We start from the raw sequence: 72,089 nt of genomic DNA, 5'->3' as shown, positions 1-72,089 counted from the left end.
TTAAGGGAACATTAGATGAACACAGTAGATTAGTGAGGTGTAGCAGAGAGAGGCTTTTTGTTTTCTATCCTTTACAGGAGAACATTCCAGTAACACAGCGACCACAGGGGTGGCGAGGATCTCCAGTTTCACAAAACAGGTCACATCTGGAGTAGAGATGGCACGATACCACTTTTTTATGTCCGATACCGATACCGATATCATAAATTTGGATATCTGCCGATACCGATATGAATCCGATATAGTGTTTTTTAATCAACAAAACTGTTTTTTAAATATCTTGCTGCATTTTGTATAAGTTCATACTCAAGTTTAAAACAACAACTACACTAAAGCTATTCTGTTATACCTGTATGCAAAAAAAAATATTTCATAGTTCAGCAATACTGATCAATCTAATAAACTTAAACCTACACCATCCTCCCTATTCTGGTATTTTAAAGAGTACTTAGCGTAAATATTAAGCAACCTAACTAATAGGGTTCCAACTCCCAGCAACAACAAAAATAAATAAATAAAAAATAGGGAACCACCCCTCACGCTCCACCTCATGATGCTTAATCGACGTAATCAACCTTAATTTGATGCAGTGTGAAAAAAAAAAAGCACAGAAATCAATTATTTTTCAAGAAATATTAAATAGATTCAACATCTTTCTTCAACAAAATTGCAGACTGCACAGATGGTACCTTCCCAAAGGAAAAAGTACTATAGCTTACTAGGGTATATATATTAGACTTAATAGTCACTATATACAGTAATTGACTTCTATTCATTTTACATCAAATTAAAACTTTGGGTGTCAGATAATTATTTATTAAAAGCTCGACATTTTAAATGAGAATAAGAAAGAAAAGTATGTCTTTGTGCCCCTTTTCCCTGTTCATGCCCTATCGGCCCCCCTGGCTAAACTTTGCTAGATCCGCCCCTGCACAGTTACAGCCGTCAGCTGTAGAAAAAGATCCTCGAGTAGAAAGTAATATTAAATACATTCTAACAACAGCTTATCAAGCTTAAACGTGCTGCTGTTGTTCAGCCGCTGGTTTCCTCTTTCTGGTGCAAAGTGGGCCAAAAGCAAACTAGAGACACAGACTCGCGACAGAAAAGCCGATCAGCTGATCGTTAAGCAGTTTCATGATTGAAGTAGCAGCAGGAGAGGCAGTCGCTCCATATATCGCTTGTTAAGCTTAACGCAGGAATGCTTTACAAACATTCAGAGATGGACTTACACACTTGCTTTACTTCTCTCGGGATAACTTTGTCGGAGATGAAATGCCGGGTTGCTAGCGAAGCTCCAAATGCTATCCAGACCACCAACAAGTCCTGCATGCCACAGCCGCTCTATCACGTGATGCATACTGCTCCGACGTGCTAACGTTCTGAGGCGAGTTACGGCGTGTTGCAAGTTTTGTGAGGTACTTTCGTGATATTTAATGGATCGGATTACATTTTTTATTTTTCTCCGATATCCGATCCAGTAATTTAGGTCAGTATCGGACCGATACCGATACGTAATATCGGATCGGTCCATCTCTAATCTGGAGTACACACGCTGTGAACAGGGCGACCCCGGAGGCAAAGGTGGTGTGGCTGAAGGTGCTCGAACGAAAGTGGAAGGAACCACGCTGGAAGGGTCCTTACGAGGTCATTTCCAGAACGACTACAGCAGTTCGACTGGAAGAGAAGGGCGACACCTGGTATCACTGGTCGCAGTGTGCACCAGCACGACGAGAGCTTGGTTGAGAAAGAGGCTTCAACCAACACAGGTGTCAACAAACAGAGGCAGAATAAACCCTCTCACCTGTGCAACGGGCCATCCAGTAGTCTACCTGGAAGGCCGAAGAAAGAAGAGCAGCAGCTTAGAAGGTCGCCACGCCATCAGAAAGGGGCAGTGATAAGTTAAAGGCTCCACAAAGAGGGGAGTTTCAGTCCAGAATCTAAAATCTATAACAATTCTAGAATACAAAGTTTATATAACATGATGCAAACAAACGAATCAGAGACACGTAATGGGAAGAAACGTATTAAAATGTTCCTTACAACTACATGTGTATTGTATGCAATAATAGTAACCATGGCTCTGTTGTTTATTGTCTGTATTTTGCAAGGCACTCCGGACCCCTTGTCTGAACACGGAGGCCAGTCCAGCACAGCACTTCCTGAGACAATAGTTGCTAAAACGGGATCGGTGAAAAGACTAAAGCGCGAGGTGTCAGGTAAAGGTGATGAGTGTCTCAGCACATACAACAGCATAGAATTAAATTATGTTAAAGGGTCCACCAGCTCATTCACGTTTGATTTGTGTGACGTCATTAAGTGTGCAGGAGCTAGTAGCAGCTGGAGAACATATGATGTGTGGGTCTGTAATCACCCTATGATATGCTCCAGTTATGCTTATTGCAAAGCCCCTCCTGGGGCAAACACATCCATACATACACAGCAGGTCAGTGGTGCTCCTGGGAAAATGAGGTAGGTTGGACAGGAGTAGGATGGCAGCCAAATGTGCCAGAAGGCCTGCAAGGAATAGGAATTCAAAGGGTTTATTCTGTTTTTCATAACCCTGTCACCATCTTCTTAGGTCCATGGAACATACTGCCCAAAGCAGAGAGCCCGGGAGGCGTATTCTATCTGATAATCAGGGTGGACATGTCAGGAACAGATTCGTTTGGGGTAATTAGGGTACACTTAGTTTACCCCAAAGCCTGAGTCACACTTAAAAACTCAATGACAAATCTAACTGATAAACTAATAATCTCAGCACCAAACACGAGAGTGCAAGCGGAGAATGCCAATTCATTTATGCCAAAACAAGATAACTATACATGTTTCAGGTTTTCTACAGATAATGAAAAGTACAAGGTGGGAGAAATCGACCCTACTTGGTGTGCCGTCACACCCACGGGAAGAACCACGAATAATGTGAGTGACCCGAGCACATTAATTGGAATATGGGCAAGAAGTGGGTTGTATTATTATTGTGGGCATGGGATGTACTTATGTATGTTAGCATAAGATTAAATTCAACAGAAGCAAGGCATCCCACATGCACACAACACGCAGCAGGAGTAGCAAAGATAATTCAGAAAACAGCACACATAGTGAGGGAACACCCACTGAAAGTGCTTACCACACACAGTGTAGTGGCCTATGTGAACTCACAGGCATTCACAATGACTCCACTGACGCAACAAAGGTTGAGCAAAATTTTAGAGGCGCCAAATTTGATATTCACACATGAAGGAATAAATATGGCAGACCTAATGGGGTCAGGAGAACCACATGACTGTATTAAGAAAGCCCAAGTTGAAGGAAAAATCAGGGAAGACCTGAAGGCAGAGCCCATACTTGGAGCTGAGGATTGGTTCACAGATGGATGCTGCCACAGAGATGAAGAAGGATTGAAAGCGGGCTATGCAGTAGTCTGTAGAGTAGGAACTGAGTTTCAGGTGAAAGAAGCAGGAAAAATCGAGGGACAACAGTCGGCCCAGAGAGCTGAAGTGATAGCCCTAACTCGAGCCCTGAGGTTGGCTAAAAACATGAGAGTGAACATCTACACTGACTCAGCATATGCGTTTGGAGCAGCTCATGTGGAACTGGCTCAGTGGAAGAGAGCCGGGTTCAGAACGGCCACTAATGCACCCATCTGTCACAAAAAGGAAATGGAGGAACTGGAAAAGGCCCTGGAGGACCCAGACGAGGTAAGTATTATAAAATGCAAAGGCCACTCACAAGCAGACAGTATGGTGGCAAAGGGAAATCAGAAAGCTGATGAAGCCGCAAAGGAAGCAGCGGGCTACAAAGGACAGAGACAAATGGTGCAGGTAACCCCAGAAGAGGAGGTTAGCACTAACAGCATGGAAGAAGTTGGACAGGCTCAGGAGGAGACATCCCCAGAGGAAAAGGGGGTGTGGGAAAACAAAGGAGCCTGGCAAGATGGCGGTTTGTGGAGGGGGCCAGATGGGCGTCCCGCTTTAACGGTCAAAATGGCGGAACAGAAGGTGAATGAGGCTCACGGGCTTGGTCACGTGGGAGTGAAACAGATGGAGAGAAATTTGTGCCGATGGTGGCATCCTGATTTGAGAAGGATGATACTGGAAAAGGCCAGAACGTGCCTAATTTGTGGGGCACACAACCCAAAGCCAGCAGTAAAACCTGAAGCTGGTAAGTTTCTCATGCCAGAAAGGCCAGGAGAAGAGGTCGTGATTGATTATACCGACATGATTGATACAGGCCCAGGTGGGGTGAGGTATTTGTTGGTGTGTGTGGATGTTCTGACTGGATGGCCCGAAGCATGGGCGACCAAACGTGAAGACGCGAAAAGTGTGATTAAGTGCTTAATCAATCATTACATTCCAAGGCATGGGTTTCCCAAGAGAATTAGATCAGACAATGGTACTCACTTCAAGAATAAAGATTTGCAAGAGGTAGAGAGGATGTTGGGAGTGCAACATAAGTTCGGGACGGTCTATCATCCTCAATCTCAAGGAAAGGTAGAGAGGATGAACCTAAATTTGAAAAACAAGTTGGCTAAAATCTGTGCGCAGACAGGGCTAAATTGGGTCGCAGCCCTGCCCATTGCTTTGATGACCATAAGATGTTCTGTTAACCAATCCACAGGTTTCACCCCTTATGAGCTGCTGACTGGGAGACAGTTTCCAGCACCCTGGACAGTGGTCCCGGTGGAGCAGCCCAGGACAAGCAACAGGTCTCATGCAGAATATTTTAACGAATTGAAGGCTCTTGTGTCCAGCTTTACAAAACAGGTCACTTGTGAGAGACCCACGGGGAACGGAGAGGTACCGGACGCAAAGGCGGTATGGCTAAAGGTCATTAAGCGAAAGTGGAAGGGGCTTGCTCTGTCAATTATGTTGTCTCTATCTGTATTGGTGGGTATTTTGATGACCTGTGGTTGTTGTTTCATTCCTTGTGCCCGAAGGTTGGTAGAGAAGGTGATTGTAAAGGCAGTGGACCCTGGGGCGGTGGCCCCTATGTCCATGATGCCGATGATGGATCTGGAGGTAGCCGAGTGGACTGAGGAGTGAACAACAACCTGTGTATCGACCTCTGGTGTGCCAGAGGTCGAAAGGGGGATTGTGGGGATGAACAGAAAAGTATTTGACCAGCATAATATAATCTGCAGTATGATCATTGTTTTAACAATGTAACAGATAGCTTTAAGATGGCCTTAAGATGTTTATGATGATGTTAACTTTGTATTTCAGGTGCAGTTATAACTATTTTATACATATTGCATATCTGTGCTTATTTGAGTTGATGTTCAGGTTCTTTAAAGGTTTTAAGCCTCACTGACGTGACTGTTCAGGTGATACATGCTGAGGGAAAACTAGAACATAGAAGGAATTGCAATACATGCTTACAAAACACTTATATCAGGTCATTCTTGTATTAAGCTTTTAGTAGGGGTTCTTGATTAAAACATGTATTTAGTAGAAGACATACACATAGTCTCAGTGAGCCTCTGGTCTGGTAAAAGGTCAGAAGTGTGAGAGGTGACATCGAGGCTGAGTGAGGTTGTGACACACACACTTTAAATTAGATTTATTTAGAGGATGTTTGGCTGTAACTGCAAAATTGTCTTGGTAAAAGAGGAACCGTTTCTTGGTGTCTCGGCAAGAAAGAGGAACAAGACAAGAACTGAAAGGTAGACAGGAAGGGCTAGCCATGAAAATAGAAGATGATTTTCTAGGTGAAAAGTCATGATGATGTTGATCTGATCTATGTATAAAATGTATCTGTGACGCATGAAGGGGCGTCAGTAAACAAACCCTGATGTTATAAAATAATTGTTTGTGCTTTAGTAAGTTGAAGATCAATTGCTGTTTTCAGTGATCTTCCCACGTGTGAATTAAAATCTTCGTTTGACTTCACCCGGCCGGACCAGTGTGGTTATTTTTCGATCACCTCTTGTACCCTTTCTCAATTCTTGAATCTTAACAATACACAGCAGGTCAGTGGTGCTCCTGGGAAAATGAGGTAGGTTGGACAGGAGTAGGATGGCAGCCAAATGTGCCAGAAGGCCTGCAAGGAATAGGAATTCAAAGGGTTTATTCTGTTTTTCATAACCCTGTCACCATCTTCTTAGGTCCATGGAACATACTGCCCAAAGCAGAGAGCCCGGGAGGCGTATTCTATCTGATAATCAGGGTGGACATGTCAGGAACAGATTCGTTTGGGGTAATTAGGGTACACTTAGTTTACCCCAAAGCCTGAGTCACACTTAAAAACTCAATGACAAATCTAACTGATAAACTAATAATCTCAGCACCAAACACGAGAGTGCAAGCGGAGAATGCCAATTCATTTATGCCAAAACAAGATAACTATACATGTTTCAGGTTTTCTACAGATAATGAAAAGTACAAGGTGGGAGAAATCGACCCTACTTGGTGTGCCGTCACACCCACGGGAAGAACCACGAATAATGTGAGTGACCCGAGCACATTAATTGGAATATGGGCAAGAAGTGGGTTGTATTATTATTGTGGGCATGGGATGTACTTATGTATGTTAGCATAAGATTAAATTCAACAGAAGCAAGGCATCCCACATGCACACAACACGCAGCAGGAGTAGCAAAGATAATTCAGAAAACAGCACACATAGTGAGGGAACACCCACTGAAAGTGCTTACCACACACAGTGTAGTGGCCTATGTGAACTCACAGGCATTCACAATGACTCCACTGACGCAACAAAGGTTGAGCAAAATTTTAGAGGCGCCAAATTTGATATTCACACATGAAGGAATAAATATGGCAGACCTAATGGGGTCAGGAGAACCACATAACTGTATTAAGAAAGCCCAAGTTGAAGGAAAAATCAGGGAAGACCTGAAGGCAGAGCCCATACTTGGAGCTGAGGATTGGTTCACAGATGGATGCTGCCACAGAGATGAAGAAGGATTGAAAGCGGGCTATGCAGTAGTCTGTAGAGTAGGAACTGAGTTTCAGGTGAAAGAAGCAGGAAAAATCGAGGGACAACAGTCGGCCCAGAGAGCTGAAGTGATAGCCCTAACTCGAGCCCTGAGGTTGGCTAAAAACATGAGAGTGAACATCTACACTGACTCAGCATATGCGTTTGGAGCAGCTCATGTGGAACTGGCTCAGTGGAAGAGAGCCGGGTTCAGAACGGCCACTAATGCACCCATCTGTCACAAAAAGGAAATGGAGGAACTGGAAAAGGCCCTGGAGGACCCAGACGAGGTAAGTATTATAAAATGCAAAGGCCACTCACAAGCAGACAGTATGGTGGCAAAGGGAAATCAGAAAGCTGATGAAGCCGCAAAGGAAGCAGCGGGCTACAAAGGACAGAGACAAATGGTGCAGGTAACCCCAGAAGAGGAGGTTAGCACTAACAGCATGGAAGAAGTTGGACAGGCTCAGGAGGAGACATCCCCAGAGGAAAAGGGGGTGTGGGAAAACAAAGGAGCCTGGCAAGATGGCGGTTTGTGGAGGGGGCCAGATGGGCGTCCCGCTTTAACGGTCAAAATGGCGGAACAGAAGGTGAATGAGGCTCACGGGCTTGGTCACGTGGGAGTGAAACAGATGGAGAGAAATTTGTGCCGATGGTGGCATCCTGATTTGAGAAGGATGATACTGGAAAAGGCCAGAACGTGCCTAATTTGTGGGGCACACAACCCAAAGCCAGCAGTAAAACCTGAAGCTGGTAAGTTTCTCATGCCAGAAAGGCCAGGAGAAGAGGTCGTGATTGATTATACCGACATGATTGATACAGGCCCAGGTGGGGTGAGGTATTTGTTGGTGTGTGTGGATGTTCTGACTGGATGGCCCGAAGCATGGGCGACCAAACGTGAAGACGCGAAAAGTGTGATTAAGTGCTTAATCAATCATTACATTCCAAGGCATGGGTTTCCCAAGAGAATTAGATCAGACAATGGTACTCACTTCAAGAATAAAGATTTGCAAGAGGTAGAGAGGATGTTGGGAGTGCAACATAAGTTCGGGACGGTCTATCATCCTCAATCTCAAGGAAAGGTAGAGAGGATGAACCTAAATTTGAAAAACAAGTTGGCTAAAATCTGTGCGCAGACAGGGCTAAATTGGGTCGCAGCCCTGCCCATTGCTTTGATGACCATAAGATGTTCTGTTAACCAATCCACAGGTTTCACCCCTTATGAGCTGCTGACTGGGAGACAGTTTCCAGCACCCTGGACAGTGGTCCCGGTGGAGCAGCCCAGGACAAGCAACAGGTCTCATGCAGAATATTTTAACGAATTGAAGGCTCTTGTGTCCAGCTTTACAAAACAGGTCACTTGTGAGAGACCCACGGGGAACGGAGAGGTACCGGACGCAAAGGCGGTATGGCTAAAGGTCATTAAGCGAAAGTGGAAGGGGCTTGCTCTGTCAATTATGTTGTCTCTATCTGTATTGGTGGGTATTTTGATGACCTGTGGTTGTTGTTTCATTCCTTGTGCCCGAAGGTTGGTAGAGAAGGTGATTGTAAAGGCAGTGGACCCTGGGGCGGTGGCCCCTATGTCCATGATGCCGATGATGGATCTGGAGGTAGCCGAGTGGACTGAGGAGTGAACAACAACCTGTGTATCGACCTCTGGTGTGCCAGAGGTCGAAAGGGGGATTGTGGGGATGAACAGAAAAGTATTTGACCAGCATAATATAATCTGCAGTATGATCATTGTTTTAACAATGTAACAGATAGCTTTAAGATGGCCTTAAGATGTTTATGATGATGTTAACTTTGTATTTCAGGTGCAGTTATAACTATTTTATACATATTGCATATCTGTGCTTATTTGAGTTGATGTTCAGGTTCTTTAAAGGTTTTAAGCCTCACTGACGTGACTGTTCAGGTGATACATGCTGAGGGAAAACTAGAACATAGAAGGAATTGCAATACATGCTTACAAAACACTTATATCAGGTCATTCTTGTATTAAGCTTTTAGTAGGGGTTCTTGATTAAAACATTTATTTAGTAGAAGACATACACATAGTCTCAGTGAGCCTCTGGTCTGGTAAAAGGTCAGAAGTGTGAGAGGTGACATCGAGGCTGAGTGAGGTTGTGACACACACACTTTAAATTAGATTTATTTAGAGGATGTTTGGCTGTAACTGCAAAATTGTCTTGGTAAAAGAGGAACCGTTTCTTGGTGTCTCGGCAAGAAAGAGGAACAAGACAAGAACTGAAAGGTAGACAGGAAGGGCTAGCCATGAAAATAGAAGATGATTTTCTAGGTGAAAAGTCATGATGATGTTGATCTGATCTATGTATAAAATGTATCTGTGACGCATGAAGGGGCGTCAGTAAACAAACCCTGATGTTATAAAATAATTGTTTGTGCTTTAGTAAGTTGAAGATCAATTGCTGTTTTCAGTGATCTTCCCACGTGTGAATTAAAATCTTCGTTTGACTTCACCCGGCCGGACCAGTGTGGTTATTTTTCGATCACCTCTTGTACCCTTTCTCAATTCTTGAATCTTAACAATACACAGCAGGTCAGTGGTGCTCCTGGGAAAATGAGGTAGGTTGGACAGGAGTAGGATGGCAGCCAAATGTGCCAGAAGGCCTGCAAGGAATAGGAATTCAAAGGGTTTATTCTGTTTTTCATAACCCTGTCACCATCTTCTTAGGTCCATGGAACATACTGCCCAAAGCAGAGAGCCCGGGAGGCGTATTCTATCTGATAATCAGGGTGGACATGTCAGGAACAGATTCGTTTGGGGTAATTAGGGTACACTTAGTTTACCCCAAAGCCTGAGTCACACTTAAAAACTCAATGACAAATCTAACTGATAAACTAATAATCTCAGCACCAAACACGAGAGTGCAAGCGGAGAATGCCAATTCATTTATGCCAAAACAAGATAACTATACATGTTTCAGGTTTTCTACAGATAATGAAAAGTACAAGGTGGGAGAAATCGACCCTACTTGGTGTGCCGTCACACCCACGGGAAGAACCACGAATAATGTGAGTGACCCGAGCACATTAATTGGAATATGGGCAAGAAGTGGGTTGTATTATTATTGTGGGCAAAGCACCCTTTTGGTTCGTGTCCCAATGGGAAGCGTAGGGACATGTGCAATGGTGCGACTGGGAGTTCCACTCATGCCAATTGGAAATCAGGTAAAGACTATTCAGCAACACAACACACGTACCTTAGCAGCCAGACATAAGAGACATGTTTTGGTAAAAAGAGGGACCCAGGGTATACATGCATATGACCCCTGGTTAAACTCTCCGACTAGGATAGACTCCATAGGGGTGCCTAGGGGAGTTCCAAACGAGTATAAGCTGGCAGACCCAGTAGCTTCAGGGTTTGAAAGTAGATTCCTTTGGATAACGCCTAATAAGAATGATGACCGCATTAACTACGTTCATTACAACTTGCTGAGACTCTCTAGCCTTACCAGGGACGCCATGGAACAACAATGCTGCCCCAGATGGCTCAGTAACCCGAGCTCTGGAGGGCCGGAAAATTTGTCTAAAACCATGCATGAGCACTCAGGTATTGAAAACCCGCTGGCATCGTGGATGACATCCGTGTTTGGACAATGGAAAGGTGTGGCTATATCAGTGATGTGCTCATTGGCTGTATTTTTGGGAATATTGGTCATCGCTGGTTGTTGTATCATTCCTTGTGTCAGAGGATTGTTGGTAAAGATAGTGGCGAGGGTTGCGAACCCTGGCTGGGTTGAGGGCATCTACCAGATGAACCTGGAACCCATAGAGTGGGGCAGGGAGTGATACAATAGGAAGTATGGTGACATTCCTGTTGGAATGTCAAAAGAGGGAATATTGAGATTCAGAGATTATTTTATTGATACCATATAATCTGCCTTATGAAGAATGTATTAATAACATGTTTTAAAGTATCATTTATCAGTAATATTTCATACGGGGATTATATTGCATTGAATATGTCTGTCATTACATTGACCTTTCTATTTTTACAGGTTGAGTTCATTTTATACACAATGCATAAATGTGCTTGGTTAAGAGTTGATGTTCCATTCTAGAAGGTTTTAAGCTTCACTGGTGAGAGTGTCCAGATGATACATGCTGAGGGGAGATGAGAACATAGCAGGTTAATTGCATGCACGCTTACGATACACATATTAATCTAGTAGCAGGTCTGAGCAAAGGCCTAAGAGTCTTCTGCTTCAGTTTGAGACTGGCTGCTAAAGTACTTTACTTAGTGATTAATGACGAGGGTCCAATTATTAGCTCTCAGAAATACTAAGACCTGAAGTTATTACCTTAAAAGGCAAGTAATGTAGAAAAGAGAAGTTATATGTCGGTGAAGGGTTATTAGAAGTGTACGTGATGTACCCTTGTCTGCACGGGTTGAACTTTTGCCCGTCTGTCATCATGTATTTTTGAACTGTATTGACGTAGGTGTGATATTTTGTCCTATAAAACTAGAATCCAATGTATTCTTGTCAGAGCAACCCATTCTGTATGCTGACGGTTGGTTGTTCTCCTGTGACAATAAAACTCATCGTTTGATTGCACTTTTCCGGAGCCTCCGTAGTTTGTTGTCTGGTCTAAAGTTGATCGATCTCGCAGCAATGTACAGAACCAAAATCAGAAATTAAGTTCTCTCTGTCCAGATATTTATGGACCTAACTGTATAATCTATACAGCACGTAAAAAATGCTGTAAATAAAGAAGTCTGTGAAAATGTGGCGCTTCCAGGTCAATTTAAACTGAAGTGATATAATCTTCTCCCCACAGTTTGAGTTTGTATTGTCTCAGCTGCAGACAGACTATGATATTAATATTATTAGTTATTAATATTATTAGTTATAAAGGACACCTTCCTGCCTTTAGTCTTATTCATGATGATTATTAGTCGTCTTCTAATGTCCACAAGTCTGTATGATGTGTTTCATAGTTTCTAACAAGCCTTTTAAACTTAAGTTACTGCATTGCTGAAACATCAACATCTGCTTATTGAACAAAACAAAAACAACCAAAAGACCACACATCTGATTTTATTTTTATTTTAATAGACTTCCAAAGATTATACCAGATAACTGGCCTCAGAATATAATTGAATAAACATGTTTAAAAACGATAACCTAATCCTGTCTTGACAGGCTGAGCTCTTCAGTATCCACCAACAGCATCGTCATTCTGAGTCAGACGTTTCTGCTCCTGCTGGAAATACTCTTCCTCTTTCCACATTGTACCAAATGTTTTTAAATGTTAGTTTCAATTTAAAATTAAAGGTTAAAAAAGTGTAACACATGATGCAAATGTAAACAAAAGCCCCTCTGCAGTATCAAGTCTGCATGGCACAGTGACACACTTTAGGTGATCTCCATCCTTGGGAAAAGTGCTGTCAGCTATTTCCCAGTCCCCTGGCGTCTGTGCTGTTCACAGAATCACAATTCCATCGCTGAACTTCCTCTCTGCACCGTCGATTAGAGCTTGGCACGCTCCCTTCATCCTTCTGCTTCTGTTCCAACGCCGCTGAAGAATTAGGGCAGAGCACATCGTACACCCTAGTTGTCTTCCTCAACGTCAACGTTGAATCTCTTTCACTCCTTCTGGTTGTTTGCTGTTCAAAGTCTCCTCTCGACGATCTTCTGGAAGCTCAGTAGCACAGCTCACTGTGGGATGTCTGCTGTGCTGAAGCTGATCTCTGCTCCTCTATGATCCTCCTGAAGCCTCTCTCCAGGCCTCAGCTTCCATCTTGTGGATGATCTCCTTCAGTCACTCCTTCTCAGGGCACGTCACAACATCTGCAAGTTAAAATATTGACACTCCTCTTTTGCCACACGGCTCTCGCCATGTGTCAACTCCACACAATGAGACATGCACAAGAATGTTGCACATTCTCTCTGAAAAATTCTCCAGGGTTTCTCTTGGAGCAGCTCCACTCCAAACCTGTAACCCTGTGTCAAAGAAACATTAGTCAGTGGTTAAATGTTAAGATTGTTCAACTCCCAGCTCCTCCCGGAGCCTGTATCCTTGCCTGTAGACAAAACCCTGTAAGTTAAAACAAACTTCACATTTGCAAACAACTGTAGCTCATAAGAGTAATAAAGTATTCAGCATCACAGAGACAAGTATCATTGCAGGTTTATTCTAAATCATTAAACTCCTGCTTTTGTGCCATAATTTGCTCCAAATCATCGATCATCTCAAATTCATCCCACATTGTAATCAGTGACTTTCCTGAAGTTCGTCACTCACTTATTTCATCACTATGAGCTCAATAGTGGTTAGATAATGAGCCCATTTTAACTATTCTATAACCCTGCACATCTGCTCAGTTGTCACTTGTCTGTCTGTGCTGAATCCTTTACAAGCACATTAGAGAAACATTAGCAGTAGCATCCTAGGTCAGGCCTGGGTCACCAGACTCCAGAGGTGCTGTAAAAGGTCATAAAGTTAACACTCTGCTGTAAAAGAAGCAACACTGGCTTCAACACAGTATGTCTCTCACACTGTATTCACATCTCCACTGTAATATTCACATTCCTCAACAACACAGTGTAATTTCATCACCAACATACAGCCTGTCAACACAGTTTCCTTCACACAAAAACTCAGTAATCCTGTGGTAGAAAAACATTATTAAGTTGTGTCCTGCTGTAAATCACATGATCAAATCACATGATTAACCCTCTGCTCTAGAAAAGTAATGTAAATGTTAGCGCTGCGCAGGTGTATACACACTTTCTCACAGTGACGTCTGCATTGTGAGTAATACAGGATCATGAATAACACACTGCTGGTAAATTCACAGACACACAGAAAAATTACAGCTAAAAGCTTAAATTTGCAGAGTTCACACAGTCATGTGACCCAAAGTTTCCTCCTCTGGTCTCCTCCTGCTCCTGCAACAAAAGACACACACAGAGATACATCCACCCCTTTGTCACATCTGGGTGGGGGTTAACCTTTGCATAGTGGTGTTAAGTCAGTCAACTCTTGTCAGCTTTCAGCAGTCCAGTCAGTTCCCCATTTTTACTAATTTTTTATTCATTTATTCATTCAGTGCTGATAGTGGAATCTATCGTCGCATTTCGTTTCCACCCTCAGCAATATGACGCCATTTCAAAAAGAAAAAGAATTTAGACTGGATCACCGCTGAATCCTTTCAGACAGGGACTCGCTTCCTAATTGTCCCAATAAGTGGCTTTCTCCTGAGCCCATTTTAATTTTGGAGAAACTCACTTTGCAACCGTTCCCAACAACATGTTGTGTAGTTCTTCCTGTTCAAATGTTCAGATGTGCTTTAAATGACAGAGATTTAGCAACAAACTTTCAGTGCACTGTGAAAGTAACAGAATAAAAAGGAAAAAAGAAAGAAAGGCCTTGTTAAGTCATGACACGTGTTCTTCATCCCAGGAGGGGAAATCATACCAAACCTAACTGGCAGGTTCAACTTTGCAACAAAAGACAAATCATCAGCCAGATTAATCTCAAACATTCATCCACTCAGCCACACACCTCACACCACACAACATAACCCTGTTGTCTCATCACATAACGAGTTTCTTCTCATGTAACCAAATGTGTGCCATGTTAAAACTTCTTCACACATCAGAAACTCAACAATCAGCTCACTCATTCAAGACCCCTCATCAGCGTCCTGTTTTCTCCTCTATGATGCAACCATCTGTCCTCCAAAATAATATTCGTCCACTAGTCTATGTGTCACTTTCATCTTACTAGTGACTTGGACAAGATGACAAACAGAATCTCATGCTTCATGAGTCAAATTGTTGTCGTGTTGAACAGATTCATGTACTGATCGTCTCCAGAATGTTAGAAGAGCTTCAATGAATCATTAGAAACAACTTACAGCTGCACAGTTGTGTCAAACCAATCTTTGTGTCATTGTGGGATTTTTGTGTTTCTACATGTGACACACGTCTAAAACATGCACACAATTTGAACACAAAACAGGGACATTTGTTACCACAGCCAGATGCTGAGAGCCATTTACTTGTAGTCCTGTGTCTATATATATGTACCATTAGATGTTATTGGAATGAAATGATTGTCAGCTTTGATAGTTTCATGTATGTATGACGGTGAAAAAGCCGTCGGGAAGGAAACAGACGACATTTCAGAGGCTGCAGCAGATTTCTTTGATTTGGGGCCTTTTTCAGCTTTATTGGACAGAGCAGTGAAGATAAGTGACAGCAAGGGAGAGGGAGAGAGAAAGGGGGCGTGGCCCGGGTCAGAATCAAACCAGGCCAGCTGCTCTCCACCTCGTGGCACATGGTCACCTGCTCATCCTAGTGAGCTCCACCAGCAGCCCTTTCACACACTTTACACTGTCAAACACTGTGTGTGGACCTCAGCTAACAACAGGCTACATTTAAGTCTGGACTACATGCTTTTATATTGAGGAGATTTTTCACTGTTTTTATTCCATCAGCAGCTCAACATCATGAGCAGCTTTGACATAAAGACATCAAACTCAAGCTGACTTTAAACTACTTTTAATACAGGGGCTCAAAAACAACAACATCTTTATTATATATCAGGACAGAAAGTCATTTCATCTCAAATGGAAAACAGCTTTATTTGGAATAACCAGCACTATCAACTGGTTTGGGATCTCCACCAGTTTCATGTCTTTGCAGCTTCTCCAACAAAGTTCCTGTAAAATCAGCAATTTTGTCTTTATTGGTTTGATAGTGATTGATTATTCAGTCCCAATCATCTAAAGAACAAAATGATGTTTCTATGAGTCACAAAGCTCCAGATGTTGTCGGCTTCACAAAGAAAACAAAGGACTTAAACACAAAGTGTTTGGAGCCAAAATGTTCCCAAGCTGCTCTTTTTGAAATGGCAGAGGTACAGTGGTGTCTAACAGCACACTGTGGAAGGCAAACATGTTATTGTTGGATGAAACTTCATGAATCCTTTGTAGATTTGAGCTGTTGGAGCCTTTCTTTTCTCTTCAGGTGTACAGATGCTGAGGAGGCAGGTGAAGCAGGTGGAGCTGTTGTGATGCTGGCAGAGGGTGTGTCTTAGTAACTCTGTGAGGCAGAACTGGATCCAACATTGTGGATGTGTTGATGTTGGAGCCATTAAGAGTCTCTGGCCACACTGTAGGATTTCCCTTTGATTCACTGTGGGGGCATTTTGGAGTCTGTCAGTGAAACTCTTCATATTTGTGTTTGACTCCAGTTTATAGAAACAGAGAAATGTGTCATGCTTTTGTTCGGCCTCCACAAATACACACATTTGTTCATTGGTTGGACTTTTTGTAAGGAGACACATTGAAAACCATGTTAATAAGATCTTTTGTTTCCTGTGGATCCGACACAGAGAGTGGACTTCAGACAGAAAGCGTGGAAGAGATTTTAGAGGCCGTGTGTGGCAACAGGAAGTTTCTGTGTGTTTGCTGATCTTACATGTGGAAAACAACACGTGATGTTTGTGGAGTTCTACAATGATTGCAGCTGCCGTCATAGGTAACTCTCGCATTTAAGTTCATTTTATTATCATCATTTTATTTGAAACAATAAGTAGTTGAAACAGGGGCGATTCTAGGATCAGAGCTTTGGGGGTGCTGAGCACCAGGAGAGCTGCCCAGCCAGGCAAGATAAACTTTACTTGTCACAATGAGACTTCTTCCCCATCTCTGTCAGTCCCTGCATCCCTAAATGCCTCCAGTTGTCCCGAGTTCTCTCTGACTGTCTCCTTGGTGCATTTAAACCCCTGTTCTTCCCTGTCCTCATCGTCTGTTGTCTTCGTCTCCATTATCAGTCATCATAATTTTACCATCTCTGTGCAAGTCTGCAAATTTCTTTATTAAATCATGAGATTCTTAAATTCATCAAGTCTCTCTGTGCCTGGGTCCTCGTCACAACACATGACATCACTGTTTTGTACATTTTAACACAATTTAATCCCAACATTTGTGAAAGAAAAGCAAAACACTATTTTTGAAAAGTCTGTAACAAAACCATCAAATCTGATAAAGGTTATTTAAATGCTGCAAAAGAAGAATGGATTAGAATAAAAGAAATACATATCCTAACCTTAATTACTGGGGGAGAATAATGAATGATGCTCACAGTGAGTAAAAAGTAAACTGAGTGCATTTTTTGGACAGAGATCCACTTTTAATGTGTTTGTATAATATAATACAGATGCATAAAAAACACTCCCGAAACAGAATAAATTATTACAAATAAATTACAAAATATTTAAAAATATATATATAAAAATGGAGGCAACTTTGCCTGTGGTAGAATGTATAGAATGTATGAAAAAATCTTTACTGCAGATGCTAATTTTACTAATTTAATAATACTAATTTTGTGTTGTAAGATTTATGAGTTTCATGCTTTCATAGTGGTCCTTAGGAGAGCTTGACATTTTTATCAGGTGGTCCACACTGTAAAAAGTGTGAGAAACACTGATAAGTGTCTGTGTGCTTTTGGAAAACATTTAAAGCTGCAGTACAGAATCTTTGAAACAAGCTTAAAACATTTTTAGAAACAGAGCTTCTGCTTCTCTTTACAGCTCCTCACTCCACCAGGGCTGTTTGGTGCTTTCTGATAGTGTGCAAATGTGGTGCACGTATTGTGGCAGTCATACAGACAACTGGACGGTCCAAAAGTTAGCCTACCTATTACTGGCTGAGGTTTCAGTAGAGTTGTGGCTGAACCACATAAAAATATATAATTAATTTTAATCTCCCCAATCAATGATCATGTTATGTTGGAATGTTGTTAAACAGGGTCAAAAATGTTTCATCCCAGTTTGTTTTGCAGATTCTGTACAGCAGGTTTAATATAGGGAGGACACAACTTCCAGATTGTGAGTAAAATCAGGTTTTTTCTCTTTGTCAGTTTAACAGTTTGTGTTGTGCCTGTCACTGCTCCCTGTCTGTTTGCTTACCTGCTTCTTCCTGACCTTGTGCTTCTCCTCACGTTCCTCTCTTTCCTCTCTCCCTCTTTGGACTGACAATCATACACAAATAGATTGTATTCAATTAGATGAAAAATTACATTAACATGAAAAAAATACTATAGGGCTTTGGAGCGTGATGTCACGGGGGTGGGCGTGGAAAGGATTTTGGCCCGATCTGCCATTTTGGGGGTCTAGCGCAAGTGAAAAGGGAGCGAAGGCACACACAACAGCCATGGTTCGTATTTGCTGTGTGGTCAGCTGCAATGTTCGATCACACGACCGGCAAGAGAATAAGCTTGAAAAGGGTTTATCTTTTCATTCTTTCCCAACCTGGAAGCAACATGAGGCAGCTCGTGTATCGATGTTACCAAACGAAGGCGTCCAGCCTGGATAGCAGCTGTGAGACGAGCTGACGTGCAGTTCTCTTCCATCTCCAAATATCTGTTGGTGCTCCAGACATTTTCATTCCGGTAAGTTCTAAATATGTTCATATCTCTCTTTATAGCCTATTAGTTTTATTTTCTATGCGCTCTGAGCTCATAGCAAATTAGAACAAACATCCTACTGAGTGATTTTGCAGAACTACCTTCTATTTATAGAGTTGCTAATCATTTGGCATTATTGCAGCAAACCAGCCTATGAAATGGATGAAACACATCGTGACTGAGTTCCAGCGCTACACAAGGGACCTGCTTCAAACATACCACCATGCCAATCAGATTACTACTTCCATGTGAGGGTGAAGAGGTGACCCTTCTGGATAAGATGGTGAAGGTTTGCTGCGTTTTGGTGAACAGTGTGGTAGTAAAACCAGGGAAAAATGAAACCTGCTCCTGTTAAATATTCTTAAGTCTTGTGCTGTTAAAATTGCTGTATTTTTTCAAAAGATACAGTAAATAAAGTAATGTTAGTAGTGGGTGATATCATGTAAAAACTCATGATTTTGTGTAAACATTTTGTCATTTGTAAACTATAAATGACATGGATTCTACATTGGAACTGATGTGATGTTCTATAAGGTGGTTTTAATTTTAAAAAAAAAGAGGCAAAAATTATTTTGTTTCTTTATTCAAATTTTGAACAGTGGGACTCAGTCAGTAGATATTCAGTAAATGCAAATTATTTACACGGCAGTGCACTACAGGCATAAATCTAGACCCCTAGATAAAACATTATGGGTCATTCCCACAACCCACAGCTTTACTGTGTTCCAGCAAAGTATCCAATAGCAGTGACAACTCCTCCACAGTAGCAGGTGGGATTTTTCTGTTTTGAGGACGCCTCCTTTTACCTGTCAATACGGATGGTCTGTTTATGTTTTGATCAAGAGCCTTTTTTTGGGCAGCTGAAGAGGAGAAGTCTATCTTATGGCCAACCTCTGGCTGTATCTTGGTCACATTAACCAGCAAAACCCAGTATGCAGGTTCATCTGTAACAGTCCTTGTGCCACAGATCAACACTGTTGCTTCTACTTTAAACAGAAGAGCAGCGACATGGCTGCGGGTCTCTGCGACTCCGGCCTTACAGGTGCAGTGGGCGGCTTCAACCTTCCCTGTGATGCTCACAGTGACCCATGGCTGCAATGCTGGTTCATTCAGTCTTAGAGTGCAGTACCTGAAACACACACAGACAAAGTTCATTTAAAGACAAGAACTATGAGCCAAGGCCGACGTAAGTATGTTTTATCTACTTTATCATAAATGTAACAAAGTGTTTAGAAAGTTAGCACATACATGTCATTTTTCATTTCTTTATGTGTCCATCTATAGAACGCTGCATGTTATAGTGTAAATCTGCCTGTTCTGTCAGAAACCTGCCTGCAGAAAATGAACCTAAAGCATGTAATGCAAGGATGTCATCACTTTAGAGATGGAGAAAGCATAAAGTGACAATTATGAATCACTTAATATGATAAGGAGATTCTGCAGGTCATTAATCAATGTATAAAATTAAAATAAAATGTATTTTTAGTGAGACAGGATACAAACATGGAAGCAAGATGTATAATTAGAATTATTTATAATAAATGTGAATTAATTAGTGCAATTTCTTTAACCATAAAGAATAACTAAATCCTTCAGGACAATGTCACATCAATGCACTGAACTCACTATGTTATCCCTCCAACAGCCTCCACATGTTCTCACTGTAATTTCCCCTCATGAATGAATTTATGCTGCACTAATGTGAATGTTTGCAGGGAAATCAAACGCATTTCACACGCAGTACTCGAGCTGACATACCTTTGTTTGAATGACGACTTGTACGCGCTGACTCCACAGACAAGGTACGAAAATATGTCAGGCTACGTCAGTAGCGCTTGGTCTTCAGGGTTTCTACTCCACGGCCGTATTTCATACGGGTCCACATTTCCAATGCACGCTATTTTCTGCAAGTACCGCTGCTTCGCCTCTGGACGCAATCGGTCTCTATACAGTTCATTCTCTTTTGAGAGGCTCTTAAGCATCTTTCTTGTAGTCGTCGTTCCAACACAGTGTGTTTACTTTGATTCGTAGACCCCGAAAATGGCGCTGCGCTCCCACAATGCATTGCGGCGTGACGTCAACTCCAAAGCCCTATTAAGATCACTAACAAAAAGTCCTCTCTCAGTGTACTTTCAACCAAAAGGCAAATAACCCAACCACATAAAAGATATAAATACTGAAACACTGATCCAACATTATTCTTGATTGACGGATCATTTGATTTTACACTTTTACCTGAATGTGGCTCCTTTTTTTGGAAAAAACTTCCTTATATCCATTATGAACCTGGCTTACTCTCTCTACACAAACACACACACACACACACAGACACACACACACACACATACACACACCAGGAGTTATAAGGTTAATGGGCATCCAAATCCAAGATGGCGCCGCGTATGGATGCCCTGGTGCTTCAGTGCGTTACTTCTGTTTTGTTTTTGTGCATAACTTCTGTGTCTGGGCACTCCTCTGGATATTCATACACCAGAGAAGAGCTTCTTAACTACAGGACTACAACACCTGTGGATTTACTTCCAATATTTGTCGCATCTGCGGCAGATTTACTGCAGAGTCTGATCAGGAAAGTGAGACGTCGAAAGAGAGGAAAGCGAGCCGGCGCACTCGTGCGTCTGAGGAGACGCGGACTGCGAACTGCTCTTCCTGGGATCTTCCTTTCCAATGTACGCTCACTCAGGAATAAGATAGACGAGCTGGCCCTGATGAGAAGCATGAACAGAGACTTTGCCTCCTCCTGTGTCTTATGTTTTACGGAGTCGTGGCTCTGTGAGGACATCCCGGACTGCGCGCTCGAGCTGGAGGGCTTTCATCTGAAGCTCTCCAAACCTGTCGTGAGGACCAAAAAACTGTGGAGCAACGAGGCTGTGGAGGAGCTTCGCACGTGTTTGGAGTCTACAGACTGGGACACAATGAAGGCTGCTTCTAACAGCTTGGACGAGTTTACGGACACTGTCACCTCCTATATCCACTTCTGTGAGGACAGCATTGTGCCATCACGCACCAGGGTGAGTTATAACAATGACAAACCCTGGTTTACTCCTAAACTCAAAAAGCTGTGGCTGGAAAAGAGAAAGGCGTTCAGAAGCGGAGACAGGGACTGCTACAGAGAGGCCAAGTACAGGTTCACTAAAGAAGTGGACATTGCTAAAGACCAGCACTCTGAGAAGATGCAGCAGCAGATCTCAGAGAATGACTCGGCCTCTGTGTGGAAAGGTTTTAAGAATATCACCAACTACAAGCCTAAAACCCCCCACTCCACTGATGACTTGCTCTTGGCCAACACCCTTAACGACTTTTACTGCCGTTTTGACGAGCCATCAGGCAGCCTTCACACCTCCAACGGCCCCAACAATAGAGGCACTTTGGACACTCATTCCCCCACCTCTCCCCCCTCCATAGAGCCATCACCACCTTCAAACACTTCACCTACAACACCCCCCTCCTCACCCCACACAAAAGAGGATTTCACACCACCTCCTCCCACCACAACTCTTCATATTCATGAAGCAGGTGTGAGGAAGCAGTTTAAGAGTCTGAATGCTCGAAAAGCTCCCGGCCCAGACGGTGTGTCTCCTGCCACCCTCAGACACTGTGCAAACGAACTGGCCCCAGTGTTTTCTGGCATTTTCAACTCCTCACTGCAGGCATGTCATGTGCCTGCCTGCTTCAAGTCCTCTACCATAATCCCTGTCCCCAAGAAACCTCGGATCACTGGACTAAATGACTACAGACCTCTGACATCTGTGGTCATGAAGTAATTTGAGCGCCTGGTTCTCTCCTATCTCAAGACCCTCACGGGCCCCCTCCTGGACCCCTGCAGTTTGCATACAGAGCCAACAGGTCTGTAGATGACGCCATCAACATGGCCCTACACTTCATCCTGCAGCATCTGGACTCCCCAGGAACCTACGCCAGGATCCTGTTTGTGGACTTCAGCTCTGCCTTCAACACCATCCTTCCAGACCATCTCCGAGGCAAGCTTTCCCAGATGAATGTGCCTGATCCCATCTGCCGGTGGATCACTGACTTCCTGTCGGACAGGAAGCAGCATGTGAGGCTGGGAAAGAATGTCTCGGACTCCCGGACCATCAGCACCGGCTCCCCTCAGGGCTGTGTTCTTTCTCCTCTGCTCTTCTCCCTGTATACCAACTGCTGCACCTCCACCCACCAGTCTGTCAAGCTAATCAAGTTTGCAGATGACACCACCGTTATTGGACTCATCTCGGACGGGGATGAGTCTGCCTACAGGAGGGAGGTTGAACGTCTGGTGTCCTGGTGCAGCCACAACAACCTGGTGCTGAATGCCCAGAAGACAGTGGAGATTATTGTGGACTTCAGGAAGCACACAGCCCCACTCCCCCCCATCATCCTGACTGACACCCCCATCACCTCTGTGGACTCATTCCGCTTCCTGGGTACCACCATCACCCAGGACCTGAAGTGGGAGCCCACCATCACCTCCGTCATTAAGAAAGCCCAGCAGAGGATGTACTTCCTGAGGCAGCTGAAGAAATTCAACCTGCCAACACGGACGATGATGCAATTCTACACCGCAATCATCGAGTCCATCCTCACCTCCTCCACCACCGTGTGGTACGCTGGAGCCACTATCAGGGACAAACAGAGACTGCAGCGTGTTGTGCGCTCTGCTGAGAAGGTGATTGGCTGCAGACTCCCATCTCTGCAGGACCTGTACACCTCCAGGACATTGCGGCGTGCAGCTCGGATCTCAGCTGACCCTTCTCACCCTGGACACAGTCTGTTTGACCTGCTCCCCTCAGGCAGGAGGCTCCGGTCCATTCGCACCAGAACCTCTCGCCATAAGAACAGTTTCTTCCCCTCTGCTGTTGGACACATGAACAATAACCGTACGACTGTTCCCACCACTAACACATGACCCTACGCTGTGTTCACTGCATCTGTAGAGAGTTGAAAATAGCTTTCTAGTAAAATCTAGTATCAGAATTAAACTGGGGAAAACAGCCCAGTTGTTGTTGTGTTTTGTTGTGATTGTATCTTTGTACCTGTCATTTAAAATGCTATCCTACATCCAGCCGCTAGAGGGCGCATTACGCGCAGTGGTATCGAGTAGGGTTTTGGGGCACAGAGGAAGAATAAACCTTCCTGTTGTGAAACTGACATCAGCTCAACGTGTGTCCCTTTTTCTATTCTTTATCACAGGTTAGTAAATGCATTTAAATGAATGTATACTGCAGACCTTACAAACGGACGATGTTGTTTATGTGGGTAATGAGCGCAATTCGCTAAAGAAATGGATTAATTCTGAGTTGTGTCTGAATTGTGGGTTAAGGCTGCAGGCTAAATGATGCTAATGCTAGCGGACTTGGCTAATGTGGAATACTGAGTGTGTGTGGGGAAGCTAATCTGACTTGTGAGAGACTTCTGGACTGTGAACTCTTAATGTATTATTCACTCGGATAAATGGGCTTCATACTATGTTTTATTCTTCTGGTTGATCTTGTGGTTACAAGAACAAGTTTGTGGTTTAATACAAAGACATTTATAAAGTGTTATAAGGAAACTGTTTGATCAATGCTGACTGCACAGTAGGAGTGAACACTGTTAAAGCAGCATTGCACTCTATATAGTTGTAGGTTGTATAAGAACAGTGAATATGTTTGTTTTATGTCAAAGACATTATTTTCTTGTAAAGAGTAAAATAGCTATATTTAAAAAAACAGAAGTTACATTGTCAGTACAGTGGAAATACATTTCACATAAATAATTTAGTGCTGAACAAGAATTAAAATGAGTTAATTTTATGATGTTTGTAAATGCAGTTAAAAATGAAGTACAGAGTACACTATTGTGTTTTGTTTATCTTTGTAAAACAAATCAATGGATTTAAGCAATATTTCGTTTATGTTTTGTCAAAGTTGTATTGAGAGATTTATACAGTCTCTAGCTCAGGGAACTGTGGCCATGTATGGTAAACTGGACTGAAACATAAGGCCATTTCTTTGCAGTTAGTATGGTGATACCTGAAGCTGTTCTAAGCTGTTGTGAAGAATAAACCTTCCTGTTGTGAAACTGACATCAGCTCAACGTGTGTCCCTTTTTCTATTCTTTATCACAGCGCCACACGTTGTTGAACAGGAAACCAGTTGCCCCTCTGGTCACCATCTTAGGGAGGCAACACATCATTCCATGTTTGCACTAATCACCACCTGCACTCATGTATATATCTTTCTACGTAGCACTTTTAATTCTTATTCTTATTTTTATTTTTTCATGTCTATTTAAGCGTAATTTATGACAGTATGTTTGCACTGAAGCACCGCAGCAATTTCCTAATGTTGTAAACCTGCTCAACATTTGGCAATAAAACCCTTTCTGATTCTGATTCTGATCCAGTCAGTTAGCTTGTAAGTATCCATTTCAAACAGGACAGTGGTAACAACAGCAGGCTACGGACAATTTTAAGTTTTAGATTTTAAATAGGCTGTATGCATTTCAATGGGAGCAACAGGACGGTCAAATCTCGCTGATTTTACTACAGAGCAGGACGGATTGTAGGGTAGCAAACCTCGTCGGAAAACACATTTTCAACACTGCAGGTTACCTGGTGTAATGTTTTTCAGCTAAAAAGAAACATGGTCTGACTCCTACCTAACTATATAAAGAGTAAATGAAGGTTAAATGTAGCTAATATGTCCTGTTTTAAGCCAGGCACTTACACCTCCACTCCGCTGCGTCTCAGCCACCATCGCTCTGGCAGAAAGGGCGCTAGAGCCAGAGTAGAGGAGAGGCGAGCTGGAACAAACCATTATGGGAGGGGGGGTATCTATACTTTTGTTGTTAAAATGTTACGTCTCAACCAAATACTGTATGCTTTTTATATTTTTAGTAGTGTGTCACACAAACAGCAAATATTGTCAAAAAAGTAAGAAATCTTTGGGGGTGCTTTGATTCATTTGCTGAAGCACCCCCAAAAATGGGCTAAAATCGCCCCTGAGTTGAAATATTAAGAAATAAATAGTAATTCATGTTTGTTGATTAGATTTATATGTTTAAATGTGTTATTTGTGCTAATTGTGCAATTAGATAGGAACCTTTTCTAAAGTTGTGTTGTGGCTAAGAGGGCATTTTTTGGCTGTCACACTCAGCAAGCTAATTAAGAGACGAGCCACGAGGTTTGCACGTGTGCAGAAATATAAATAAAGAGTGCCTTTTTTTGGACCTCCCCACCACGTAAAAATGAAAGTTTATTCCCTTTGAGTGAGGCCAATGAGGTAAATGTTTTATTTATTATCGTTGTATGTAAATGCGCGACTGTTGCGTGGTATTCAAGTGCAATAGCCGCAGTGTGAGGTGTAATGTGTACTTTATTGATCATTTTGTTGGAATGTTTCGTTGTATATAATGCTTAAGGACTTTAGTAAGAATATTCATTTAAGTTTGTATTTCCTTTTAGTTCTGACGGCATTGTATCGGCTGTGGTTGGACATCATTACATGTTAAGATGTGGAAGAATCCTCCTGTCCGAAATAAATGTCAGTTTAAACACAAAGAACAAGTTGAGCTTTATTAAGACTCGAGGGGAGTAACAATGATCATTGTTCTCACAGCATTTTGAGTGGGAACAGTTCAAAGTTATTTACTGATTGAAACAAGCTGAATGTTTCTGTGCACGATGAAGAAGATCAGCAGCAGGAGCTCAGCTGATCAATGAATTGACATCTATCAGTCGTTTCATGAGATGAAGTCATCAGCAGACATTTGTTCTAACTGTGTGATAAATGTCAGAACGTCAGGGCTCTGCTTTAGTCACTACTTGATGATCATTGGCTCATTGTTGAATCCAGTGGCCCAGTCTGACCTCTGACCCTTTGCTGCAGGTCTTCTGTGTTATCTCCACTTTCATGTCTGATCTTCTGCTGTATCGTCCAAAATAAACATCTGAATCATTTCCAACACTTCAGCAGATCTTTAGTTTGGGCAGTACAGCACAAAATAACACATATTGTACTATACTGCCCACTTCCTGATCTTATTGGATCTGTGTGTGAGGTTGGTGAAGGAAACACATGTTTACTGAGTGAATCGCTGCCATTAGGAACTAGTTTTTCATATCACAGCCTAGAAATCACACAGGACCATTTCTGCAAGTGAAAAATGGAGGAAAATAATTGTATAGTTTGTGCGTGTGAAGTAGTCAGACTCGAACGTCAAGGAAGGTGGTAGGGAAGCAGACATTTCAGATTTCCAAGGTGAGCAACTTATTTACAGTGAAGTTAATTTAATGTAACTTAACAAAACTTCCTCCCCAAATAAACTCTATTAACAAAACTCAACATAACATGGATCTGGTGACACAGCTCACCTCTCCTCTCTCCTGCATCTGATAGAGACTGGCTTTAAATAGGGCCACCAATTTCCCTCCAATTGCCCAGCCAGTACCACTCACTCAACTGAGGGATCTAAAACGCTACACAGATTATCCAAAAAACACAAAACCTCTACACACTTCTAACATGCACATTTACACAACTAAATGGCAGTATTAACGAAAGGAAGAACATTCAACAAATCCCTTTAAACCTTAACACAAACAAAAGGAAGCATCTCTATGGAAAAAGAAACCCCTCCACTTTGTTTGACCTGCTGATGTCATATGTGACATCATCAGGACTTTAAAATGAGGAAATCCCAGGCGGGCGTTTCCCCACACCTGACCCTTAGGACGACTGAAAAGACAGACAAAGTAAGTATGAACAAATGACTTAATCTGTAACATAATAAAATATAAAGAAACATAACTTAGTATTTGTCTTAATTTGCAGAATGTTTGATTTGCCGGCAACAGAACGCTTACACAAACAAACCCGGGATAGTGAGTGAAGCAATGTTACTTGACAAATAGCAAATCATAGCAAATACATAGAAACAGAATAATGTGTACAATGTGCAAGAAAAGGTAAACACATATGGGACAAATGGAGAGCATTGCAACTGCTCCTCCACTTTGTCACAGTGCGACTGTTGTTTGTAAATGAAAACTTATCCCAACTACATGTGCTGCTGACCTTTGACCTTTTCTTTAGGTGCACAGAGGCCAGAGGAGTCTGTGGAAACATCCAGAACTGAGGCAGTGCTACAGATGTCTTCAAATAAAGTGGTGTATTATCCATGGATGCGTTCCTGTTTAGACCTGCTCGCTGTCAATGGGCTTCATTCCATTTCAGACTGCCGGTGGTCGGCTGGAATCTAAACTCAACATGGCTCCTGTGTTAGAAGAGCCTCTGATTTTAAAATATGCACATTGAATAGTTTCTTTCCAGCACTATGGAGCTACCAGCCCAGTATATGTAGCCACAGTAGATGGAGTTTTCAAGCTGGACTGACAAACATCAGGACTCATGTAATCCCTACATGTGGACCTTTCATAGATGGATCCAAGTGCAGATTCAACTCTGCATTACATTTGACTTCAGCTGTTACACACTTTCATTTTCTAGCTGTGTCACTTCCTGCTTTTTGGATCAGATAGTTTATCCATGTCCACAAAATCATCTATATTTTCCAGTCTTCATGCAGCCGATATTTTATGTGAACTCCAATCTGCCACCTGCCATCACGTTTTCAGGGTTAGTTCAGTGTTGGACATGTAGGACAAACAGCAGCACATGTTCTCTAAATGTTTGCAGTCATTTTTAAATGACGCTGATACTACATGAGCCATTTTCCACATTTATTGTCTTTGAACAGAGAATAATAAAGCCATCAAACATATACAGGCTTCTGCAAATACAAACTTCTGTGGTGCATTTGATGACCTGCAGAGGAGAACAAGTCGGGCTTTTCAGCCCTAACACAACCTCTTTGTTCTCAATACTACAAAACCTTAAAAGGCTGATATGCAAGTTTGCATGAATCACCAACACAGTTGTATTTGTTTCTAGTATAGTTATAAATAAGGTGATCAAATATCTGCTGACTGATTAGATCCAGTATCTATTACAGATGAACTGGACATCACAGCATGTTGTTGATCCGTCATATCAAACTAAACAGTGTTGCTGGTGTAAATATCCTCCAATAAAGTCAGATGGGCTGAGGGCTGCTGTTGCCAGGTAACGCTGATGTCACACTGGATCTTCTGATCTTGAGCATCGTAGCTCGGAGTCTGATGTTGGCTCATGTGTTGTCATACACCAACATGACGTTCTACTAGTCAAGGCCTCACCTTCACCCACTGATGCTGATCACACAGACCCACTAATAGAACTGTTTTATCAGGTTTATGCAGTGTCACCATTAATGTCACATTTAATCAGAACACATTTACATTACAAGCCCACTACAACCATTATCAACATGTTAAATTACATTATACATCTGCAGTGATTTAAAGCACCACTATTTTAACCTGATTCATTTCTCCACCTTAACAGTTCATTCCTCAAATGAAGCAAAAAATGTACCAACAAATAATTTAATCTTTATTTTCCAACTTTTACAAGTGAAATCAAACAAGTGTATTTAACAATGAAAACCAGAGTGGAAGCTGCTCATATAAAGTCCAACCCAGGATAAAGGTAAGTTGAGTAGACCAGCACCATCAAAGTGTCGGCTATTTGAACACGGTGCAAGATCACCATCTGCAGGACAAAACTAGTTTTTCTCATCCTCCTCGTCAACGTCAAGATGATGTCATCGTACAACAAAACATGCAGATCAGGTGACATGACTGTCTGAGAGGCGGCGTTAAACTGTGGCAGGTAAGCATGTGGAGGAGGAGCAACAACTGCAGCATGACGCTGGAACATCATCATTGCATTATACAGTTTCCTCTCTAACTGGATGATGCTGTGAACAAGAACAGCTGTGGAACCATTGGCCATTTGCCATAGTGTAGCTGAGTCAAAACAGCCCAAGTGCTGAGAGGGAAAACATGATGATTTATGTAAAGTCATAACTGGCTGCAGCAGCTGACCTTTGACCTTTGACCTGCGAGCTTCAGACTCATTGCTGGTGTGAGGTGTTTAACACTATTGAAGCTTGCAGACACACCCACATCCTCTGATTTGTTCTCAGGGTTGTTCAGTGTGTTGGAGTTGGAGCAGAAACCTGCTGCAGGTTAATTATTGATCAAACAATATCACACAAGGTGCAGCAGCTGACCTTTGAGCTTCAGACTCTTTGCTGGTGTGAAGTGTTTAATGTGACTTCAGCCTGCAGACACAGAGGACTGATGAAGCAGAAGATTGTCTCTGTTTCTACACAGACCTGGTCCAGACAGCAGAGCTGCAGAGGGAAGACGTTCATGGGAAGAAGCTGAGTAAGTGCAACGTCCTCTTTGAATCCTGGATCAGGAAGTGAAGCCGGTGAATATTTGGTGTTTAAATAAGGTTTCTGTCTTTGACTCAGTCTGCTGTCACTTTGTTTCAGAGAGAAAAAGAGATTTCAGATTAACTGCATTATATGCTGAGTAACTAAATGCTGCTAGTCTGTGGTGTCACTCCCAGCAGCATCACGTCATTTCTTTACTCTGACCTTTAACATCAGTTAACTTAGCTAGCAGAGCAGCTAGCAGTTAGAGTATGAACTCTGTGTCAGCAGTCAGCTTGGTCCTGGTGGTCACCTGGGGTCCGTTCTTCGTACCTCGCTTACTACATCCAAGATCAAATGACACATCCAAGATCAAATCATCGCGGTACCTTTGAGCTCGCTATTCCGGTTCTTCGATCAAACCTGTTGTTGACGATTAGTATAGCTGGATGAAGTAATGTGAGATCACTGGGTGGCTTAACAGGGGCTACGCATCGATAGTAGAAACATTGATCGGCAACCCTTTGATTGGTCGGCGAAAATGTCGAAGGAGCGCGCTCGGCTCGGTATTTTTCGGCAGCAGAGCAAGAACTCTTGAGTGAGGGATTTCAAGAGTTTCAGAGTTTAATTAAAACGCAAGGGAACACTGCAAAGGCTGCAAAAGCAAGGAGAGAGGGCTGGCAGAAAGTTGCTGACAAATTAAACTTGTAAGTAATTTAATAATAATAATAATAATGGATTGCACCCAAAGCGCTTTACAATGCCACTATTCATTCACTCTCACATTCACACACTGGTGGAGGCAAGCTACGGTTGTAGCCACAGCTGCCCTGGGGCAGACTGACAGAAGCCAGGCTGCCATATCGCGCCATCGGCCCCTCTGGCCAACACCAGTAGGCAGTAGGGTAAATTTATTATATTACACTATATTATATCATATTAAATTACATTATATCATCTTTCACATTAGAGCCACAACAGGACCACTAGAACATGGGAACAAGTAAAAGTGAAATATAAGAATATTCTACAGAATGGTAATATTTATCACTTATATTGCTTTTAGTCTCTTGAAAAGAGACCCTGAAATAATCTGTTTGTTTATAACAGCAACCAAGAAAAGGGCAGAGCAAAAAAAGACAGGTGGTGGTCCTGCACCCCCTCGTCAACAAGTTGGTTAAGTAAATAATACCCTCACGGGAAAATCGATATCTCTCTATGAGCACACTGTCGCGCTGAGCTAAAGGATCCTGTCTATCCCGCAATGTACGCTGATTTCTGAAAACTCTCCTTATCAATCTTGCACCTTCCGCAATGGGTTGCTCGCGTATACGGACAGGACATGGCTGCGACAGACTTCCCAAATCCACCTTCGCTTTTATAGCCGTGGTTTGACAAGTCAAGCGCAGATGATTGTGTTGTTTCTTATAAAGGCTTGTGTGTGTGTGCCTTCCTGTGTGTGTCCTTGTGTCAGTGGAACTGAATCAGTGTGTTAGAGAAAGTGCTCCTCTGCTGTGCCGTCATCGTGTGGATGCTTCTTTTAAAGTTGGAACTCATGTCTTTATGATCTGCTTCATTTCATTGAACCTTTATTTCTAACCATGAAGTCCCTTTGAGGTTACAGCCTCCTGGTTAGGTTTAGGCTGTTATTGTGCTTCAGGCTGAAATATGAGGAGTAAGGAGTGGGGCTGGTTAGCCCTCATGACCCTCACCATAACACATACGTCACAGGACATTGTTTACCACAGAAACTCCATGAAATGATCAATGAGAACTTTAGAAACCCGTCAGTGTGATGCTTCCAGTACAACAGCACCTCTGAGTGTGTGTGTTTGCCTCTCAGACTAACTCCACCCTGACATCAAGAAGATGGAGGAAGAGGATGGAGCAGGATCTGCAGCATCCAGCTGTGTGTCTGTGAGGAGTGACTGGTCCAAAGGAATACCTCTAGACCTCAGTAATGAACCTGCAGCAACAATGTAAGAGAGCTGCTGACTCATTTATTCAGTGTAAATAATGATTTTTGATGCAAAAAAAAAAGTTTTAAAAATAAGGATTAAAATATTACAAACTATGTTTTTGAGTTTCCTGATGTAGCACAAAAATATATGAACATAACTGTATATAGGACAGATATTTTACGGTTCTTTTAGGCAGCACCAAAAAACAAAAAGACTATTTTTAAGCTGTCTGAGGTAGTGAGTCAACATGTCACACTGGGTCAAAGGTCAGGGAGTAAAAGTGTGTTTTAAAGGAGGTTTAAAAGCAGCGAGTGAAGGAGCCTGTCGAGGTAAATCGTTCCATAACTGATCAAATTCAGTTGGTGGACCTCTGTGTGAAATCAAGCATCTGGTTCACAGAGAGGATAACCCTCACATGGGCTGTACAACATTATATAGGGAGACAAAAACAGAGATTATCGTAGCCATCGCTCTCTCGCATGGACGTGGCAGTCTTGCTGTCTGCTGCGAATCCTCCCCGTACCTCCGTGACCTCGTCTGGTATCTGCTCCCTCCTCTGTAAGAGACAGTAAAGGAAAACACGTCTCTGCCTAGTCTTGAAAATCTAATCTTATCATCCATTGTTCTTCTAGGGCCTCTTCTTCTTGTGGCCTCAGCTAACTGCTAATATTTAAATGGCTAACATTAACATGTGTGCCAGCCAGGTTCACATTTTTGATGAACTATGATTAATTAACTGATGTTGAAACTGGAGCTTTACTGACCTCTGAAATTCCTCCTAAAGTGTTATTCAGTGTTGTGACAGTCAGCTGCTTCAGCTGCTGCTGGGATGGGCTGTGGCAAAGAGAACAGAGAAAATCCAAATCAGAGTTTTTCTCTGAATTAAAAGGAAACAACAATATATTCTACATGGTGAAACTGATGGTTTCTGGTGTTTGGGTCTGTTTTTCTGTATTTATGCAGATAAAGTGTAAACTCAGATGAATTATACCATCAAATGTTAAAGGAAAATATGAGGATGAGTGTCTGTGAGCTGAGAAGGACGTGAAGCGAGCAGTTTATCCCAGAGCTGAAGCTGCTCTGTGTGCAGAGATGAGCTCAGATTCCTGCTGTGATGGATCAACAGTCACAGAAATGTAGACTTGTAGTTATTACAAATATGGTCGCAGCAGATACTGATAAACATGTATTATGAGGATGGATGATCAAGTTTCTCACTCTCTCTTTTAAATCTCAGTTTTTTTCTTCTTCACAGTTTATCTGTTAATTTATTAATGAATAACACTGAAAGAGTTTCTGTTATATTTCCCCTTGAACATCAGCATATTAGGGCGGCATTAGGAAATAGCCCCCCTCCAAAGAATGAATAAATGAATGATGATAATAATAAAAAGATTAAAAAGCAGAGCTCAGAGTGGTAGACTGGTCAAACATGGATCCACGGGTGGTTCAACTGCATTTGGTGACGTGACTAAAGCAAATCTTTCAAATAATCCCACCATCAACGGGATGTTGTCTCCTTTACAACGGTTACTTTACTTGGTCACCGTGTGAATTTCTTTGAAATGAACCAAATTCTTTTATTTGTTGGTTGTTGCATATTTAACCTCTACAGTCAGGAAAGGAGGAGATGAGGCCTCAACAATGTTGGGTTGTAGCTGTGGTTCAGGTTAGAGTGAGTGTCCATGGAATAAATGTAAGTCAGTGAACTGGAAACATGACTGTGTTCAAACTTTGTTTTCCTTTTTATAATGAGTCTAATCAAAGGTGGACAGAAGTATCTCCACTTTGACTTTTCCGTGTCAACCATCAGAGCTTCTGCACAGTGTGGAGAAAGATCCAGAAGCAGAGCTGGACTGCAGACAGCCAGTCAGAGCAGCTGTGTACAAAGTAAGACTGAACATCTGTCTGCTGATGGACTCATTTCTGAAAACTGGACTTCTTGTGTTGTTCAGACATTGAAGAGTTTTCTTTCTCTTTAGTCTCATTGTTTTTCTTTCTTTCAGCAGATGCTGGTCTGCAGGAGGTTTTAGATGAACATAAGATCAGTCTGAGGAGGAGATGTGAACGTGTGACTGAAGGAAGTGATGAAACAGGAAGTAGAACCCTCCTCAACAGGATCTACACTGAGCTCTACATCACAGAGGGACAGAGTGAAGAGGTTCATACCCAACATGAGGTGAGGCAGCTGGAGACAGCTTCCAAGATGGACGCCCTCCATGACGCTCCAATCAGGTGCCAGGACATCTTTAAAGCCTTACCTGACCAACAGAGACCCATCAGAGTGGTTCTGACCAACGGCGTGGCTGGTGTTGGAAAAACCTTCTCAGTGCAGAAGTTCACTCTGGACTGGGCAGAGGGCTTGGAGAACCAACATGTCAGTGTGGTGGTTCTGCTTTCATTCAGGGAGCTGAACCTGATCAGAGATGAGCAGTACAGTCTTCTGGAGCTGCTCCATGTTTTCCATCCAACATTACAGAAGGTCACAGCAGAGAAGCTGGCTGTCTCTCAGCTTTTGTTCATCTTTGACGGCCTGGATGAAAGCAGACTTTCATTGGATTTCACCAACAGGAAGCTGCTGTCTGATGTCACACAGAAGTCATCAGTCAGCCAGCTGCTGACAAACCTCATCCAGGGGAATCTGCTTCCCTCGGCTCTCGTCTGGATAACTTCCCGACCTGCAGCGGCCAATCAGATCCCTCCTACATGTGTTGACAGGCTAACAGAAGTACGAGGCTTCACTGACGCCCAGAAGGAGGAGTACTTCAGGAGGAGATACAGTGATGAAGAGCTGTCCAGCAGAATCATCTCCCACATGAAGACATCCAGGAGCCTCCACATCATGTGTAGTATCCCAGTCTTCTGCTGGATCACTGCTACAGTTCTGGAGCACATGTTGACTACAGAGCAGAGAGGAGAGCTGCCCAAGACCCTGACTGACATGTACTCACACTTCCTGCTGGTTCAGACAAAGAGGAAGAAGATCAAGTACCATGAGGGACATGAGACGAGTCCACAGGAGCTGACGGAGGCTGACAGGGAAGTTCTTCTGAAGCTGGGGAGGCTGTCATTTGAACATCTGGAGAAAGGAAACATCATGTTCTACCAAGAAGACCTGGAGCAGTGTGGTCTGGATGTGACAGAGGCCTCGGTGTACTCAGGAGTTTGTACAGAGATCTTCAAAAGAGAGTGTGTGATCTTCCAGAAACCAATCTACTGCTTTGTTCATCTGAGCATTCAGGAGTTTCTGGCTGCTGTCTACATGTTCCACTGTCACACCAGCAGGAAGACAGAGGTGCTGAAGAAGTTCCTTGAACCAAAATTGTCGATCCAGTTGATTTCCAGATTTTTTGATAACAAATATTTCCAATCACTTGATGTCTTTTTGACTAAAGTCATAGAGAAATCCCTCCAGAGTAAAAATGGCCACCTGGACCTGTTTGTTCGCTTCCTTCATGGCCTCTGTCTGGAGTCCAACCAGAGACTCTTAGTAGGTCTGCTGGGTCAGACAGAGATCAGTCCAGGAACCATCCAGAGAGTCATCAACAACCTGAAGTGGATGAACAGTGATCAAATCTCTCCTGACAGAAGCATCAACATCTTCCACTGTCTGATGGAGATGAACCACCTCTCAGTACATCAGGAGATCCAAGAGTTCCTGAAGTCAGAGAACAGATCAAAGAAGGAACTCTCTGACATCCAGTGCTCAGCTCTGGCCTTCATGCTGCAGATGTCAGAGGAGGTTCTGGATGAGTTTGACCTGCTGAAGTACATCACATCATGGCAGGGACGACTGAGACTGATTCCAGCTGTGAGGAACTGCAGAAAGGCTCGGTGAGTCCAGATGTGATCACTAACATCATTGATCAGTGTAGGTTAGTAGTTTAATGTTGAAAATAAAATCAGATTGTAACCACAAAGTGTTTGTGTCCGTACGCTGCAACCTTCCACACCATTCCTTTATTGTACAGACTCAGCAACAGCTCCATGGATCCCAAATCCAAGAGTGGAGAACAGATTTGAAGTGTGTCACATCCATGCAGTCACAGCTGTTTCCACCATGTTTCCACTGATATTAATCCTGTTCAATGACACGTTTCATATCAGTGAATATGTTCTTTAGGACGTCCACTGACATGTTTAAGTGTCCTGCTGGAAATCACTCAAATCATCCATGAAATCCATGAAAAATCCTTTTAGTGTTTCTAACTTCACCCTCTGTCCTCTCTCTCTCTCCATCCTCCTCACTGCTTCTTTCACTGATAATCACACAAACATTGTATTCAGCTACAAAATAACACAATAATATCAGAATCAGAATCAGAATACTTTATTGATCCCTGGGGGAATAATATCATCTGATGATCATTATTATAAGAGCAGGATCCATATTTGATATCAGAGTAACACACTGCTTGGTTATGTGCAGTCATCATCAGTGACTGTGGGTCAAACAGAAGCTCTCTGATTGGTTGCTGACCATGGTCACCTGTCCACTCTCACCTGTTTGTGTTTGCTCTCTCTTTGCTGTCTCCATCCTCTCTCTCCTTTCTCTCCCTCTCTGTCTTTGTACGTCACTCAGGTCCAATGGAAACAGTGACATTTACAAACCAATCAAAGACAAACTGATCCATGTCAGGTTATAACAATATTCAAAGTGAATACAGGCTGCTGCTGGACACAGACAGGTAACATCATTTTGACTTGCTGTCACCTGGATCTGGACTCATAAACACTGAAGCCCTGAACAGGAATACAAATCATTTTCTGCCAACTAGCGACACACCAGCAGATAATGGCTCAGAAAGCTAAAATGAGCCAATCATTTCTGTGTTTAGTTCCCCTGAAATCAGATCTGATATCAGCAGCTCTGAGTTCATTCATCATTATTGTCCAGTGATGAGATTTCTGCTCCGTTTGGTAACAGTCAGCAGGTTTTTCCTGCGTGTGGACGTGAACAGTCGTACCTGACAGCAGGTAGCAAACAGAGATCATCTTTCCAGCTGGAACTCTTCACTGAGCTGAACTCATTCAAAATGTTCTGGAGTCAAAACAGGAAACAGTCCAAATGTGTGTCTTCACTCTGACTCTGGATCAGATCTCAGTGACAGACTGTGGACATTATGGAAGCCTAAATGTGACACCATCTTCCTCCTTCATCTGCAGATTAAAGCCAAACAAAGATTCTCATTAAAAGTCTGCAGGTCTGAGAGAGACTCAATCGTTGTGTCATGTCAAACACAGTAAGAGGAGCTGAAGCACAGATGTGAAGAGCAGATTCATCAGATTATGACCTCACTCTGTTTTGTCTTCATATACATTCAGTCTGTGTTTATAATGCAGATTTTCTGCTTTTATAATAACACATTTTATATTTTCTATCATCACAGACTGATAAACTGTCGACTCTCAGAGACTCACTATGAAGTTTTGGCCTCAGCTCTGAAGTCCAACCCCTCCCATCTGACAGAGCTGGACATGAGTGGAAATGATGATGTCAAGGATTCCGGGATGAAGCTTCTGTGTGCTGGACTGGAGAGTCCAAACTGTCGACTGGAGACTCTGAGGTGAGTTCACTGACTGCGGCTGTTTTTGTTTTTCTATATTTCAGGTCTTTGATTGATGTTTGAACCTTTCTTTAGTTCCTAAATGTTCAGGATGTGTCTGAAGACAAATGTGAAGAAGTTTGAGTGCTTTCAGAAATGTTGTCTTTCCAAACGACTGAACAACAGTTTTTCCTTTTGGCTCCAAACAGAAGTGACAGACTTGAGCAGGGTTCATTTAAAGGCTGACAGAAGTGGAGTGGTGACGGGGAGATGTTTGACAGGACAGTGTTTCAGCCTCCACAGGTTCATGTTGTGCTCCATCAGTCAGTGAAGATGAAGTCAGTGCTGATGAGGCTGTAGAGTGTGTGAGGGATGTGAATGAGGATGATGAAGATCTGATGATACCAGATAAAAACAGGCTGCAGAGACTTTGAGCCATACAGGGCACACAGTGTGTGTACAGAACAGCTGAAATCATTATGGAGGCCTCACTGGAATATGGAAGCATCACAGTACAGCTTCAGTGAAGCATTAAAGTCTCTGATATGAGATGAGAAATGAAGCAGCCAGAGCTTTTTAATGAGTGGAAATCCACTGTGACTGTGAGCTGCTGCTACAGCCTCCAGATTAGCCAGCAGCTCATCCTGCTCAACATTTTCTCACCAACTTTAATGGAAGTGTGATGTTTTCAGCTGGAGTGATGGTCAGGGTGGCCTCCCTCTCCTCTTCTTCTCCTCTTCCTCTTTCATTTATAAAGCCACTTCTGCTGCTTTCATTCATTTGGAAGTCCTGTAGCTGAGTTTGGGAGAGACTAACAGCCTCGGCAGCAGAGGGGAGAAAGGCTGTAACACCACCACTTTACTCTGTTCTACCTGTCACATCATTTTATCAGGAAACAAATATGCTCATGTTTTTACTATGTTTGTCTTGAAGATGTAAGAAGATCACATGGTGCTTTTTATTATTGTGTTGGTTTGTTTCCTGTCTCTTGGATGGAGCCCAGCTGTGCGTGGCCCTTGGGCCTGTGGTCAGAGTGTGTGCTGGATAATCCGGCCCAGGATGAGGCCAAACTGACATGGGATGAAATGTCTGTCACATAATTGAGCTTAGTGTAGTTTCATTTCTGCACAATTTCAAAACAACCAAAACTTTGTTCTGTCTTTTCTATGTTATACTGTAGACTTTCTTTGATACTGTGCCCAAAAGGAGCAGCTTTTACTTTGAAGGGGAGGCGTCTCTGTTTCCTCTTCAGGTTGGATGATGGAAGCAAATTAGTGTGTGATGTTCTTTCAGTGTTGCACTTTGTAGACGCTCCCTGAGCACTGGTCTCACAGCCAGCTGCACATAGAGACCAGTGTTGTTAGTCCAGGTCAGAAGATGACTTGTTGGAATGAAAATGAGCTTGTAGTTTGTCTGCTTTAATAATGTGACTGGAAAAAGGTGTTGGACTTCAAATATGTCCATTTCTTTCACACTTCACCTTTAAAAGTGAAGTCTTGTGGTTCCTGGAAGGAAAAACACGACTTTTTCAAGTCTTTGACCTGTTTTTATGATAAATGTACGACTTTAATGTGAAACATTCAGAGATTTTTCTCTTGTTGTGTTTGTTTGAAGCTGCTTCCTGTTGTCTTCAGCTGTTTGGAGTTTCCATTTTCTAAACTTCTACATTCTGAACCTTCTTCAGCTCTGAACAGATGATGAAACACTGAATGATTTCAAGCTCACACTTTGTCTAATAAACTTACATCTTTCATTCTTTATACAGATTGAGGGACTGTGGTTTGTCAGAGATCAGCTGTGATTATCTGGCAGCAGCACTGAAGTCCAACCCCTCCCATCTGAGACAGCTGGACCTGAGCTGGAACAAAATGCTGCAGGATTCAGGAGTGAAGCATCTGTGTGGTTTCCTGGAGAGTCCAGGATGTGGACTTGAAACTCTGAGGTCAGTCAGCATGTTTTAGTTGTGCTGAGATGAATATGATGTGAAAGTTGTGCTGACACTATACTGCAGACATCAGGCTGATATTATACTGATCCACACTGAGGATCTTCATGGTAAAGTCTGTTTTCTTCTTCTCTGGTTTAGTCCATTGACTGCAGCAGAACAATGTTCACATTTCAAACCTTCAAAGAAGAAGAAAAATCCTCCACTGGATAATTCACTGTGAAACTCTCAAACTCTTCATTCCACCTTAAAGTCTGTCTGACACTGAAATCCAAAGCAAAATGTGCGTTTGCTTTACAGACAGCAGTCCAACACAAACATACACACATCATCCAAAACACAGTCCAACATCCAAATCTCCTCCACTGCCAGCATGAATGATGGGAAAGAGAGGGAGGAACACTCTGACATTCAGGGTTAGAATGAGTTTCATGAAGCAGACTGTGAAGATCAAAGCTGCATTAGAAAGCTTACATGAATGAATGAGTGGACAGAAGTGGACAGAGATCATCTGAAGCACTTCAAAGGCTTTAAATCAGCACATTTCTCTTTATTCTTTATCAACTCTGTTAGTTTCTCTCAGTTTTCTGTGGAATGAAGCTAACAGCAGGCTAATAAGATGCTGACCAATAGGTTTCTATTAAAGGTTGTAATTTGTATACGAAAAAGTGCTTTGGCTCAGCAGGGATCAGCTTAAAGGTAGAATACAGCTGCTGGATGGGATTAGCATGTCATAGCTATCTACCAAACTGCTAACTGGGGGATTTCAGGCCATCTATGGATCATTTTTGCTAACTGTTTATTCAGCTTAGGCTCACAGGGCTGCAGCCTGTGCCCTAGCTGTCATAGGGAAGAGGCGTGGTCCACCTGCACAGGTGAGCAGTCCATCACAGGGCCAACAGAGAGAGACAGAGAAGCACTCTCTCACATCCACACCTACAGCCAATTTAGAAGCACCAATGAACCTAAGCAGCATTTCATTGGACTGTGGGAGAACATCCAACCTCCACAGAAAGGCCAACAAGCTTCAACCTACAACCTTCTTGCTTTAAGGCACTAGTGCGAACCACTTTTCCCCATTTCAGCCCAAATCCTGCATCTTCCTGTTTCTGACTCCAGGCCAGCTCCACTAACACTTTCTCATCAGACACTGCCACCTAGTGGAGGAAGTCTTAGTTCCATTTGAAGCTTCAGATTACAGTTAGTTCCTTTACAAAGAGGTGGAGGTGGTGGGGCCACAGCACCATCATCACTGAGTGCCATAGGACACTTAACCTTTGTTTCCATATGCTGGGAACTTCCTGTTGTTCCAAGGAGGACTGGAAAATGTGTGAAAATCTCCCAGTCAGTTCCTCACAGCACACTTCAATCATTTCCCTCCCACAGCATCAGGACCAGGGCTTTTTCTCTCTTTGGTCCCACTAAGAGATTTCCACACAAACACCTCATCAGTGGGACTCTCAGAGCTACCAGCCCTTTGCTACAATCACAAAGCTCTTCATTGAAATCAATGATATCAAAGCTGGAATCAAATGAGTCCAAGTCTTCTGCTGATTCAGCATCACATTCATCTTTGCTCCTTGTCCTGCATCCCCACCATGGACTTCATTCCTTTCCAAGCCAGCCTTGAGTGTCCTTTATTCAGCTCATCCTCTGCTTTACTTTTACACCTGATTTTAGCTGCTTTATCTCTCTTTCAACAAGTTTCTGTGCCTCAATCTTTTTCTTCTCTCCCTCATAACAAGACAGCTTCTTCTGCCTGAGAACATGTTGGAGTGATTTACTAATCCAGGGCTGCTTATTGGGGAAAATACTTCCTGTTTCCAAAGTAATCCCCATTTTTCCCAGAAAGAAATGTAAGTAGAAATCGATGATCTAAGTGAGAACATGAGCCTTTAAAACGTCCCAGTGGGTGCAGTCAAAGCAGTCCCTCAGTCCCGGTATAGAGTCTTTGGTCCGGACTGGAACAACTGTGTGCCCAGTTTGAGCTCTCTTCAGTCCTGTGACCTGACAGACCCAGAGGGGCCATCACATCACATTTAGAAGCTTCCCTAATGGAGCCACAACACATGTCCAATACTTAGTCTGTCTTGTTGGACCAACTGGAAGAAATGATTCAAGGACTTAGTCACAGAACAGAGAATCAAATCTCCAAAATCCAACTGGCTGCATCAGGACATATAGTCTGAAACTCTGCACAGTTTCCTGTTTGAAGCTGCTTCCTGTTGGCTTCAGCTGTTTGGAGTTTCCATTTTCTAAACTTCTACATTCTGAACCTTCTTCAGCTCTGAACAGATGATGAAACACTGAATGATTTCAAGTTCACACGTTGTCTAATAAACTTACATCTTTCATTCTTTATACAGATTGATGGGCTGTGGTTTGTCAGAGATCAGCTGTGATTATCTGGCAGCAGCACTGAAGGCCAACCCCTCCCATCTGAGACAGCTGGACCTGAGCTGGAACAACAAGCTGCAGGATTCAGGAGTGAAGCATCTGTGTGGTTTCCTGGAGAGTCCAGGATGTGGACTTGAAACTCTGAGGTCAGTCAGCATGTTTTAGTTGTGCTGAGATGAATATGATGTGAAAGTTGTGCTGACACTAAACTGCAGACATCAGGCTGATATTATACTGATCCACACTGAGGATCTTCATGGTAAAGTCTGTTTTCTTCTTCTCTGGTTTAGTCCATTGACTGCAGCAGAACAATGTTCACATTTCAAACAGTGAGACTCAACGTATGGCCCGCGGCCCACACGCGGCCTGCCCACCTTTCCTGATTACGAGAGAGGGGACCCTGATTAACAGTGTAGTGTTCTTCCTCACAGTTCTAAGTATCAGACACAACAATGAATAATCCACAGCTGACTGTCTTTAGCAGGTCAAAGGTCACGGCACACAGCAGACAGTGGCAAATATTATAATTCTGATCATTTATCAGCACATATCCATATGTATAAAAACAAAGCTGACACTGTGAGACTTGATCAGAGGTGTGATCATCACAGCAGAGGCCTTTGTGTCAAAGTCACTGAGGATCAAACAGAAACACATGAAGCAGATTTTTCTGTTCTGGCTTTTTATAGCAGATAACCTTCAAAATATTCTGCAGTCCATCAAAAACTGAAGCAAACCATGAATCAACATGTGAACATGACCTGATGCTGCTGAAGTGAAGCAAAGTTACAGAGGTTTGATTACAGACACAGCTGAGAGTTTGTAATCTGTCATCATTTTAAAAGGTTTAAATTTCTTCAGTATTGAACAGCAGAAATGAGGCTTTGTTTTGGGAGGCCGACAGCAGTGAACACAACAGCAGACTGGTGCGTAATAAGCAGTGAATAATGCAGGAAACAGATTTTTGAAGGTAAACTGTTCTTGAAGTACACTGAGAGAGAGAGAGCTGTGCAGGAAGTAAACGTCAAAGTCAGAGAGAATTCATGACGATGTTCATCAAACGTAAAGCGTAGTTTGGATCTTCTTTTGCTGCTGGTTCAGTCAGTTTTGGTTGGAGACAGATGAAACCTGCAGCTTCAGGATCTGTGAGCTGTCCACTTTCAGCCCCGACGGCGTGTCCGTGTACGTGCCGTCGAGTGAACGATCCACGCGCTGTGTTTCCATCTTTGTGTGTTTAGCTGCTCTCATTTACTGTTTTATCTGTTTGCTTGTTGTTGAAATACTTTTGGGAGCTTTAACCTGAGATTCTGGTAAAATACATTTATATTAAAAATCAAAAAATGTATTCTTTTTATTAAACCTGTATTTAACCAGGAAGTGCCATGGTTCTGGGTCCGTTGGACCCAATATTTTGAGTTTATTATGTCTTGGTTTAATTTTGCATCATGGATTGTTTTCCTTTTCTCTTGTTGTGGTTGTGATGATTATTATTAGAGTTTCATGTTTCTGTTATCCATGTTTTAGGAATTGTGGTTTCATGTATAGTTCAGTTCCATGTGTCATTTTCTGTCTCTCTGTGTTGAGTCCGTGTCTCTGAGTTGTGATTCATGTTTCCTGTTTTATTGTGAAAGTCTTTGTCTTATGTTAGTATGTGCAGCTTTGTTCCCCCTGTCTCGTTAGCCCTGATCTCTCCCAGCTGTGTCTCCCTCCTGTAACTACTACCCTGTGTATATGAGCCCTGTGTTTTCCCATGCTCTGTGTCGTGTCTTACCCTCAGATTATACCTGTGTGTTTTCGTGTCAGTGTTTCATATGCATTGCCTGGACCTGAGCTACAACAACAACCTGAAGGATCCAGATGTGAAGCAGCTGTCTGATCTTCAGCAGAGTCCAGACTACAGACTGGAGACTCTGGTGTAAGTAGAGTGATGGAGTGAGTGGGTGGTGCTGTCAGCAGTATTGTACTAAACACAGTCAGTATGAAACAAAGATCCAGTGTTTCCTGTAAAGCTGCAGCTTCTCAGTGAAGCTGTGAGAGGAGAATGGTGACAGGCTTCAGGATTGGACACAAACACTTCCTGTTTCTGACCTTTATGGTCACCATAGTAACGGCTGACACGCTCTGGTCAAACACTGTCAACAGCCAATCAGCTCTCTGAACAAAGCAGCACGCAGACCAATGACTGCATTCATTTCCAAGTTTAAAGCAGTGAAGAACAGTCTGTAGGTGAGGAAGAATTTAGTGAGAGCAGAGGTTTGGATGGAATTCCTCCAGTTAACAGCTGGAACCGTCCATCTGGATTGTTGGGCTTGTTGTTGGGGTTCCTACAGAGCTCAGAGTGGACACACCAAGGTTCTTCTAATGAATGAAAGTCCAAACTCAAACTAGGAGGGAAAAACATTTTCATCAACTTCAATAAAAATCCAAAGATTAGAAAAAGTGAAGCAACAATGAGTCCTAGTACAGTCCCAGCACTGAAGTCCCTGCTGCTCTTTATACTGGATGTGCTGCATCACTGACTGACAGCTGATGAAGAGTCTCTGGAAACACTCGTTTATCTCCTCTGCTCTTCCTTCTTCTCTCTGCAGGTGGAGCTGATGATGGTAAACAGGACGGTGTGTGTGCTGAGAGAGGAGGAGCTGTGTCCTGATGATCCAGAGAGGTTGAAGCAGCAGCAGCTTGTGTGTAGAGATGCTCTGACTGGGCCATGTTACTGGGAGGTGGAGAGGAGAGCTTCATCCAGCAGTGACTGACAGAGGAATGAGAAGAAGTGCAGATGACTGTCAGTGCTGCAGAGTGAACTGCTCTGAGAACAGCTCCACTGTCAGACACAATGTAGAGTCCAGCATCATCCCTGTGTGTCCCTCTGGATCTGACAGAGGATCATCAGTGTATCTGGACTGCTCTGCTGCTGCTCTGTCCTTCTACAGTCTCTGCACAGTCTCTGTCTGACTCTGGCTTCAGACCCTCCTGGATCAAACTCACCTGGAAAGACTTTCAAACATCACTCAATAGATTTGAATACAGAATATATTTGATATATACTGTAGATGTACTGTAGAGTTGCAGTTTGTCACTTGTAAATACAGTCTGTGAGCAGCTGTGAGCTGAAAGATCTTTCTAGAAACACGAAATGTTTTCACTCTTCTGTTGCTTTTTCATATATTTCCACAACATTAATATTGATCCCACCTGTCTCCCCTGTTTCATGCTTTTATACATAATAACAGGACACGTGTGATCTGAGCGCTGCTGTGGTTGCTTTGCTGCACGTCTTCATTTAGATAACAGAGACATCTAGTGGTTCAGAGGGAGAACTGCAGGAGGTGGAGCTGTGTTTTAGCATGGAAAACTTTTTATATTTAGACGCAGATACAAATATGACAAGTATCAGTGTGAGATACAAAAGGTCACATCAGTCAGCAGAGGGAACAGTGATCACACAGCAATGTAAGAATAGAAACATAACAGTGAATCTGGACATGTATACAGATGGAAGCAAACAAACAGGATGTAACACTACATTAAAGCCACAAATGGGAAGAAAACAAACCCAAAGGAAAATATATTTGATCTCAGGAATCCAAATCAGATGCTTTAGAGCAGGGGTTGGTAACCCAGGAGGAGCAGAGACCTGAGGCGGCCGCCGGTCCGAGTGTCAGGTGAACTGAACTTCAGGTAAGTTATGACCTGCAGTCTATCTGGGTCAGATATAAACCAAGTTTAGGTGGAGTTTATTTTCCTTGTGCTGACTTTTTACAGTCAGTTACAATAACTCTTACTGCGTACTAGCTAGCATGACGGAGTTTCTATACAGCTGGGTGGTGCTATGATGTTACTGATAGTGAACTTTATTTTAGTAGAGTTTCCAACCGTCCTGTAAAAAAACAGAATCGTCTCGTATTCAGAGAAAATATTACGCGTTTCGTGTTGAGCTGAGAAGGAACACAGTTTGTCCCGGACTTCAGCTAGAATGGAAAAGACACAAAGCTGGATTTATTCTGTGTCTTTACACTGTCATTCTCTCCCCTCCCTCTCCTGTTGCTACTTCAATCATGAAACTGATCAATGATCAGCTGATCGGCTTTTCTCTCTTGTTTTTTTATCATCCACTTTGCGCCAGAAAGAGGAAACCAGCGGATGTCGCGCTAAACAACAGCAGCACGTTTAAGCTTGATCAGCTGTTGTTAGAATTTATTTAACATTAATTTCTAGTATCAGCTGATGTTTGCTGGAGCCACAGCTGTAAAGCTGCTGGTCAGGATGTCGGTTTGAATATGTGGTGAGAGGGAAACATGAAGATGAAACCAGGAGATGTCCTTACTGAATCATCAGAGCTGAGCAGGTGATGGAGAAACAGGTTTACCTTTTAGGTAAAATGGTAAATGGCCTGTATTTATATAGCGCTTTTACTAGTCCCTAAGGACCCCAAAGCGCTTTACATATCCAGTCATCCACCCATTCACACACTGGTGATGGCAGCTACAGGGTAGCCACAGCTACCCTGGGGCACACTGACAGAGGCGAGGCTGCCGGACACTGGCGCCACCGGGCCCTCTGACCACCACCAGTAGGCAACGGGTGAAGTGTCTTGCCCAAGGACACAACGACCGAGACTGTCCAAGCCGGGGCTCGAACCGGCAACCTTCCGATTACAAGGCCAACTCCCAACTCTTGAGCCACGATCGCCCATGGTGACATGAATGAGTTGATGGGAAGTTATGAACTGTTTCTGAGAGACAAATAACACCAGGATGCTTTTCTATGTAGCTGACAGCTGGTAACTGTGCAGGGGCGGATCTAGTAAAGTTTTGCCGACCTAAACCAGGGGGTTTAGACCATCATAGAGTTTTTGTGGTTTGTTTTCTTTAAGTCATTTCACAGATTTTCTCTATAATTTCAATTCCTTGAATAAAACAACAAACTTGGGGGATGATTTTGTAATCCGACTTTATGTACACTGTAAACCCCAACAGTCTACCTGACTTATAAAGTTTGTGGATATAACAATTGAAATTCCTCAAAGTTAAAACAACTTAAAACTTTTCTGTTCGGTTAACGATTCAAACAGTTATAATTGTACATGCCTTAGAAGTTAAGAGTAAATACTGCTTTCTTAATTATGATTTTTGAGTAAATGTTTTTTTCCGAGCTCCGCATGTGTACGTCATGACGTCATGACGTTTTCTCTCTAACCTGAACGATGTTGACAGAAAATTCTGTTCAATATGGCTGCCCTTCTCGAGCGACTGGAGAACACATTTGGAGAAACTTGTAAGTAAAACGGAACCTTCGTTATGTTTATTTTTTCCGTAAAAAAGCAAGTATATTAATATGTTGCAGCCAATAACTTGTTTTCGAATGCGCTGTTGTGTTAAAAAGCACAGACCCAGGTGGTGAATAGTTGTTCGCTGTTGTTCGCGCTCTTTTTCAAACATAGATTATGTCGTCAGTTTTACAGTTTTAACCGATTAAAACAGCTTTACGAAGAATCACACATAAAGAAAGGGTCTTAGTGATATTTTAACGACCCCTTGCCAACGCAAGAAAGTTGGCGTTTTTACAACAGCAGCCTCATTGTTCGGCAGGTTTATTTATTTTTTTCTCATTAGCATCATTCAAAAGTGACTTAGCTAGCAGTGGCAACTTCTATCTAAAACAATTGAAATATAGCAAGGTGTTGTATATTTAGTGTGCTAATAAGGTTTTCAATATTTTTTTTTCTTCCAAGGCTGAAGACCGAAGACAAAAAGACAGAAAAAAAAAATTCAGACTGCAATTAATTTCAGGTGGAGACAGTAAACACAGGTGAGTTGAAAGATCTATTGAAGAGACCTTTCTTCATGGCCATTAAAACATTTTTAGGTTAAAAGACCTGTGTCATGAATCGCTGTGCGGCAGGCAGGAGTTGGACCCAAAATGCAGGACTCAGACTCAGGGGATGAACTCAAAATCACAGCTTTAATTGCTGCTCACAGAAAACGAGCATACAAAACTAAACTGGGAAAATATAACCTCACAGCTTGCAGCGAGACACACGAGGAAACACACAGCTTGAGGGACGACGCAGCACTGACTCAGAGAAACACAGGGTTTAAATACAATGGGAAGTAACGAGGGGAATGAGACACAGAAGGAGAGCACAGCTGGGAGAAATCAGAACTGACGAGACAAGGGAGCAAAGTAGGATACACTCACATGAGACACAGACCTTCAAAGTAAAACAGGAATTAGCACAGATGCAAACTAGACTAGGGGAGACAGAGCAACTAAGAAACACAGAGGGCAGCTACCAAATACTCAGAAATAAACAGAATACAAGAACACCAAACTAAGACACTACACTAAAGAACAAGCTGGGACAACAAAGAGAACTAAGAACATAATACAAAAAACTCAGAGGCACAAGAAACTCAAAACACTGGGTCACTGACCCAGGACCGTGACAACCTGTTTTTTTTTAAATCATGCCCTGGCTTTGTCACACTGAATCATGTTGAAAAGATCTATTTTCATGGCTCCTCCCATTACCATTTCCTTGTACTTCTTTCTACCAGTCTATTTTATTTTGTGACATTAACATCTTAAATGTACCCCTAATTATTAATAGCTGTGTTAGTATTTATAATGCATTTTTTTTTTTTATCATGTGCAGATCTACCAAGGGTCAGTGGCACAGTTCACCTTTTGTGGTAAGTTATAACACTTCATATGTGGTCACATAAGTAAGTTATTTCATCAGTTGTTCAGATAAAATGTTGTATAATTGTACCAAATCACTGAGGATACATCCAATGTGTAAATCACAATCAACAATTTTACTGTGATATTCGCTCGTGTTTAGAGAATCTCCATTATCTTTGTAACTGAGTTTCCATTTTTGTAGGGCCAAATTTGTATTAAAAATTAATATTTTCATATGATGTGAAATAATAATAATAATAATGGATTGGATTTATATAGCGCTTTTCAAGGCACCCAAAGCGCTTTACAATGCCACTATTCATTCACTCTCACATTCACACACTGGTGGAGGCAAGCTACAGTTGTAGCCACAGCTGCCCTGGGGCAGACTGACAGAAGCCAGGCTGCCATATCGCGCCATCGGCCCCTCTGGCCAACACCAGTAGGCGGTAGGGTAAAGTGTCTTGCCCAAGGACACAACGACCAGGACAGAGAGCCCGGGGATTGAACCGGCGACCTTCCGGTTACAGATACGCTTCCCAACCCCCTGAGCCACGGTCGCCCCGTTCATTATAGATTACAGCTCTGATCTGGAGAACACTATTTTAAAATACTGTGTAGGGTTTTTGTCAAATGATTAAGAAACAGACTCTCTGTCACAAGAGACAGAAAGGTTGTATCTTAAAAGAAAAGTCTCCACAATTCAGTAGAGTCTGATGTCATGCAGTTTCATAAACATGTATTCTCCCCAAAGAATGACACCTGAAAACTTTGCGTTAAATGAACTTTTCTTTTCTCTTTTTAGGAGGCGCCTGATATCAACGTGAAACGCATTGCAGTACTTCGTGCCCTTCCTGTATACCTGCGAGAGGAGGACCCAGAATTCTTTTAGACATGTAATGTAAGTGTATTTTTGCATTACTTAAATTCTGCCAGTAAGATAAAATGCTATGGATTTTTTTTAAATACAATTTAATACCCTAGCAGCTACCAAATTGTACAAACAAAATACCCTCTCTTTAGAAAACCCTCACACACAAACACACACAGGTCAGGAGCAGGGCACAGGCGTATCACAGCACTATGGCTATGCTGCAGGTGGCCCAAAAACCAGGCTGAAGTCAAGATTTAGTTTCTTTTTGAGATAAAGTCATGAAATAAAAAAATTACTTTTTTTAGAAAAATAACAAAAATACAAATTATGTAATGCAAGAAGCTAACACGTTAATGTACATTTTTCAAAAAAAAGTAGAGTACCCTAACTCGTTACAAAGTAACCCACTACACTGCTGAATGTTTTGCTAGATTACAGGTCATGCTTGTCACATTCTCTCAAACCAACCTTACTTATTTAATTGGGGCAATCGTGGCTCAAGAGCTGGCAGTTTGTCTTGTAATCAGAAGGTTGCCGGTTCGAGCCCTGGCTCCGACAGTCTCGGTTGTTGTGTCCTTGGGCGAGACACTTCACCCGTTGCCTACTGGTGGTGGTCAGAGGGCCCGCTGGTGCCAGTGTCCGGCAGCCTCGCCTCTGTCAGTGTGCCCCAGGGTGGCTGTGGCTACCCTGTAGCTGCCATCACCAGTGTGTGAATGGGTGGATGACTGAATGTGTAAAGCGCTATACAAATACAGGCCATTTACCATTGATACTGTGTCTATTCCAGGCGGACGCATTGGATGAGTCGACCCTCATTGACACTCCAGTTGCCCTTCTCACTGTGGTTACCGACAGCGCTTCCCAGTCCAGTCCATTTTACTTCCTCAAGCATGGCTGTTGTGGTGAAAGGCGACTAGGTGATGCGTGATATTTGCAGATGCATTTGCTTTATTGTTTGGCTTGATCTATGCTCTGCATTTAGACTACCCCAGGAAGCTGGTTCACACATTTGCCTTTGTCCAAAATATCTTCATGGGGCTTGATGACGGCAAACCCCTGAAACCCCTGCCTACATGCTCTTAAGGAATATAAGGCAATGTTTGTTAGGACACGCACTCTGTTACTGAGCACTTTGTTTGAAGCACTTTAAGTTTACTACAGGCTTTGGGTGGATTTAACTCCATCAGTTTACCTAATTTTCCTATACTTGACTGCCTTATCTGGTTATTTGGAAGCTGATCGTCTTTGTACCCATTTTTAAAAATTGTTTTTCATTTCTATTTAAAAAAAAGTGATTAGTATTTGACTTTTTGTTTTGCATTTTTGTGTATTTTGAGAAAGATGCAATTAGGACTGATGTCGTCCTTTGTGATTTTATAAAAAGATAAATGTTCTACACACAATTTATAATGCTCACTTTATGGTGCTGATGTCCATGTTAGTTGTTTTATAAAAACATTTGTGATGTTTTTAAATTTTCATGAAAAAATGTTAAATAAACAAAATGTAAAGTAACTGAATTTCCGTACTTTTTTTTTTAGTAGTCTACACTCAAACATTGAAACATAAATATCTTTTAATTAATAATCAGATAATTTGAGTTTAGGTTGTAATATAATTGCATTGTGTTGCATCAAAATAATAAACTACAAGAAACACAAAAATATTGAAATTAAAGTATACAGTCTTTGAGTAAAGCTCAATTAATAAAATATAAAATATAATTTTAAATTTTTAGGTTAACAATAAATACACATTTTGAGTATCCCCATACTTAGAAGATGTGAGTTTGTGTACTTAAATCTTTTGAGGTAATCAGTTTCCACAAAAGTTTTAAGTTCAGTCAACTTGTTCGGGTTTACAGTGTAGGAAAGATTTGACTAAACATAAAACAATCTTCCAACTCAGTCGTCATTCTTATCTTGTGAAATCAAACCAAATGTTCTGTTGTCTCTAAATCAGGGATTGATGAAATCTTTGGTTGCATCCATTTATGAACATGTTCTCATTCATATTAAATCGTAGTCTAAGTCCTTCTTTAGAGGGATAAATGTCATTCATTATCTTCAAATGTGTTTCTGTTGTTTTGGGGGGAAGTTTGAAGTCCATTGTTCAAAGTCTGTTAATGAAACTTTATGAAGTTTATGTAGGATGTTTCTCCTATTTTGTATTTGTTTGAATTATGATGTATTTCTGACTCTTTCTGCCATGATGCCAGGTCTCTCTTGAAAACAACATTTTTAATCTCAATTAAATTTTCACCTGGAGAAATAAAGATGATAATAATAATTTTGTCTTCAGGGAATCATTTCTCTGTAAAACAGCTTCTTCTGAAACTCTTGTTACATTTCTTGTTTATTGTTTGCTGGTTTTAGAAAAATGTCATCGTCTCTGTGTGAACTTAAACTCTACATGTGGTGTCAGCTATAAACGAGCTCTAGAGTCTAATAACGATGCTTTTATTATTGTCTGGTATCCAACCTAACCCTGGGCCTCTGGCTGAATGTGAAACACCAGCAGATGTTAAAAACTGTCTGGGTTACACGTGCATCACGTCGTGTGCTTCCTAACATGGATATGATTGGAATCTGGGCCTGTTCAAGCGGTGCTGGTATCATTGTTGTTTCTGAGACTTTCCAAATCTTTACTGGATAAAAACGTAGCAACTGATGGATTTAACATTTAGCACTCAGACTGTCCCAGAAAAGGCGGAGGTCTGGAAGTTTATGTGAAGCTCTGTCTTGCTGCTCAAGTCTTGTTCTCTCCATCTGCACCTCAGCCATTTGAAATCTTGGCCTTAACTATTGATCTGTTTGGAAATCAGACTGTTGTTGGCTGCTATCAGCCTCCACCTGCTTCCCCCAGCACATCACCGTCTCTGGTTCAACTTTTATCTGAACTGCATTTTTTTTTTTTTCATATTTTATTGAGAGACAAGTGTACATCAGTTTACAATGATAATACAATCTGTTCCTCTCACATATTTACATATTTTTAGTTTTTCTTACATGAACAGATACGATAATACACACACACACACACACACACACACACGCTTAAATAAAATTGAAAAAACAAACAAACAAACAAACAAAACAAAACCTAATAAGAAACCCAAAACAAACAAACAACAAACCCCAAAGTACACAAAAAAAAAAGAAAAAAAGGGGGGGGGGGATATGATATTAATCAGCTGGTAGAGCGTTTAATGACTTGCAATAGTCTATGAAGGGGCCCCAGATATGATAAAATTCTCTGTATTTGCCCTTCGCCACAAGGCCTATCTTTTGCAATTTAAGAAATGACATCACATCTCTAAACCAAAAAGAAACTGAAGGTGGCTTTGAAGATTTCCAAAGGCGTAAGATGCAACGTCTGGCCAAAAGTGATGTAAAGGCTAATATTTTGAAGTGTGCTGGGTCGGTTAGGCCAGTGTTGACTGGAAGCCCAAAAACAGCTAGAAAAGGGTCCATGCAGATTTGGGTCCCAAGAGCCTTGGAAAGAATAACTGAATACTGACTCCAGAAGCCATGGAGTCCTGGGCACAGAAAGAACATATGGCCTAGGTCACATGGGGTGGCATGACATCTCTCACACTGATCCATCACTTGTGGGTAAATCTCAGACAGACAAGACTTTGAATAGTAAACCCTGAACAACACCTTGAACTGGAAAAGTTGTAACCTGGCACAGGACGTACTATAACAGACATTGGATACTGCTTTCTCCCATTGCTGATCCGAAAAAATTACTCCTAACTCCCGCTCCCAAGCCCCCTTAATCTTAGCAACTGAATGGACATTTAAATCCATAAGTTGTTTATATATTAAAGATATAATTGACTTCTTATTGGGTTTAAGGGATAAGAAATCCTCCCACGGTTGGACATTTGGAAGAAGAGGGTAGGAGGGGAAGAGAGCAGAAGTGCAATGACGTGCCTGAAAATAACGGAACAGATTGGTAGCCGGAAGATTTGTTTCTGAACACAGGTCTAAAAAAGTTAAGAAAGTGCCATCTTTATAGAGATCCTTAAACGTATTAATACCATGACGCTTCCACTGTACATAGGTACCATCAATGAGGCCAGGAGTAAACAGATGGTTCTGCGTGATGGGCATGTGTACTGACGCAGGGACGTACTTAAAATGACTCCTGAATTGTGACCAGATCCTTAGATTAGAGTGTACCACGGGATTTTGGGTGAAATGAGAAGGCTTAAGTGGTAGTGGAGAGAACAATAAAGCTTCTAAGGATGAGGAAGTGCACGACAGGCGCTCCAGTTTGCACCACAGCAGTTGTTGAGATTCAAGCCAATGGGTCAATTTGTGAATATGAGAGGACCAATAGTAAAATAAAAAGTTAGGCAAGGCAAGACCACCATCAAATGTCAGTCTCTGTAATAATGATTACCTCACCCTGGGGTGTTTCCCTCCCCACAAAAACGATGTAACTAGCTGGTCTAACTTTTTGAAAAAAGCTTTAGGTAAAAATATAGGAATACTCTGAAACAGAAATAACAATCGAGGCAAAATGTTCATCTTTACAGCATTGATCCGACCAATTAGGGACAAAGGTAGTGATTTCCATCTTAGAAAATTAGATTGAATTTGAGTCATTAAAGGGGAGAAATTGGAAGAGTATAGAGAAGACAAAGTACGAGTCACGTTAACTCCCAAATATTTAAAGCCGGCAGGGCTAAGTCTAAAGGGAATGTCAGACTGTTTAAGTGTAAGACTTAAAGAATTTATGGGGAAACATTCACTTTTAAGAAGATTTATTTTGTAACCTGACAGAGAGCCGAACTTGTTTAATAGAGACACAATCGATGGTATGCTAGATAAGGGATCAGAAACATATAGAAGCAGGTCATCTGCATATAAAGACAATTTTACGTCAAGGCCTGACCGGAAAATACCACGAAAATGAGGAAGGGCCTTCAAAGCTATAGATAGGGGTTCAATTAGAATAGCAAAAAGTTGGGGGGACAGGGGGCAACCCAGTCTCGTGCCGCGTGACAATGAGAAGTAGCCAGAGGAAACACCATTTGTATAGACACTGGCTTGGGGTGCCTTGTACAACAGTCGAATCCATGAAATGAATCTGTCCTTGAAACCAAACCTTTGTAAGACCGCAAAGAGAAAGCTCCACTCTACACGATCGAAAGCTTTCTCAGCATCTGAACTGCATTTTAATGACGTCTTTCAGATGGATGATTTTCATTGGGACTGGCTTTCTTCTGTGTCTGATGATTTTAAGGCACGCTGCTTGTTTTTAAAACAAACTCATATTAGTTGTTGCCCTCCGATGCATCCATCAGAGAGTGAATGCGAGTGAATGTTAGACAGAAGCACTAAAAACCTTAGATAAAGTGCTTGTGTGAATGGGTTCGATTGGGTGAATGCACAAGTTGTACAAAGTGCTTTGAGTGCTCAATGAGAGTAGAAAAGTGCCATATAAGAACCAGTCCATTTACCATCTGAGCCTTCGTAGAAAGTAAAGCTGGCTCAGACCCTTTTTGTAGGCAGCGTCCATGTTGGCAGACCACTCCAACTTGTGATCCAGATGAACTCCCAGATACTTAAAGGATGTGACTATTTCAACATCATTCCCACCAGTGCAGACAGAGGAGGGATCTGTTTCTGCCAAAGTCCACCACCAGCACCTTTGTTTTGGCCACATTCAGTTTCAGGTGATTCTCCTCACACCACCTCACAAATCGACCAATCAGTCCTCTGTATTCCTCTTCCATTCCCATTCCCTCTTTAATCCAGGATTTCAACCAGTTTGTTATGTTCTCTCTTATAACTTAACTGGTAAAGTAACAACACCTTTTTGGTTGTTAGTAACTTACTTTATTAACCATGTTGTGGAAAGGCACAGGCATATCAATGCGCACATACACCACACTTGGTGTTCTCTACTTTACCACAAAAATATAAACTGATTTTACTAAATACATAACAGCTCCTCCCATCCAGCTTTGATGAACACATTAAGTATCAAACAATCGAGATATTTTCAGGTAAATGCCATAGCCCAATAATTGTACTTGTAGTGAGGTTTATTTCTCCAGATAAAATTAACGTTTATTTGATTAATAGCTTTTGTTCATTTATCTGGAATGACATTAGTCTGCGTTGGATTGATACATCTTGGTAAACTTTCCATTTCTGTTAAATTGCTGTAAAGCTGTCTTGTTGTGATGTGTGCAGGCAGGCAGAAGTGGTGGATCCAAAATGCCGGACTCTTGGAGACGGGATTTGAACGGAAAACGCAGCTTTATTGCTGGACAAACTCCTCATAAAATAAAACTCACAAAAAGCAATGCAAAAACAAGATGCTGAGGACCGGACATAACAAACACACAGCAAGTTGAGGGTACAACGCGACAGAGAGCACATGAAAACACAGGGCCTATATAGACAGGGAAGTAATCAGGGAAAGAGAAACAGGAGGAAGACACAGCTGGGAGGGTTTGGGCTAACGAGACACGGGGAGCGAGAGAGTGTGTGTGTGTGTGTGTGTGAGAGAAAGCGCGAGAGGTTGCGTCTTGATTGAAATCGAGTAGTTAATAGTCAGTAAGTGTCCGGCTGCTCCCGTGTGGGATTAGAACGATGCCACCTTATCCCATAGTTAGAGCTGGGCGATATAAGATTTTTTCATATCACGATATGTGTTTTTCATTTCAGGCGATAACGATATATATCACGATATAAGCCAAATAACTATATTTGTAAGATTTAAATGTGCCGTTGCTCACAAGTAAAATGTGAAATATTCAGCAGCTTGTTTTTATTTAAATATTTATTTCCCATACTAAGTTCAACAGGGTAGATGTACTTAAAGAACATGAGACTTTTTCAGATAAATAAAGGCAAATATTGCAAACTACACAAAAGGCAGCCGCTAAAGCGTTTAAGTTTCAAAATAGAACAAACGAAACAGACTACTAAATTGTCAATTCCACTTAGAAACAAAATATTAATTCTAAAAATAAATCTTAGTTTGTTTTACAGAAGAACAGACAAAATTGACTAACTTTTGTCAATATCAAATAAACTGAGAACTAAAAGGAAATTCTCAATCTCTCCTTGTTGTATAGCTTAGCTTTTCAAACAGTTTTAACAGTTACTTTACTCTGACAAAAGCCGAATGACGAATTAGTGCTTCCAGTCAGAGACTGAGGCTACGTCCACACGTACACGGGTATTTTTGAAAACGGAGATTTTCCGTTTCCGTTTTAAAAAATAATTCCGTCCACACATAAAGGCAGAAATGAAAGAAAACGCTGCTATGAACATGCCAAAGCAGCAGGTGGCGCTAGATTCCTAACCGTGCAGAAATGTTGGCCAATCAGAAGTCTAGAAGCCTCGGTGGGAAAAAGTAAACAAAGCTGGGGCATAGAAGCAGAACCGAGTCGTATGTGTGGAGGGACAGTAACTGTGTGTATATGTAAGCATTTAAACACTGCAGAGAGTAGAATTAACAGTAACAGTATTGTAGAAATTCATTTCACCGAAACAATAACGTGGCGCACAGTGTGACGTCAAAAAATGCGCACACCTTTGATGCTGCGTTTTCTCTGTTTTTCTAGTCCACACGTAAATGCAAAAACGGAGTTTTCAAAAATTTCCACCCTGGCCGGAGTTTTTAAAAATCTTCGTTTTCAGTGACCAAAAACGCCGTTTACGTGTGGACGAAAGGTGCAAACACATAGAAAAATCTGCGTTTTCAAAAATACCCGGGTACGTATGGACGTAGCCTGAGCATGCACCAGTTTATTGTATTTCCAGACTTGCTTTCGGCACAATTTACAGTGAACGCTACTCTGTTTTTTTGTCAGACTTGAAATAGCCGAAATACCTTCACACTACGGAACTTCTATGGCTCTTCCGTTCGACAATCTCTCCGGCATTGGAACCATCATCTGTTTTCTCTTCGGTAACCTTCGGTCACGCTCGGTTGATTTTTCTAGTCGGCACACTCATTTCCTCCATTACCCGGGCGGTACGGTGGCTGGCTGCTTCCCAAACAAATACACATGTGCGGCTTGGCACTTGTGCTGTACGTAACAAGTCATGTGACGTGACACTGGGGCTGTGATTGGTTCGGCTCTGCGCTACTTAATTTGGATTGGCTGGGGTTTTTTTTTTTTTTTTTTTTTTTTTTAAGAGGACAAGAGCGGCGAGGTGTATCGTAATAGTTTAATTTTTCTATCGAGAAAAAGTTATATCGCAATACATATCGTTATATCGCCCAACTCTACCCATAGTCCAGCCAATGATGCGATTCGCATTCGTATATACGCAGCTAATCAACGTGGTTGACAGGCTATGATAGCGTCCTTATGTCCCGACACCTGTGTCTTAGCAAATCGGCGTGGCTGATGTGGCGTGATGCATCTGCTGTTGTCAGGCCTGCAGCTATCAGGCTGTTGTTCTCCGTTATCTCATAGTGGACAGAAATTATTTTTTGCAGTGGCACAAATAATTTGTGTGGCATCAGATTTGATGCAGAACAGCTGATTGTTCTGTAAATAGTTTGAAATGTGTATTTTAAAAATGCCTTGGCTGCATTTTTAGGTAAACAGCTGCAAAAAACTTTGTTGTTTGCATAACTCACATAACTCAACTCAAACATTTCAAAATCCAAACGCTGAACTGCACCTATGCCACAGAGCTTCATTCCAACACATCAAATTAATGACGTTCCTTTCAATAAACCTTGGACACACACAATTAACTGGAGTAACATCCCCCACTAATCTGCCTGTTAAACCTAACTAACTCAGCCTAGTCTACCGTACTGGCGATGGGTATTTATGTACCTCCATACCGTCAGGTGTGAGGAAGACAAACTGTCTTAAACACAAACTGCGGCGGTACTCCCAAGCCAATGGCTTCAGCCGCCTGATGCACAATAACTAGAAAGCAAATCAGTACAACGCCTAATGCAGGTGAAACTGCTGAAACCTAACAGGGGAATAAGACTCCTGATTGAAAGCAGCTGTGTGAAGCCACAGGCTTACTCTAAAAGGCAACAGCGAACCATCAAACTCTCACCAATAAAACTACCGGTATATATAAATAATCTAATAAAACCTACAAACTCTTGAAAAGTTTTTGTGGCTCCTCCAGCAAATGGCCGCAGCAGGCTAAACATGAGGACGCTGATGACAACAACAACAAACACATGAGATGCACTTCTGCACTATTTGCTCCTTTAATTTCACGTGTTACTGTCCACTATACAAATCAGCACATCAAACTATTAAACAAATGCACAGACTGCACAAACACAATGACTGCAACTCACAAAGAATTATATCAATTACTACACCAAACTACAACATCGGCCTATGGCATCAATTAGTGCATAAAACATACATCAAGTTACAGCCAAAAATGCATCAAAATGACTCAAGCTGCGGTCAACAGGTTTCCCCTCATGCTCACCCGACCTTTCTGCTCATCAGGTGAGTGCAACCACATTTATCACCTAACACGTACACGAGTCACGCCCCACTCCCGTGCACCAATACAAGGTGTGCATTTAAACCAACCCTCTTAATCCAAAACAAAAAGGAACAACTCATATGGCTCCTACACTTGTGCTCAAGAACTCAGTCCTATATTTTAGGTTATTCTGAATAAATTGTTCATGCCATCTCTTTGGAAAGAAGCTGTCGTGGTTCCTGGTCCTAAATCTAGTCGTCCAAAAGTTCTAAACGACTTCAGGCCTTCTGCCCTCACCTCAGTCTTTGAAAAAATCATCAGAAATGTGATTATGGAAGACACTGAACTTCAGCTTGATTCAATGCAGATTGCACACAAGCCCAATAGAGGAGTGGAGGACGTGCTTTTGATTCTACTTAACCTGATTGTCAAACATGTAGAGAGTAAAGGACTTCAGTTCATCGATTTCTCTTCTGCTTTCAATAACACAGCCCCAGATTTGAATCAAAAGACTTTTAGAATAGTTTGAAATCCGGACAAACCTGAGCAAGTGCAGTCATATAAATATCTTGATGACAAATGCTACTATTTTTCTGTAAAGCAAATTTACCTAAAAGTAACGTAACGTTGATATGTCAGGATGTAGATGTCCCACCCAAAAACGTCATCCAGCCCTGAAACATCGGTACTGTTCAAGGCAGCATTGCTGTCCACACGTCCATCAGAGTGTTAGAGGTGGCTGTCACGGATGTTGCAGTCTGCTCTCTGTTTCCATGAAACAACCACACTTGAAATGATCATTAAAGCTACCTGTACTAAAGGAAGCTGAGAACATGGCAGACGTGGGACTGACTGTGATCAGACTGTGACGATTGTACTTGAGCAGATCTACAGGTCTGCTGTTCCACATCATGTTTCTAGGATGGAGCCGTTTGGAATAATGCCGCCCTCTGCTGGATAGATATCGTGTTGTCCCTGAGTCCTGATCCTCAGCACTTTCTATCAGGAGACAACGCACCCAGGTCCCATTTGACGTAGTTCACTTGGTGTTCTGAAGCCCAGTACGGACCTTAACACGGGCTCCATTTGGACATATTAGATTAACTGTTTTTAAGACCAGTTTCTTAAATTACATGACGGTGTGATTTTTATTTTGTGCTTTTAGTGCAGAGAGAGTCTCTGTGGAGGTTGGATGTTCTCCCCGTGTTTGTGTGGGTCCTCTCAGGGGACTCTGGCTTCCTCCCACAGTTCACAGACATTCAGGTAGTGGGGTTAGGTTAACTGGTGAATAAGTGTGAGCGTGAACGGTCGTCTGTCTCCTCACCCTGTGTTAGCTGGGATACACTCCAGCTCGTACATGCCCGTCAGGCACCATCCTCATACCTGTTCTGGTAAATCCAGTCCTGGAAGACAGCTCACCTGGAATCTGTGTTCATGTTATAAAATGTTACATTTCATTAGAAGTTGGTTGTATTCCAGTTTTATGTTGCACTTTTCACTTTTGAAAGGGAAGGTTAGTCCAGCTCAGTCAGATGCTGAATGCTCTCTTTCAGTACGTTGTTGTATTAAACGATGACTCAGCAGACGACACATTGTAGCCATGTTAAAAATCATGCAACAATGCAATGTGGGGATGTCTAAAGGCTGGGTTCATTCTAATAACCGTAACAACTGTTTATGGCGCTCCTTGTGATGCTGGGTAAAAGTTCAGCCTCTGCGACCTCGACGTGTTTGAAGTTATCGACAGGGTGCAAGGTCCACTTCAAAGGTGTTCTATGTTAGATGTTGGTCAGGTTAATCAAAATGGAAACTGTTGAACGTTTCAGAAGTTTACACATTAACCAACATGGTCCAGCACTAAACATCGTAAAGCCTTTAGTTTATGGAGAGAGGATGCTGCCATCAAATTCAAAATGGGCTAATATTTTTCTTTAAATGTTTCATTTTCTCACTTTGTTTAAAATACTGGTTTATAGGATTTGCAAATGATTGCATTCTGTTCTTAATCATATTTAAGCATCAGAATCGCTGAGTTCCAACAGCGTGTCCGTCTACGGGCCGTCGGGTGAGAAAGCCGAGAAAGACAAAGCTGGTTCTGATGCGTCGGGTCCGCTCTGTGTTTACGTCTTTGTGTGGAATCCGTGTACCTGCTCTCATTTGCTGTTTGGTGGTTGTTGAAATATTTTTTTGAGCTTTAATCTGAGAATCTGGCGTTATTGGCAAAACACAGTTATATTTAAAAGTCCATTCAGGATTTAATGAATCGATATCGCCTTATTCAAACTCCTCACCTCTCTCTTTCAACTGCACTTTCAACTGGACCACAGCCAATCAGAGAGGTCCCGCCCTTGACTATCTCTGATTGGTTTATTCCACGATAGGGGCATAATGTGTGTCTGTTGTTGACCACACGGAGAGTTGCAGAGATTTATTTATTTATTTTTTTGTTACCTGAACAGTTGGTCGCACCAATATTTTTTTTTAGTCGCACCACTGAAAAATTTGGTCGCATTTGCGACCAAATTGGTCGCACTCTAGAGCCCTGAAATAGTGTTATATATGCCTTATTACCGCCCCATGTGGTGTTCACATCACCAAAGCTAGCCATCGTGAAACTCTGGTGTTACCTGACTTAACAATTTTGTACATGTGTGTGTGTATATTATGGTCTTTCACACTCATGTTTATACAAATGTAATTGTACAAATCTTCTCAAACACCACACCTGATAATTCTCTTTGAGACTTTCTAGTATAACAAGTACGTATGTAAACATGTTACCAATATGAACACAAAGATTCTTATACACTTATATACTTCTTAAGAGGTCACCTGATTACCTCCCTGAGGTCGTTAGCATCACCACTGTACAAAACTCTTAAGTCACAGTACTAGGTTGAAGTGTCAAATGTTATTGTAACCCATGGTTATTTTATTGCCAATTGTATTCTGTTTTTATTCTAATTTGAAGTGTTACTGTTTTGTTAAATGCTGAGCTTTCCCATGTACTGTGAATGCACCATAGCGCGTGCGTGGTGACTTTCTTTCACTGCATCCGCCTGCACGGAGCTAGATGCGCAAAGCTGTGTGGATATTCAGTCCTGTAACGTGTTGCGCTACGGAATTAATGTTTTCTTTGAAGAATATCCTGGCTGTTTTTTTTTTATGTGGTAGAAATCTGCTGCAAGGACCGAGCGGTGCCATCTAAGGACTGGATGCCACTGGAGGTGCCTAGAAAGGACGTTCTCAATCTGAAGGCCACCTGTTTCCTTGGACGGTGGTAGGATACAACGATTTGCAATTTTTTTTTGGATTAACGTTTTTTCTGAGATCCCAGGACACTTTATGTTGTTACTTTTTTTCTTTTTTGGGTCAGATCTGATTCCACTTAACACCAAAAAAAACTGATGCATCAAAAAGCAAACCAGTGACTAAAGACAATTAACACTTACTAAGAACACTGAATACTAAGTGCACTGAACTGAAATGGACAGCCTACCTGATACATTTATGGACACTTTAAGTGATATGTTTTGTTCATGTCTATGTTTTGGACCATTTAAATGTTGAATACACTCAAATCACTTTTCTCCCTTTAAGTTGTTGTCAGTGTCTCATTCTGAGTGGAGGGATATTCCTTCTTTAAGTTGAGTTACCACTGCCAGTCTCCTTACGATCCTAACTGAACCCAACAAGAGTAGATTCCCAAATATAGTTTTTTTCCTTGACTTTGTATGACAGATTACTGTAGATTTGACTGATTTTGGACTACTCAGTTAAAAAGGGTGACATTATGCACTACAAATTCAGGAAAGTAGTGTCATCAGAGGATAAAAGTCATTAGCTATCTGGATTTAAAGTCACACTCATTAATTTATTAATGTACAATGTAGGAAATGTAGGAGTGTTTAGCTTATATTAGAGTTTAGAAATGTGTTAACATAGAATGTAGAACTATTGTAGAGACACGTCCCTTAAAGTAATAAAGGCTGACTGTGTTGTGAACTTAGGAGTAGAGTGTAGGAAACCTCTCCCCCACAGAGTGGAATTTCCCCAGAGGATGTTTAGGTTGGGGGGTCTCAACATTTGTAACTGGATAACTGTGGTCTGGAAGGGAGATGGGTTTTATGACCTCTAGGGAGTCACCTACACCCACAGTGTTTTAACTGTCACGCACACACATCCACACGCACACTCACTCATGTGCACTCACACATACACACAGGTATGCGTACACAGTCACACACGAGCACTCACATAGACACGTGGGAACGCGCACATGTAGGCATTCATGTGCTTGTGCACATAGACACAGACACAGAGTTTGCAGCACACGGTAGGGGGTTTTATGATGGGGACGCTTCTATAAAGCTGGCTGTAACTAACAAAGGGGCGAAGATTTGGAGAGGGACACCGGCCTCGTCTTCCCTTCTAGAAGTGCATGCTTAAATGAAGAAGAGTAAAGATAAATGAAGAAGAGTAAAGATGAATAAAGGTTTTGTGAAAATGACTACTGAGTCCGGTGCCATATCTGGATGCTCGAGGAATAAATAGAACCGAGGTAAAACTGATTTCGTAACAGTTTTGGTGCTGAAACCCGGGATTCGCTCGAGGCCCAGACATGAATTGGCAGAGCTGAGATCGTGAAACGAGGCGAACAGAGAGCTAGCTCACATGATTAAAAGGTAAGCACGACCTGTTTAAAGCTTAAATTATCTGTTCGCTAAGTTGAACGTATCCCAGTGTAAATTCACTCAGTAGAAAAAAAGGCGGCTAGCGTCCGCCTCAGTGCGTTAAAGCAAGAGACTTTTGCTAAGAACTCAGGTTGATGTTTAGCGCCCCGTAAGGACATCTCAGTGCGTTAAAGCAGGAGACGTTTGTTACGGATTAATAGAATCGGTGTTTCATCCGTGGCGGAGTGTGATCCGTCTTAGTTATTAGGAAAAGTGGCGGTGTGTGATCCGTCCCCGTGCGTTAAAGCAGGAAACGTGTGTTACTATTAGTTAGAAAGTGGGGTTTAAGGTTTTGTGGCGGCTGAGGGCTGTGTTTATGTTCTGAGTTTGGCAACTCAACCCATCTTCGGACGCGTCGTTGGGCCTGTGGGACAGGAGCTAGGTTGGTGACCTGGGCACCGGGGACGCCTTAAATAACTAAAGCTAGGTGTTGGATCCTAGTCGTGGTTGATAACATGCATGAGAGTGGGGGCAAGTTGCTTCTTAGTGAGAGTACGACTGCTTGGCTCAGCCCACTGACTGCAGTGTGTGTAGATTGCGTGTGTGTGTGAAAGCGCAGTTAGAGTCTGTGTCTCGTCTGAAGTACGGGAGTCAATTAAAGTAACAAAAAGAATTCGTGTCTAAAAAGTGTGTGTTTGTGGTGTGCAGAAATCGCGGCAGGAGGACGTGTCACGAGTCGTTGCAAACTGTGAAGTCAATTGGGGGGTTTAATTTGGTTTTATATTTTTTAGGGGAAGAGAAACCGCGGTATCGAGTCCGTGGCACAGTTTGAATAATTTGTGAGGTGCACGAGCGGACGGCACCCGCTCTGTGTGCCGCTTAGGGCGTTGTCCGGAATCAGCAGAAGTGTCTCGCAGAAAGTTTGAATGGGACTGCGAGAAGCATGAAGTGTGTGTGAGCCAGCCTCGAGGGGCGGGTTCACAGGTGGAACGAACGAAGAGTAAAATGTGCGTGTGTGTGAGAGAGAAAGAAAAGGTGGGGGCTAGTGATCAGCCTGTGGGTGTGTGTGAATTCTTTGATGACAAAGAGGGAGACAAAGTAGATTAGTTGATTTTTTGTGAAATAATAATAGTCAAGAAATCGTAGTGATCAAATAGGAGAAAATGAACTAAAGTAAATAAAGCAAATTAAAGAGTGGATTAGTGTTGAAGTAATGATAAATAAATTGATAAAATTAACAGTGACATTTAAAGGTGATCAAGTATCCAAGGATGAATGGAGAATTTGATTGCTGACTGTATGAGAGCTGTTGGGGTGAAAGGAAAATAAGGTTGGAGGAGTGAGTTAACAGGTTAATGTGTGGGTGTAAAACAATGGGGTAATAAAAAAAGAGAAAGAAAATGATGAAAACAAAGAAAATAAAAAGTGTGGAAGTGTGAGTGGGAAATTGTCTCCAACTGGGGGAAGCAGTGACGCTACAGGTCACCTTCTTCCCCTGTTGGACACAAAAGAAAACATAATTTGGACTGTGGTGGATGAAAACAATTAACAACAACATCAAGAAGATTTTTGTGTTTGCGGTTAAGACCAAATAAAAATTTCATTTTTGGGGTTTAAAGTCAGTAGAGATCAAAACAAAATAAGCAGAGATGTGTTGCTTTAGGAGTGATGAAAACATATGCAGTCACAGTGAATAATGAAAGTCTCTCAGTCTGTCGTTTACAGGTGGGGAACGGACCTGGATCAATTCTCCACGGGCAGCAGTCGGAAGAAAATTATAGGTTAAAATCATTAGAAAAAATAGAAACACCCAGCCAGAATTTTTTGGCTGAATTGTTTTGCAGCTTCCTGTCCTCATCCTGAACAAGCAAGCTCCAAGGAAGCTAATCTCTCCCTGAAGACACCGAGTGCAGTTCCAGAAGCATAAGCATGAACATCAACAGTGGACAGAAGTCCAAGAGACAATACCAGAGTCCTGAGCAGAGAGGTCCAGCAGCGCTGTGGGCAAACGGCATCAGAAAGAGAAGAACCACCATCTAGATTGGATGGATGGAGATGCGTTTCCAGCAAGCTGCAACCTCACTGTGTGTGAAGGACTTTTGAGAAGACTGTCTGAGCTTGACATTTGCCATGTTTGGAGCAGAGGCGGAGCCAGACATTTGAAACACCCGGGGCTTAGCCCTAAAGGGTAGTATGCATGTGGGATTATTATTTTAGAAATGACTGAAAGACTGAAAGATTAATAGGCTCTGTTTTGAGTTTTGTTCAAAAAAGAATGACTTCATATAGGAAAAAAATATATCACATATGCAGGACACCTTAAACTAGTTTTTTAATTAAGCAGCAAGGCAGAACAAAGTCAGGGCTGTATCAAGACACAGGGACTAAACCCCAATTCAACCAGACCCAGAACTGATCCAGAATTAAAACAGGACTACAACAGTTCAAAAGCAGGACTACTGAGGACTTAACCAAGACAGAACCAGAATCAGAACTAGATGATAGTAGCACTAAAAATCATCATAGACCTGCACTACACTTGTTTTTTAATTCTACCAAATTCCACTATTTAGATTGAGAAAAGTTTATATAATTATTTAGCCTTGTTGTGCAAACAAGCCTGCATAACTTAATAAATACAGAATTTGAAAAATAACAAACCTAAAAAGAAACACTAGGTACGAGATACACGAGGACCTATGATACGGTGATACTTTTGGCAAAGGACCATTTGACTAACATGTGTGTCTCACCTGTTCTTGTTCCAACTCTGTTCTGTCCCCATTCTCCTCTCTCTCCCTCTATGTGCTGACAATCATCAAATATACAGGTGAAACCAGATATTTAAACACTCTTCAGATAAAAACACTTTTTTAATTGTAAGATCAAATCAGACTAAATGTTTATTTTTTTAGATTGATAAATATAAAAAACATATTTGTTAACTTTAAGAGTAAAGAGAGAACCTATCTGTATTTCTTAATTGCAAATGGCACCAAATTGTATTCAAACTGAGCCACACTTATGGAGCTCCACAGTTCTTTTCCTGGTGTTTTGGTTGACATCTCTTGATTTCCCCATGTCACAGAAACAGGCTCTGTGTTTTGCCTTATATGCATCCACAGCTGTGCCACCAATTTACTCACATGGACTCTACTAACGTATCAGAAGCTTCTTCAGCTCAGAATGGAATCGTCTGGAGTTTCTTATTAATTAACAATAAACTTAGTGTATATGTACTCCTAAATTTGATCAAAGTGATAAAAAAATAGACAGCTCTGTCTCTCTTTATTCTGACATTTAACTAATTTAAAAGATATTTCAACATTTATTTATCCAAAACAAAACAAGTTTACTCTAAGTCTAAATTGATGTTGTACAGTAAAAAATGTTCTTGTATTTTCCATAAAGTGTATGTAAATATCTGGTTTAAACTGTGGCTATACTGCTGTGTATTGAAATCCCTCTTGTTTTGCATAGAAATATACTGAACAACATAATATATAAATATATAAAATAACATCTACCAGAGTTTTTTCTTTGAAAGAACCCTCTAATGTCCATTCTTATATTTCAGTACATAACTGAAACCGATTTAGTCGGGGAGGGTAAGAACTGAAAATATGAAATAAACACACGTAAGCTAAGACTCTCTAAAGAAACAGCATTGTTGTTGTTCAGCTTTTCATTTCGCCATTTGTTGATTCACTTGAAGAGCAAGTAACATAATATTGGTCAAGTGATCAGTTTGATATCAATCTTTCGTGATTCACCGTCATATTTACATTATTTGTACGGTACAAATGATTTGCTTTGGTACCTGCTCAAACTTAAGCTCTCCTTGTATGGCTGGCTCCGTTTCTCCAACAGCGCACACAGGCAGCAGCTGCCCCGCCCCCTCGCTCAGTCGCTTAGTGCCTGAGCTCGGATCATACCAATATCAAGGGGGATTCACGCACAGTCGTAAATTCCCACAGTGTGCACTATGTGCTTCGAATATTGTGTGTACTTTTTGTTTTATACAGTTGTCAGCCAGGCATCTAACTATGAAAAAATTACACTCCAAAAGACCCCGGGCTTCTGAACAAACAACCCGGGCTTAAGCCCAGTAAGCCACCCCCACGCTCCGCCCCTGGTTTGGAGTGAGATGGCAATGAAAGAGACAGTGGGACAAAGAGAGACATGGGACAAAGCTGAAGAAAACTGACTGCCATTGGACTGAAAAGTGGGAGAGAAGAAAAGGAGCAGAAGAGGGCTGAGGCGGCTGTTTTAGTGTGGGGAATCAAATTAGGTTAAGGAATCCGGGGAGACAAACGACTGCCTGGAAGTGGAGGATTGACACAGTGTCCAGACCACCACAAAAGGGGGAGGAAGACAAGCACTGAGGTATGCAAGTGTACTGTTAGAAAAATGGAAAGGTGACACCACACATGCAGATAATATGCACCAGAGATAACACAAAATCATACACAAAGTGTTACACATTAAAAGAGGGTATTTGTAGAAGGGGTTAACAACACTCAGCGTGGTTGCCTATGGTAACCTGCAAGCATTTGGGTTTAGCTGTGCCTGACTATGACAGAGCTTTTCATTTAGATGTTTCTGAAACAAAATTTGGAGTGAACGGAGTTTTGTTTCAGAAAAAAGGGGGAAGGTACATGAAAGGATACATAAAAACAGAAAATGTATTAACCCGACTAACACACACACACACACACACACACACACGTAATGAAGATCAAACACAATTTTAAGTAGGCAATACTGTTACCATCATCCTGTCTGGTTTATTGAGTGGGTTCAGAACTGATACATAGACGACTGAATTAGTATTATTTTGGGGAACATGATAGCAGGGGTGAACAGAATCCTGCAGCCAGAGTTTAAATGAGTGAAACTAGCAGATTTTTGTTTTGTTTTGTTTTTTGTTTTGTTTTTGTTTCTGAAGTATGGGTGTTTTCTCACCTATAAGAGAAAGAAGATTCTGTGACAAGTCTTAAGACCGGGCTTCTGTATTTTTTCTTTTTCTTTTGTTTTTCAGTTTTATTTGTCATTTTTCATGTTATTTTTATTTTTTGAACAGTGCACTGATTTTTGTTTGTGAATTTCTTTTCTTTAAGCAGATCTGCACGTCGGGAATTAAAAGCGCTACACGTCGTCAAGAAAATTGTTGCAAGTGAGTTTCTCCACATTAAAATGGGCTCAGGAGAAAGCCACTTATTTGGGACAATTAGAAAATGAGAGTTCCTGCCTAAAAAGGATTCTGCTAGGTAATCCGATCTAAAGTTCTTCTTTTTCTTTTTGAAATGACGTCATTTTGCTGAGAGTGGAAACTAAATGCGATGATAGGTTCCACTATCAGCAAAGAAAGAAAGAATGTATGAATGAATGAATGGAAATAAAAACAAACTGACTGACTGGTAAAAGCTGACAAGACTTGACCACGACTCAAGGTTAACCTCCACCTAGACAGGACAAAAGGGTGGATGAATTTATGTGTTTCCTTTTACAGGAGCAGTAAGATGACAGCAACATTCGAGGTTGCGTGATGATTTAACCTTTTAAATGCCATTTTCTATGTCTGTGCATCTACCAGGGGTGTGTTATTCATGGGCTTGTGTTGCTCACAGAAGTTACTGTGAGAAAGTGTGTACACACCTGCGCAGCGCTAACATTTGCATTCTCTTTTCTATAGCATTACAGTTCTTCATGTGATTTGATGATGTGATTTCTAACAGAACAATTGGTGGATGTTTGTTTCTCTACTACAGGTTATGAGTTGGTGATGCTGTTATACTGTGTTTTTGGGAAAATGTGAAGGTTACTTTGATGATGTGAATAACATTCTTTCCACAGCTATGGATGGCTAACTTTATGGTCTTTTTACGGCACCTCTGGAATGTGGATGGCCGACGCCTGCCCACCACATGATCCATGTGTGTTGTTAATGTTTGTTTTCTTTAAGAGTGCATGTGGAGGATTCAGCAGAAGTGGACAAGTGACATGAGAAAAACAAATAAGGGATGCAGTGTTTATGGAATAGTTGAAGATGGGCTATTGAGCTCATAGTGATAAAATGGGTGGACTGACATTGCTTCAGGAAAGTCGCAGATTAAATTGTGGAATAAATTGGGATGATTCATGATTTGGGACAAATTATGGTAATAATAGTGATTTAATGATTGGACAAAACCTGCACATGATACTTGTCTGTTATGCTGAGTACTTTATCACTCTTATGATCTACAGTTGGTTGCAAATGTGAAGTTTGATTTAACAGATTTGTCTTCCAGGTTACAGGCTCCAGGTGGAGCTGGGAGTTGAACAAGCTTAACATGTGACTGCTGATTAATGTTTTTACACAGGGTTACAGGTTGGAGTATCGCTGCTCCAAGTGGGAAACCCTGGAGATTGTTTTAGGGAGACTGTGCAACATTCTTGTGCATGTCTCATTGGGGAGTTGACACGTGGCGAAAGCCGTATGGCGAGAGGAGTGTTATTTTTTAATCTGTAGATGTCGTGAGGTGCCATGACGAGAAGGAGTGGCTGAGAGGATCGTCTACAAGATGGGAGCTGAGGCCAGGAGAGAGGCTTCAGGAGGATCGGAGATCATCTTCAGCACAGCGGACATCACACAGAGAGCTGTGCTACTGAGCTTCCAGGAGATCAAGAGGAGACTTCCCACAGCAAGATTTTAAATAAAATGAAAGATTCAATGTTGACGCTGAGGGAGACGACTAAGGTGTACGACGTGCTCTGCCTTAAACCTTCAGCAGCGTTGGAACATGACAACCTCAGGGATGGAGAGAGCGTGCCAAGCTCCAAAAGTGACGGCGCAGAGGAAGTCCAGCGATGGAATTGTGATTCTGTGTGAGGCACAAATACTAGGAGACTGGGAAATAGTTGACACCACTTTTCCCAAGGATGAAGATCACCTAAAATGTGTCACTTTGCCATGCAGATTTGATGCTCTGCAGAGAAGCCTTCTGTGAGGGAGAGATGTAAACAGACGAGCCTTTTATCTACATTTAAATCATGTCAACTTCTCTAGGCTGGTTGAGGGGGAATTGGAGAGAAACAATAGTGTTAGGTGTGACTGTTGTTATTGTAACTGTGATTTTTCTTATAAGTGAATTGCCCAGAGACAGACCTGAATCCATTCCAGCGACTCCACCATCACAGGCCACGGTGAAGCGAACCAAACGTAGTGAAACAGGTAAATCAGATGAGTGTTTTGATTATTATGGCGGTATAGAGTTGGACTATGTTAAAGGGTCCACAATCTCGTATACATTTGATCTTTGTGCTGTCATTAAATGCGAGGGCTTACTGAACAGTTGGGTCCAACGTCTTTAATGACAGTACAAAATCGGATGGTGTTAGATATGTTGTTGGGATAAAAAGGGGCGTTTGCGCGATGTTTGGGGATATGTATTGTACTTTCATTCCAAATAACACAGTTCCCAACGGCTCTGTGACTCGAGTTCTGGAAGGCCTAAAGACATTGTTCACCACCATGTATGAGCATTCGGGATTAGATGACCCTCTGGAAGCGTGGATGACCTCTGTCTTTGGGCAATGGAAAGATTTCATTATGTCAATTATGGTTTCTTTGTCTGTTTTTATTGCAGTATTAGTGACATGTGGGTGTTGTTGTGTGCCTTGTATCAGAGCCTTGTTCGTAAGACTCATCAATCGTGCTGTGGGAGAATCTGATACAAAGGCAGACACCATGATGCCACTTTTGGGAAATGGGGAGTCACAGTATGAAAACATTATGGTGAGAGATTTAGTTTAGTTTTATCTGCCATAGGGCAGATAAAAAGGGGGATTTGTAGGAGTGTGGAGTGTTTAGCTTATTTTAGAGTTTAGAAATGTGTTAACATAGAATGTAGAACTATTGTAGAGACACTTCCCTTAAAGTAATAAAGGCTGACTGTGTTGTGAACTTAGGAGTAGAGTGTAGGAAACCTCTCCCCCACAGAGTGGAATTTCCCCAGAGGATGTTTAGGTTGGGGGGTCTCAACATTTGTAACTGGATAACTGTGGTCTGGAAGGGAGATGGGTTTTATGACCTCTAGGGAGTCACCTACACCCACAGTGTTTTAACTGTCACGCACACACATCCACACGCACACTCACTCATGTGCACTCACACATACACACAGGTATGCGTACACAGTCACACACGAGCACTCACATAGACACGTGGGAACGCGCACATGTAGGCATTCATGTGCTCGTGCACATAGACACAGACACAGAGTTTGCAGCACACGGTAGGGGGTTTTATGATGGGGACGCTTCTATAAAGCTGGCTGTAACTAACAAAGGGGTGAAGATTTGGAGAGGGACACCGGCCTCATCTTCCCTTCTAGAAGTGCATGCTTAAATGAAGATGAGTAAAGATGAATAAAGGTTTTGTGAAATGACTACTGAGTTCCGGTGCCGTCTCTGGAAGTTTCGACGAATAAAAGAACCGGGGTGAAACTGATTTCGTAACACTCCCCAGCCTCCTCTTCACTCAGAACACTAAACACTGTTACTTTAGTTTTGGCCTTCTTAGGCCTGTCAAGAATCATTGCGGGCAGTTTGGCTTTACGGCCCTAAAAAAGAAAAAGTGCAAACACCAAAAGAGCAGAGAGAGACACACACACACGCACACAAACAAAGTTAAATGCTTTTGTTTACATGGTGTAATTGTGTATATGTTGCAGCAAATGCACAATTTCCAGCCACATTGTCACTTCATTGATACGAGTAACCCGGATTTATTTCAGGTGACATCAAAATCACGAAATGTATACCTACCCCAATCAAACCTCTGAAAACATGAACTGACATGTTCTCTGCGTTGA

The 72,089-nt window shown here is 42.0% G+C and overlaps 1 protein-coding gene across 1 annotated transcript; it reads left to right on the top strand.

Annotated features, from left to right (window-relative positions):
- Positions 1 to 31,565: 31,565 nt before the first annotated feature.
- LOC147336547 (protein NLRC3-like) lies at positions 31,566 to 44,732 on the top strand. The gene is made up of 8 exons (XM_086286203.1): positions 31,566 to 31,675; positions 33,471 to 33,547; positions 33,664 to 35,491; positions 37,048 to 37,224; positions 38,969 to 39,145; positions 41,515 to 41,691; positions 43,349 to 43,460; positions 44,134 to 44,732. Exons 1-7 carry the CDS (start codon positions 31,566 to 31,568, stop codon positions 43,419 to 43,421), a joined length of 2,619 nt encoding a protein of 872 aa, XP_086142329.1. The 3' UTR covers positions 43,422 to 43,460; positions 44,134 to 44,732.
- Positions 44,733 to 72,089: the final 27,357 nt, after the last annotated feature.

This window comes from Aulonocara sp. 'chitande type north' Nkhata Bay, linkage group LG3 (genome assembly GCF_057382095.1).
Source record: "Aulonocara sp. 'chitande type north' Nkhata Bay isolate Kocher_YH1m ecotype deep benthic linkage group LG3, A_spYH_male_GT1.1, whole genome shotgun sequence".
Taxonomy (NCBI): domain Eukaryota; kingdom Metazoa; phylum Chordata; class Actinopteri; order Cichliformes; family Cichlidae; genus Aulonocara; species Aulonocara sp. 'chitande type north' Nkhata Bay.
Note: the sequence above shows the minus strand (reverse complement) of the source record. Positions and strands in the feature narration are given on the sequence as shown.

Coding starts and splice junctions, on each gene's coding strand:
- LOC147336547 (XM_086286203.1), top strand. CDS start 31,566: ATGGAGGAAGAGGATGGAGCAGGATCTGCAGCATCCAGCTGTGTGTCT. Junction 31,676..33,470: donor AATGAACCTGCAGCAACAAT/GTAAGAGAGCTG, acceptor GTCAACCATCAG/AGCTTCTGCACAGTGTGGAG. Junction 33,548..33,663: donor TCAGAGCAGCTGTGTACAAA/GTAAGACTGAAC, acceptor TCTTTCTTTCAG/CAGATGCTGGTCTGCAGGAG.